Source organism: Rhipicephalus sanguineus, chromosome 11 (assembly GCF_013339695.2).
Source record: "Rhipicephalus sanguineus isolate Rsan-2018 chromosome 11, BIME_Rsan_1.4, whole genome shotgun sequence".
Lineage (NCBI taxonomy): Eukaryota > Metazoa > Arthropoda > Arachnida > Ixodida > Ixodidae > Rhipicephalus > Rhipicephalus sanguineus.
The window spans coordinates 81,053,457-81,125,545 of NC_051186.1; the positions used below are offsets into that span (position 1 = coordinate 81,053,457).

Below are 72,089 nucleotides of genomic sequence, written 5' to 3' on the forward strand. Positions count from 1 at the left end.
ATTCCTTCATTTTACCCGCCACGGTGGTCTAGTGGTTATGATGCTCGAATGCTGAGCCGCCGGTCGCGGGATCGAATCCCGGCCGCCGCGGCTGCATTTTCGATGGATGTGAACATGCCTGAGGCCCGTGTGCTTAGATTTAGGTGTACGTTAAGAACCCTAAGAGTCGAACTTCCCGGAACCCTCCACTTTTGCACGGAATGCAAAAAAGGGAGATAGGTTTCCAGATTACGTTCGGTTGCTGAGAATAACAGAGAGCTGAGCTAGTTGGTAAGTATTCATTCTAAAAAGACAGGGCGTACAAACACGGACCCAAGAAAGAAGTCAGGACACCACAAACGCCGGCGTTTGTGGTGTCCTGACTTCTTTCTTGTGTCCGTGTTTGCAGGTCCCTGTCTTTTTCGGTTGCTGCTTAGGTATCTTCTACGGCGTCTCTCATATTCATATCGTGGTTTTGGGACGTTAAACCCAACAATTGTTTATTATTCCTTCATTTTAATGCTATCGGGTTTCACCCACAAAAGAAGTTACCACTGCTCGATATGTAGCGTTACAGTGCTGCGTTACCACAGGCACAGCATTTAATCCACTGTCCTTGGTCATTGATCATGAAGGCCACCAATATCATATTTAGGGAAAATATAATGACAACTTTGAAAAACTAGCAAGCAAGTTACAAATGCGCTGTACGAAATGCAGTCGTTAAAAAAATTACTAAAAAATCCCGCGCATAGATGATATCAAGAAGCTCACAATAAACACCGATACTCGATATGCACTCCTTCAAGGTGTCGTGAAACGCGAAGGGGAACGCTACGCGCGTCGTGTCTTCCCTATATCCTGGCCGTTAATTCTCACAGGGCGAGCGGGAACGCGGTGCGAGAGCCAGGCGAGCGTCGGAGAGCTATTTTTCGATATGGATAGATGATATATGAGCGAGGCTTGGGCTAAAGCCGCCACTTCTCGGTGTGTTAAAGCGTTGACGAAATTACACTTCTATTGTAAACGCGCCGAATGGGACGGTCGTGGCAACGGCGCGTTTTTTTTTTTTCGTTTTTTTGTCGACCCTGGTGGCACACATGTCACCACCCCGTTATAAAGGGGACGCTCATAGCATCCATCCATCCATCCAAGAGCACGGCGAGAGGAAAGTGTGAAAGACAAAAGGCGCGTTTACGTAACCTCCGTAATGTGTTTGGCGGTAGCTCAGTGGGATAAACGCACGTCAGCCACCGTCGCGAACCGAGAGGTCATGGGTTCGACTCCCGTCAACGGAACTTTTTCTTATAGTTTTTTTCCTTTGCCATCTGATGGCGTTCATTTAGCTGACGTATATCCGTGACGGAAATACGTCATGAAAGTCTTGGCGCACCCCGGCATGAAACACTTTCGTGTTAAAAGTACTCGATAGTGTTGCATGCCACATTACCCATTGTCCGGAGGTAGCTCAACTTTACGAAACATCTGGTGGGTAGCCAAAACTATAACACAGTAACTCTAACGTCAAGTGTAAGATTAGTGCTTCCGGTTTATAAGCATGGCTAATAAATACTAAACTCTCATTTTTTTCTATTTTAACACGAAAGTGTTTTATGCCGGGGTCCCCAAGATTTCAATGACGTATTTCCGTCACGGAAATGACGTCGAGAAAATGTACACTATCAAATGACAAAGAAGAAAATTTCCGTCAACGGGCATCGAACCCACGACCGCTCGGTCCACAACAGATGTCAGGCACGCTATCCACTGCGTCACGGTCACAGACTCTAGAGGCTTTACAAACGCGCCTTTTATATCTACCACTCTCCCGGACGGCGGGGCGGTGTTGCCCTCTGAGAGCGGTAAAGTCATTCGTCATTACTGCGGCCTCCGCGATTCGCACCTGCAACGCGTTACACGTCCGTCCCATTCGGCGTGTTTTCAATAGAAGTTCAATTTTGTCACTGCCTTAACACACCGCGAGGTGGCGACCTTCGCCCAAGCGTCGTAAAAGCGTCGGCCTCACTCATAGCATCACGCTCCAAAAATTGCTTTGCGACGCGCGCCTGCCTCACCTGGCTGTAACACCGCGTTCCCCGCTCACGCGCTCGCCCCGAGAAAAATCGCGGCCGGGGGGCGGCACGACGCGCTTTGCGTTTCCCTCTAGACCGGCCGTGGTGTTCAATCACATTTTAACATGCCGCGGGATGGCGACCAAGTTCTGCGTCCAATATGCGACGCTCTTCTGGCTATCACACCTCGTTCTCTTATTACGCTTTCACCGTTAACTACTACAGCTACCACAAGGGTTTGTTTAATCATTTAACATGGACGTTAGTCGTCGGGATGGAGATGTACCACCAATCATCAAAGTGGGTGCATACACGTTAAACGGTGCCATAGCTGCCAGACATCAATATACATTGTGCAAACTCTCTTATATCGATGTCCAGTAAACATTCAGTTGCTTCTGTAAGGGCACGCTTTGCTTTCGTGTTATTCCGATTCCTATTACGGAGGGATCAGCTATGTTTTGTTGGACGCGACACGGCATACATAACTTGCCGGCGGCAAGTTATCTTTTCGTCCACTTTACTTTCTTTACATTTATATCCCAATTATTCCTATAATCCCAATTATTCCTACATCTCCTATAGTTTCCTTTTCATTACTGTGTGTTAGTTCTCATTAATATTGTGCCTAACAAAGAAAAACGAGCCCTTAAAAGCCATCTTCCTTCCTACGTTTGACCTGGGTACCAGCTTAAGTAAACGAAACAGCTTTTTTATAATTTTATGAGAAATACCAGGTTATGGATGATGTGTAGAGGAGCCTCAAAGTGAATTGTCGTCTTCAGAAGAAACTAAGTATATGTAAACGCTACGAAGCGTTCAGTGTGTATTATCAGCTGAAAAGAATTAAGCACTCTTCGTCATCCTGCGGTCAGCACGACTGCATAAAATTTAACGAGCGTAGTTTGAATATAAATTTGCACATAATGTAATTGCCTGTGGATGCAATGAGCACTCCTTTAAAGAAGTCTTTAGCCCGCGCTCGAAAATGTTTGAGTAATTGAAATTTCTAAACTACCCGCAAAAACTGATCATAACTAGTGCTTCCTTTTAGGAAATAACCAGAAAACCAGCGTTAATCGGTATGACATGAGGCACCATACAGTTCGTGAAGATTTTTTTAGTTTTTAATTGGTGTGTCCGAAACGCGCACGTTACTCTGTGCACATTTCTGCTTCTGGGCAGCAAAATGTCGCTCACTCACCATGGATGGCCTTCTGCAACGCATTGTAGATTAGATACAGGCTGCTGTAACGGTACGGCCAAAGCGAGGAGTCCTTTCTCTCGGCATTGTAGAAGTAGTTGTCGTTACATACCGAGCCGTACAGATTAGAACACAGCGTTGACTTCGTGATGTGGTTGTCTAGGTACATCGCTGCAAGATAGCGAAGCCAACAGACTGCTGTAAACTGGCCAGGACATGCAGCGGTGTGCACGGATCACACTTAACGAACGTCACCAAATAAACATAATGTCAACCCGTTTTATGTCGACTGTTTTCTGATTTTACCCTATCTTGGCCGAGCTTGTTTAAGTTTATCCCAGGGAACTTTAAATTTTATCTCCCCAAAAAATTTCTTAAATTTCTTCTTAAATTTCTTCACCAAAGTTCCTGCCACTCAGTGTACAGCGCGCATAGCTTGTACTTTAATTTTCGTTTCTTGGCCGAAAGTTCGCCCAATAATGAGTTTAGTCTTTAATTGCGCGAGTTCCGTCTTCTTCGCCATCATAACCACGTGACAATATCAAGAAATTACCGCCGAAGAATACTGGCCCGCGTCTTGATCGTATTTCCGCTTTCGAGATTTTACTTGTGTCGAAAACTTTCACCCATCTTCGCCTATTTCATCAACAGACTTTTGCCAGCTGCTATATTTCCTAAAATAGTGAAATCAGGTAGAAGTATCCTCATGTTTAGGAAATGTGATCACGAATGCACTAACTATCGTCCAGTGTGCATTCTAGCATTCTTTAGTAACGTAATTGAAATACTAACCTACAACTATTTAATAACAAGCTTATAGAAATTTATTATCTATTGATCACTTTGGCTTCCATTAAAGTCGTTCTACTGATGTATTACTGATAATGTTTACTATCAGCGTCATATTTACAATAGATGGGAACCCAATCTTTTGAGCTGCTTTTATTGGTTTGACTAAGGCATTCAATAGAAGTAATCACAATATCCCCTTTTTTAAACTCGAAGGATACGGCATATCTGGGCCACATTTAGAACTGATTAAAAGCTACTAACCGGACGAAGGCGGTTCAGAGAAACTATCCACAACAACAAAATCACAAACCTAGGCATTCCCCAGAGATCGATCCTGGGACCCGTCTTTTTTTTTTTTTTGCTATTCATTATTGATTTACACTCCCGTATGAAACAGACTCATAGTCTTCTTCATGCTGATGATAGTATGATTTTCACCAAACATAAAGATCCACTCATGCTACAACATCCGCTAAATGTCGACTTAAATAGTGTTCACTCATGACGCGAATCAAATGCATTGCGCATCAATCCATAGCAGACTAATTTTATGTTGTTTTCTTCTCTTCAATTACTGCCAAACATATCTTCCCTAGCGGTGGCACTTAATGGACACTTCATTCGTATGTCTTCGACCACGAAATTTCTTGGAGTTATCTTAGATAAACATTTAATATTCCTTGAGTATGTGCAGTACTTAATTTAAAACATTCTTTCGGCATTGATGTCAGCATCAAAACTCGGCCTTACTTCACAACGAAAATGCTTCTTTATATTACGCATTTATCGATAGTGATCTGTCATATTCCGTGTCGTCGTAGGGGAAATACGTGTTGGTCGCATCTCGGACACCTAGGACGCTTTAAAAAGCAAGATTTAGTTTTGATCATTTTCAACCCATTTTTCATCAACATCAGCTGCCATTTTTCGCGACACGAATGTTTGACCTCTACGTAAACTCGCTAGTCGTAAAGTATATTTATCGTTGTTTCGTCCTGTGAATCATCAGTTATATACAACTACGTCATATTTTGGCTAACCAACTTTCTGGTTGTCCAACGCCTCTGTTAAGTAAATTGTCTTTCTAAAAAAAAGATATCTCACTGGTAAGAAAGACAGCTTTCATCTCCGTGCCCTTCGTCTAGTTTTTCTTCCTTTTATTTTGTTTCGCGCTACGCTTTCTTGCAATAAATATCACTCATCAACTAGCCTAATCCTCTGGCCTGCTTAGTAGGAGACCTTCTCAAATGAATTGTCGTACATAGGAAGTTCTCAACCTCGACGAATGAATGGAGTAGCCAGGGTGAAGAGATCATTGTTTCGCTCAAACGCGTAAAAAGAATTTCGTCTATTTACCTTCAGGGAGGCATTCAATGCCAGCTGCTGTGAGGCATCCAGGTGGAAAAGTGTATCGCATTCGGTTTTCATCTGCGGAAAAGGAGACAAGCTTATTTAGCGGACCTGGAAACAAGCGCAAAATGAAACTTCGGCGGTGCCTTTATGAATAATTTTGCTGGGCGTGTACAAGTAGGTACTTTTGAGCCAGAATGTAATACGCATGAAATAGTGCTAGAAGCGGATTGAATGATTGTCGAATAGTTTTAAAACAATAGACAGCCATCGACGTTATAGTATTCATTGCATCAACTTTGAAAGCATAAATTTTGCATCATGAACAAATTGGCAGATTATTCTTCAGAAAGCAGAAACAGTACGAACTTCAGAAAAACACGGAGAGGTAAGACTAGGCACGTGCGCTGAACTAACGACTGAAATCTGTTGACACATGTTCTGAAGGCGGCATAAAAATAAAAAAGAAGCAATACTTGAAAAATACGAATTCTAAGTAGATATCGAGCAGGAAACCATTAACACACTACCCGCAATAGGAAACGCACCTATTTACCTTGAAGGACTATGGAAGGAGTAGTACTGACAGATCTCTCACACTGGCGAACTTCGGGCCTCAATCACCTTCGCGTGTTTTCACCGTACCTGCGCAGCACGCTCTTGTTGCTCGTGTGCATTCACAATCTCGGCAATGAAGATGCAGATTTTCCTGAAATCCACACGTTCACGGTGCGGTTGCGCTGTGATAATACGCTATTAAGGCGTCTGCCTGTTCGGCCTGAGTATGTACGGCTACTGGGCAAAGAGATGAAATATGCAACGCCTCTGCAGAAGGTAGGAACGAATCGCGGTATTTTGTCGTGATGCGGACTTACAGGCTAACGCGATTTGAAGGTTATCGCGCGAGCGGCGACCGGCTTAGCGTTTCAGGGGCCGAGCGTCCCGTTTCGGGACCGCGAACAGTGAGATTTCGCATTCTTTTCTCCCTCGTGAACAGTTCCATGCCGCAACACGCGCCCCCACGACAAACTCGCCACCATTTCTCTCTTATTTCTTGCGCTTCATTCGTTGCCATCAAGCGTACGCTTGGTTGGCTCCTACTTTCGGGGGACGGTCGCAAAATCGGCGCACGCCAGGTGCAATTTTCGAGCGTATATAGTACTCTGTTTCATACATCAAGTGCAGGGCTATGAAAGCTAGCGAGACGTCTTGCAGTAGATGCGTTCGCACCAACAACCACTTCAATAATTTTACCAACCGTAACGGGATTATGTATCGTTAGCTACACTGGCCTAGACGAGCCAGTTTCGCGTGGCTCCTCAAGAGCCGTGCTGCGCATGCGCGAGGATCAGTGATGTCACACAGCTGGCGCATCGGAGCCGGCACCTGCCGCGCACTCCGCCGCTGCCACGCGCGACTCGCTGCCGCCGGTCTGCGCTTTCCAGAGGAGTGACGTCACAGCCGAGGTAGACGTACTGGCGCCGGCGCGCGCGCAGCTATTCGCCTTCGCTGTGCAGTCGCCGTCTGACACTGCGCTGGAGCCGCTAGATAGCGCCTCTGACTGGCGTTTGCCAGTGTGGTTTAGCCACAGAGAAGGAGAGCGTAAATGCTGCTCAACGGCGCAGAAGAGCGGAGAAGCTTAACTCATCGGATCCCGAAGTAGTTGCCCGGCAAAATAAATATATATGTGCCACATAATACGTATGCTGTGTGTGTGTCATTGGAGCAACAGTAAGCATGATAATCAAGCTAATCCTAGACAATCAGGAAAGCTAAGAACAATCAGCTGAACCTTTGCTAACGCTGCGTTATCCTGGCGTAGCGACATTTTTTTTTACAGCGGAGCTGTTTAAGCTTTTCGTTTGTCCTCATTGCGTAGACAAGAAGCGGCGCCTGGCTATGACGTCACTGCGCGCTGTCTGGCAACCACTTGGCACAGCTGTGCCTCGCTTCGCATAGAAAGAGAACCGTATGATTGCGTTGCTATGGGCGAGATAACGAGAAGAAAACCATATAAAAAGAGACAAATAAACAGAGAGAGACGAAAGAAATAGAAAATAATAGAGAGAGAAAAAGAAAGAAGCAGAAAGAGAGAGAGAAAGAAAGCATAACTTAGCCTTGTTAGCCTTGTATAGTAGAGTACAGCAAGAGGGTGGGAAAGGACAGTGAGAGTGAAAAGGAGGGATGGAGGAGGGGGGAACCATTACATAGCCATGTATAGTACGGTATAGCAAGGGGGTGGGAAAGGAAAGTGAGGGCGAGGAGGAAAGAACGGATGAGGGGAGAGGGTAAAGCGTAGCATAGTATTGTATAGTATAGCAAGGGGTGTGAAAGAGAAGTGAGCGTGAGGAAGAGAGAAAGGAGGCGAGTAAGACCCCCAGCTCTGCAGTTTGCTTAGTCTTCGCAGCACTAGTGCGTAGCTGCGCCATCTTTTTTTTTTCATTTTTACACTGAGTAATAAATGACAATGCTTTGTGCCTTAGAAATAAACAAACTCCGTTATTTGTACGGTTGTCAATAGGTTGTTGTGAATCGCTTGGCGTCTCTCTATTTTCGCATTCTGCTTTCCGTGATTAGATCCGGCCGCGCGGAGCCGGAGCCAATCGCGGAGGCCACGTTTACAGCCATGAAATGCACACGCGAGATGCGCGCACTTAGAATACAGCCCCAGTTCTAAAAACCATCTGAAACCATCATTTGGAAGTCTTTTTTCGGTTACAACAAAATGGGCCAGAATGCTCGAAAAAAATTATTTAAAAAATCCACGCACAAATTTTTTGGGAGTTGTCTAAATGACGTCGAGCGTAGAGCTTGATTTAAGGGTGCGGCCGTCCCTAGGACGCTGATTCCTGACAGCATCGGCCTGGCGTTAATCAGCATCTTTCTAGCGCTATGCCTTGAAAGGTCGCGTAGGAGGGTGCATCCAACAACAAAAAATTCGCGTTTGGCATAAAATTTTGGGAAAATCTAAATTTTTCTGATGCGTGAAATCCTTCATGTCGGCTATATATACACATGCTGTTTTAAAGAAGGCTTTTTTTTTAACGTTACGGAATAATTATACAAAGCCTTGATGGAAAATGTTTTACTTTCGCATTTGCTTTGCCCCGCAGGTAAAACGCATTCACAAGGTTCGAATGTATACACATACTGCAAGCTTGGGCGTGTAGCCCGGTGGTTTAGAGGCTCACCTTCGGACCATGGGGCCCCGGGTTTCATCGCAGCTCTGGCAAACATGTTCATTTTTTTCTTTTTTAGATAAATTTCTTGTGGCAATGCTTGTCTTACGGGCAGAGGAACGGACGTACGGGCATATGTACTTTGTCCGTGCGCCGAATTTTATTAATTTTATATTTTTTGTCGTTATTTTTCTTTTCTATTGTAATTTTTTTTCAGTTATTCATTTTTCTTATAGTCAGCATCGGCGGCAGAAGCCGGATTCGTCAAAAAAAAATCACGCCATATCCACGGAGTGAATGATGTTAGAGGAGCTTGCTCGGAGATTATCGGGTAACCCGTGAATTTTCCGTACAAATTCATCTATCGTCATATAAAGACGTGACCACGTTGTTATATATACACACATTGTATACACAATGTCTCTTGGGTGTTCATGCTGAGTAGCGGTAGCGAAGTGCACTGAGTGAGATCCCGGCGAAGAGAAAGGAAGCGCGCCGAGAGCTAGCGCTGTATATGGGCGCGGCCCTCTAGCGGTCACCTATCTAACGAGAGCACGCGCCGAGTGTGCAGCGGAGTGTGCGGCGCGCCATTTAGTGAGCGCGCTTGAATCACCGGAGAGAGCACAGCTGCGTCTCTAGCGGGAGCAATGAGAACCAGCGGCTACGGCGTGGTGGACAAGGCGCGAGCATAACAAGCTTGGGGAGCAAGGTCCCGAAGAGAAGCTTATCGCATTGCTCGGAGTGCTCTAGCCACATGATCTTTCGCTGCCCTCGTTGATTCGGTTACAGGGATGGACGAAGGACGACGCTCAACCCAGGAACTGGTGCCACTGCGCTTCATATTATTACTGCGTACTTAATTAGCTTGGCATACGACTTTACCCGGTGTTACTTTTAGGAGATGACGCAATATTGCATCTGGCTGATGTGAACTGCTTTCTAGACGAAAGTGGTCTCAAATAGGGCTTGCAACAAGGCAGTTTTACCTGCATTTACTTGTGAACGCTTATCACTCTGACCGGGACGGCATCGCATAAGCCACTTTTACGCAATTAAACCGCAATTAAGCATCGACCATTTCTTTAGCGTGATCAGCGAGGCTTGAGCCATGTACTAAGTAATGCTATATTTCTATTCAGTGCAACTAATGTAATAAATGGGTAGTTAAATATGTGCTGGTGACATGAAATGCACTCAAATTTGAAGAGCTTACCAGGAGCAGTGGTGTTGGAGGTATCTTTAACGCCTAAAAAAGATTTCATTGAAACATGTCACTAACATCATTTTTTAAGGCTCTGCATTACACACAGAGCATTAAATAAAAAAAATATGCTTTTCAACGAAAGATAGATATTGCCATTTCTGAAATGATCTTTCCCACCTTATATTTCTGCAGGGAGTTCGCAATAAATAATTCTTTTTTTTATATATATGTGGAAATGCCCACGTGCCTTAGCCGTCGATGAGGTTTCATTTTTTTTTTTAAATCGACGCCCGGCGATTGTGCGCGCCTCTGTATATATATGGTTGCACTTTGAGTGGTACTCCTTTTCTCTGGGCGAAAGTTAGCCCAATAAAGAGTTTCATTTTTGCCGGCTTGAGTTTTGTCTTGTTCAGTGTCGCAAGGACGTGAAAATATAGAATGTAGAAGCGAGGCTATAAGCGGCATCGTTTTCATTTGTACACCAGATGAGGACCCGCTGATACTCTCCTACTGTGGAAAATTTTGCCTCATAATGCACTTCTGAGCGGCCGTGATCATCTTTGTGCCCAACCAACCTCACCTGGAATCTCGAGGTAGTCAAGGATGAGTTTAGATGACACGACGAGGTATATTCCAGCAACAGCAACCAAGGTAACAAAGATGACGATGTCCCGAGTCTCCTGGCTGAGTAAATAACACGAAAACGAAACATGATCTCTAAAACAGTTGTGGTTCACGCTTATAATGAAAACAATGTGTTTACATGTTGGAACAAATCGGAGTCAAGCACTGATGTCCATTACCACATGGAAAAAAGCAAGAAAGGTAATCGTAATCAACTGCAGGAAACGATCGACATTGATAGCTGCGCAATAACACTTTTTCGCAATGAATGCGCAATAGTCACCGTCATTTCGCACATTTTACGCTGTTACATCGAATTAGCTCATGCCGACCTTTCAAAGGCAAGTCACAATTCCAAAATTTATACCTCGAGCATATCACTCGAAGCGATCCAGCTTTCTAAAAAGGGCCAGGCCTGCGCGGAACACGCAACGCAGTCACAGCCAAAGCTGGAGGAGCTGACATTTACTAGAGCGCGTTGTGAACTCTCTTGGGGAGACTATACTACAAGTAGAGTTGGAAGGTACCAACTACGTCATATATGGCCACAATTTTCGAAGTAGCCAAGTACCCACTTTACCGATGTTTGTCATTCTGCGGAGAAGCCAGCTACGCGTACGCCAGGCATTATGTGCACTTTGTTGATGCTGTGGCTGATTGACGTCGCCACAGCACAGTGGCGTAGCCACGGGGTGGCCCGGTGTGTCAGCCCCCGGCTACGCCACTGAATGATGGTGGTGACCACCTTCAGGTCTGTTTTGCCCGTGGCCGTACTGTGGCACGACACTTACGAGCGCCGATAGAGAACAATTCGGCGACGCCGCAGTTAAAGCAGTGGCCTCCGAGATAGCGCGCCGGCGCGCAATCTTGAAGGTCATGGTTAAAGCGCCTCGATACCAGTGAAAAACACTGGACGCGCCATAATTTGGGAGTCGCCCTAGACGCAGTTACGTTCTTTGCCTTTCACTTCGTGCTAGCGTGTGACGGTTCGTTGTCGGATTGGTGCAGCTTCCACATGCACCAACGGTGTTTCGCCGCTGACTGCTTCGAGTGCGATAGCACGGACTAATAAACCTGCTGCAGAAAGCGCTGCAGAAAGGCAACGATGTGGATTGGCGGATGTCGCCTTGGTGGAGCGAGACAGAGGCCAGAGGGACGTGGAAAGTCTACGCACGTTCGCGGCTCAAGCTACGAACCTCCGCCTCCCGTTTTGCTGAAGAGAAGTGTGGTAGAGCATGCACGAGCAAAGGCGTAGGTTACCCTATTACTCGGTAGGGCCGTTTCTCTCCTTAATTGACGACGCTTTGAATAAGTGCATATCGAGTACTAGTGTTTATTATGTGCTTGTTGATGTCATCTTCGCGCAGTTCGTACGCGCGGACTCTGTGAAGACACCTTTCACTTTTGTGTTACACCGATTCCTATGACGAAGGCATCAGCCATGTTTTTTGTCCTGAGGCCAGATTTGCTCTCGCCTAAAGATACTTAGTGACGGTCGCAGAAAGTGCTTTTCTTTCGCCACCTATGCCACTGACTTCAATACGAGAGCAGGGGAAGAAAACGAAGATATACGTACAAACGTTTTCCCAACTTCTTTTGTGCCATCCGCAGTATGGTGGGGATAATATATTCACTGCAAAAGAAGAAGAAAATAAAGCAACGTAGTATTCACAGCCACACGTCAGTAACGTCAGCAGCATCCACGCACGGATAACAGTTCGTGTAACTTTCATGATTGGCATAGGAGCTTCTTTAATGAGACAGTCAACAAGAGAATCGGACACGGTAGGCAAATTGTCGCTATGGCTTTTGCATATCACGTCCGAATGCCCTAACATGCTAGTGCCCAGAGAAGCGTGTGATGTGGGCGCGAGGAGAAATGTGGTACAGAAACCCGGAGAAGCGCCATGCCCTGAAGACCCCCCCGCGGTGTGCCTGGTGGTGTGAGAGGCGTCTCTTCCACCCCGGCTGTTGCGAGCACGCTCTGAGAGCCCAGAGGTGCCGCGCGCGCTCCTTCCTATACTACCGTTAATCTGCGGCGTGTCAAAACACACGGCTAGCTGAGATGGTCGTGTGAAGCACAAGGAAGTCGTCCACGAAGCGGAGAACCTTGGCAACACTGGTCAGCGGTAGGTGAGCCATGAGGCTTCTGTCAACTCTTCCTAACACGAGGTTGCTAGGAGCGGCTGAGATAGAGGAAGATATGCGCACGCTATCCCGCTGAATGAAAATAAAATCGTTAAAGCTTATGATGGTCGAATGAAGGTGGAAACTTCAAGCTCTAAAACCTATTAACATGTATTCCACAGGCATTTTGAAATTTAGTGGTCCCATATACCTATCAGTACATTGGCTCACTTCATCACAGACAAGGAAAGGACAATGAATACAACAAGTCTTTCCCGTCAACCGAGAAAGCACCTACTTGCTTCGGGCACTCACACGTGAAGGTATTCGGAAACACTATTCTGGCTTATGATGGCACACAGATCCTCGACTGGGGGATATCTAGAGACTACTGCAGATAAGAAGCCACGCACCGTTGCCAATTGCCCCGATCCGAGAAGATAGCTCTGAATGGTTTGTCTAATTGTTTGTGATTTTTCGCGGAAAAGAACACAGCAAGGCACACGTTACGTGCTGCCTTGACGGACTTTGCCAAGACAGGCAGACCCACGTCGTTACACAACTTGGCTGCCAGGTTTCTAAAAAGCTTTTGTCGGGTTGACGCCGAAGTTTCCTTGAAGCTTTTCGATATGACATCTTCAGTTTGCACTCATATTCCTCCTTCGGCAAAAGCACGAAGCATTCCTGTTTGTTAGCCTGAAGGAGCTTGGCGTTGGCTTTACGCAACGTAGATACACACAGCGTGAGCGTTGCCCTGTCTTCGTGGCCTCTTGTGGAAGGCAGTCGACTCCTGCGTCAGCTAGCCGGCCAACTTCATCTTCCTTCGCTCGTCCAATGGTGTCTCTAACCAGGTTGAGCAGCTCCATCCTGTAAAGTTTTGGGTACTCACAATATTTTGCTTCCTTGCTTAGCACTTTTCCTACATCCTTCGGTAGCGGCAGGTCTCCAATGATGACCATGTCCTGTCAAGGCTCCACGTTTTGGCGGCCCTTCTTTAGCAGCCAAGGCAAGCGCTGGAACCAAAGAAACTCCGCCAACTCATGCGCAATCCGAAGGTCCTTGTGGAAGGGCCTCTCGCCAGATTCCTTTGGGTGCCTGTTCCAAGTTGGCAGAGCGCAATCAATCCGTGAAGAAGCGGATTCGTCGCCTAGCCTCGGATGCGGCAGTCTCTTCGCATAACCCCCTAAAGGTGTGCAGCCCTCCGAACAAGCGAGATACTTCTAGGGGCACGTAGAAATTCTTCAGCCGTGCCTTACACGTCGCAGCGGCGAGCAATCTCACACAATTGACTGATGACTTGAGAAGGTGGGGAACTGAAAAGAGCCCGATTAACTAGAAATGAACTGCCGTAATGCAATGAGCTGTGACGTCACACCACATGTGCCCTCCGTGCCGCTCCGCATCCCTCGCTAAGCTCTGTCCACCCTCGCCGCGCCGCTATCTCTCTCCCGCTAAGCTCCGCTCTACTACCAGCTGCTCACTCCTCCTCTCCACTTTGCATCCGCTCTCCCTCAGCTCGGCGAAGCTGCGCACGACTGAATGGAAAACCTAGCGAGGTACTAGCAGCTGCGCTGTAAAAGACGTGGAGTCACGCCAAACACCGACAACGAACGCCAGCAAGCCTCGGCCGACACGGGTCACCGAGACCGCTTAAACCGCTGTGCTTGTATCGAACGCCATTCGCCTGCCAGAATTTTGGGAACGGTACTCCACGTCGTGGTTCATCCAAGGAGATTGTACAGGACATGTAAGAGACAGACGAGACGTTCTTCCTTCGACGAGACAGATGAGCCGTTCGCTCCTCGCGCCAGCCATGCTGCCGCGCGACTCGAGGTCTCCCCTCACCTCTTCCTTCAGGATACGACTGCATCGATGTCGCTGGCGCTACAAGCTCTTCTCCTGCATTTACTAAGAAATAAATGCAACCGAATTTCATACTATAATGCGCGTCTACAGGATTTTACTAATCAGCAAACAGATATGGTGGTGGGACAGCTCACTCTGTCCCACGACCGCATCTGTTTACTGAAGGAGCAGTACGAACCTCCGGCTGCTGGCATCCTGGTTGTCCAGACGCGAGCTTTCCGTAGTAGTGTGCTCCTTCGACGGGCCGGACCCAGCTTCTACGTCGCCTTGGCCGGAGGGAGACGTGTCCTGTGACGCAGCATTGCCGGACTCCAATGCTTTTGAACCTTCGTGTGGTTCGCCCACAAGCCCGTGTTCTTCGTCCGACATTTGGCAGAGTACAGTGTAGTGGACCAAGTCAAGACTGCAAGAGCGAATAAAACGTGCTATTTTGGAAATTATAGTGGTATCCAGGCCTCCGCCGGTGTGCAGCGTTGAACACTGCTACAGGGAAAAACAAGAAAAAGTAGTGAACTATTTAAAGTAGAAAATTGCCGTGTTAATAATTGCTAGAGTTTCGCCGGCTTGGAAAGTTAGAGAAGCTGCTTTAGAAGCCGTAAGCTTGTTAATAGTTTATGCGTTCACTTTATGCTAATATATTTTTTTAGATGCGAAGCATTTCTTAACGGACCAAATGCACTTTCACCGTTTCTACCTACATATCTATCTATCTAGCCGCCTACGTCTGTGCGCTGCCGCGGTCGTCTCTTGAACTTTATATATACCGAAATTGACACAGGAGGACATGAGTGTATGACGAACGCGACACACAGGTGAAATGAAAATTATTCTGTGAGCCACGTGTGGCGCATGCCCGTGTAACACGGCCCGTGGTATGTGAGTATGCACCACAGGTGGTTCACAGTCTATATCAATTAACGCCGGGTCAGCGAGAACAGACTTTGGAAATCTTAACACGATAACTTTGGGGAGCCTGTGTCCCAGAAATTCCGGTACCGGCATCGGTGACGTTGTCATTGAGCGAAAAATCCCGATGGACGCAATGAATGAAAATCACAGTTTGAGCAGGTATCGAACACAGGCCTTCTGCGTGACTGTCAAATATTCTGCCACAGAGCGGCGCCAGTGTTTAAACTGCTTAGGAAAAGGACTCTATACAAGCATCGTGTCGGTAAAACGCCAATAGTGGTGGCAGTATTCGCTATCGGCCTTTACAACTATCTAATAAACACCGACTACGCAAGGTATAGTGAAGTGTTCCTCGTACACACCGACGACCGTTACTTATGATACGCACATCATCGCGCCATATAGCGTGCACTTTGTTACGATATAACTGACCTTTCTTGCTCTAAAGTGAGTGCCGCCGTTAGGCCGCGACCATTGGCTACGATTTACACGCCAGTGTAGTCGACGTGCCTGGCAAACCATTGGCTACGATTTACACGCCAGTGTAGTCGACGTGCCTGGCAAACCATTGGCTACGATTTACACGCCAGTGTAGTCGACGTGCCTGGCAAGCCGACTATGTGCGCACTTCTCCCAAATTTACACAACGACGTCGATCCACCTGGTAACGCTTGATTCCAAGCGAAAAATCCTACATAGGCTGCTACTCGCTGACTGCTTCACCTGAAACCAATTCTCAGAGTGCGTGGGAGCTGCTGAATTTTACTTTATGGAGGAACAGCCCTGAATTAGCTTGGAGCAATGTTTGAGAAGAGCTACGTCTTGAATATAAACATTCTACGTTTTGTCGACAAGCCTTCTCTTCAAGCACGTTTTTCCATTCGGCTATGAACTTTGAAATAGGAACGAATTAGCGAACAGGCGCTCCCTGTGGTGGTATTCGCTTAATTTTATTGTGTGGGTATTGCGCTTGGAAATATAAAACGATTTCTTTAGCTTACGTTTCCTTACTAATATTGCTTAATTGTTAAAAAACTCGAAGAACACCATTCATCTTAGCATTATTTGCTGTAAAACCCACTCCATCCGAATGTAATTCTTGCTTCTTCCCGATAACATTAATTGTTATATCTACCAGGTACAAAGCGACCCCAACTGTTTCGCATATATTTTCCTTGATAGATCAGATTGGTTTAGCATAAATTCAATGTGGAGCAGGCGTACGTTAATATTAGTCTTGCACACTCTTTAAGCGCATTTTCTTTAATCTAAGACTCGGGATTTCATGTGACGCTGAAATAAGCTGAACGCACTTCCAACTTTGGTTGGTATTCATTTGCCATCTGCATATTATGAACCACCAGCGTAAAACATGACACCGAAATATTTCGACACATCGGCTTTAATTATCACGTCGATGCTGACACAAAGTAGGCACGCATATGATATGTTTTTGTTTTCCAATGAAGCGAACCTAAGCGTAGTCTTTACTGATGAGACCAATGTTCCATTGTTTGCACAGTACAGATGGCCTCTGCAAGTCGCTATGAGGCTCTGTCGCACCTTGTTCGCGGTATACTTTTTTTGCATACCGGACTGTCGTCCGAAAACATTCGTAAGAATGATGTATTACCTAAAAGCTTGCGATGAAAAAATCCGTAAACAGGGGGTGGGTGATCGAGCCGACGTTTCGACGAGTGGACTTTTCGTCTTCAAGGCTGAAACTGAAGGGGACAGTTCCGGCCTTGAAGAAGACAAGTCCACTTGTCGAAACGTCGGCTCGAGCACCCACCCCTGTTTGCGGATTTTTTCGTCGCAAGCTTCCACATTCCCCTTCCTGCCATTTATCGGAAAAGCATGCTGGTATTATGGATAAAGCATCACGATATCCGAGTACATAGCCTCGGAGAACACCGGAGGCAGCGTCCGCGCAATAGATTTAGCATGCGTCTGCGCGTCAGTGGTCCGCTCGGTGATCCGTATCCCGTGTATGTTGGCGTTTTCAAGGGGTTTTTTAAGCACACTTGTATTCAACCTCGCCCGTGCCGACATCGGCGACTACATCCCCCGTTACCTTCCTTGTGGTGCGCGTCGCAGTGTACGCTGATGACATTGCGATCTTGGCGTCTGGACCTGCCCTTTCTGGCCAGCGCGTTCATCCCGGTGTTCCGTATGCACACGATGTCGTGGACACATTCATCAGCGGAAAATGGATGCGGTTTTCAGCGGAGAAAACCGGAACAATGGTCGAAGAATAACGTGTATTCCCTCCCACGGATAGGCGACGCCTTGTATCCACTCTCTAACGCTAACCACTTTTCGTCAATGGACGTCAGGACCGGCTGCGATAGCAAAACTGCCGTTGTTATGGCCGCAGCTTCCGTTTTCTCCATTCTCGGCGTAGGATGCATGACGCACTCGCGCGAATCACGGCAACCGAACTGCTGATCGCCAATAACAGAGACGTGCCGCTTACAATACCAGCAGGCGTAAGTGAGCAGTGTCTGCCAAGAAGGTGTGCGGCCGCAATTACTCCGCGCTGAGAAAAGCGAGCCCGGTCTGCGCCATTCACGCGGCCCTCTGTTACTACAGAATCAGCCGGCGCTAGCCCGGCACGATTACAAGGCACCGGTGGTGTATTCGGGAGAGGGTCACCAGACTGTCGACGTCAGGGCAGTGTGACGACAACACATGAGGCCGCCGTAAATTGGGACATCGTGTTCGGTGGAGCGTTGTCGCCACAATGTGTTTGAAGAAAGCAGTGACTGCCCTGAAGAAGTTCGCATTTAGAAACGTTTTCTCGAGCGAAATCCCCTCTTGAACAATTTCTCTGGACGTATAGATTACAACCGTTACATTCTCATCTTGCAATCTCGGAGGAGGATGCGACTTACGTTTACTAGTTCTTGCAAGGAGGTCTATACATCAACTTAACATACCCTCGCTGATACCACTTTTCATACAATGGACGATGCCCACTATGGATGTTGGGACATCGCTAGCGCCCTCCCTAAGAAGCGCAGTTTACTTGTGTAGCCAGCGGCCGAAGAAGACGATGACGTTGAAGGCTCTCGTGCGTCCGCCTGTGAGGCGTAGTGTTGTCTGTGGGGCGTCTGAGTTCTTGTGTCACAGTAAATTATCTTTCTTTGCTACAACGTCTCGTGTCTTCAGCGACGGCGAAGAGAACATTTCTCAGAAGATGGGTCCATCATTCAGCCGTCACCGAAAGACTGAACTTAAGTTGAGTGCACGAAACTCAATAACCCTAACCGGAACGGACGAAGCATAGAGTCAATCTGACTGGCGGAGGAGAACCGCCCCTTACAAAAATATTTGGTAAGATTAAGTTGACGATCTAAAGACAATTGTTACTATAACCTACCAACAATCAAAAGAGTGTCTACCAACTGTCTTTAGACATCTGTACCAACAATCAGTCAACGCTGTGGCTGCAATTGGCTACCAACTTTGAACAGGCTCATGTTCATAGGCTGTCTGGTGACCTCGTAGTAACGCCCTATCAACAATGTTCAACAGACACCCTAGTAACATTATCTCATTAGAAAGACTGTCCATGAACAGTTTGTTAACCATCTAGTAACCCCTGTCTTAATACACCCTGCTAGCAGTTCGTTACAATAATTTTATTGAATCATGCTCATACACGCTCTGTTAACGATTTGGTTTCTAATCTACGGGGTTTAACGTCCCACAGCTACGACACCGTGTGGAGGGCTCTGGATAACTTCGACCACTTCGGATTCATTAACGTCCATTGACTGCGCGCAGTACACGCGCCTCTAGCATTTCTTCTCCGCCGAAATGCGACCGCCACAGCCAACATCGACACCCGTCTTTCGGATCAGCAGTCCAGCACCTTGACTAAGTCACCGCGGTGGTTACGAACACTGCCTACAAACCCATACCTTTCGACAACATGCTTTTGCGGTATGTCACCGTATGTGTGAACGTGTTGCTTGCAGAAGGCAATATTAATGAGCACTAACAGACAATAATGCCAAGGCAAGTATAGGGGATCTTATGAATAGTAAATGTAAGGTAAATGTGAAGAAAGAAATGTGGACGAAAAGATAACTTGCCGCGGGCAGGGATCGAACCTGCGACCTTCGAATAACGCGTCCGATGCTCTACCAACTGAGCTACCGCGGCGGCTATCCCCCCGTCCACTTTATGGGGTATATATGTACATTTAAACGTGGGAGTGCCAGTTAGCGCCGCCAGTAGCCATGACGACCGTCATGGCTAGCAGCTTGAACCAGAAAAGTGATTGTGCTAGTGAGCACTGTTGATCATGGGGATAAGGGAGAACTGAAGAAGGAAGGAATGATATGCCTTCCCCTCCCTGAAGGAAAGCTATGATTTTTCAAGGGCTCGTTTATCTTTGTTAGACACAATATTAATGAGAACTTACAGACAATAACGCCAAGGAAAGTACAGGGGGTGTTATCTGTAGTATTTAGAATGTAAATGTGAAGAAAGTAAAGTGGACGAAAAGATGACTTGCCGCCGGCAGGGACCGAACCTGCGACCTTCGAATAACGCGTCCGATGCTCTACCACTGAGCTACGGCGGCGGTCATCCTCCCGTCCACTTTCTGGGGTATATATGTTGATTAAACCTAGGAGTGTTAGTCAGCGCCAATCGCAGCCATGGCGGCGAGTGTGGAACACTCTTTTTTTGCCTCTTGGCGTCACGTAGCACGTGATCTTTTTACGAGTTGGCAACTGACCAATAATCCCTCGCATACTACCTGAAGGCATTAAGTCTGCCAGGACGAGACCCTCGCTATGAATGAAGGAAAGCTATGATTTTTCAAGGGCTCGTTTATCTTTGTTAGACACAATATTAATGAGAACTAACAGACAATAACGCCAAGGAAAGTACAGGGGGTGTTATCTGTAGTATTTAGAATGTAATGTGAAGAAAGTAAAGTGGACGAAAAGATGACTTGCCGCCGGCAGGGACCGAACCTGCGACCTTCGAATAACGCGTCCGATGCTCTACCACTGAGCTACGGCGGCGGTCATCCTCCCGCCCACTTTCTGGGGTATATATGTTGATTAAACCTAGGAGTGTTAGTCAGCGCCAATCGCAGCCATGGCGGCGAGTGTGGAACACTCTTTTTTTGCCTCTTGGCGTCACGTAGCACGTGATCTTTTTACGAGTTGGCAACTGACCAATAATCCCTCGCATACTACCTGAAGGCATTAAGTCTGCCAGGACGAGACCCTCGCTATGAATGAAGGAAAGCTATGATTTTTCAAGGCTCGTTTATCTTTGTTAGACACAATATTAATGAGAACTAACAGACAATAACGCCAAGGAAAGTACAGGGGGTGTTATCTGTAGTATTTAGAATGTAAATGTGAAGAAAGTAAAGTGGACGAAAAGATGACTTGCCGCCGGCAGGGACCGAACCTGCGACCTTCGAATAACGCGTCCGATGCTCTACCACTGAGCTACGGCGGCGGTCATCCTCCGTCCACTTTCTGGGGTATATATGTTGATTAAACCTAGGAGTGTTAGTCAGCGCCAATCGCAGCCATGGCGGCGAGTGTGGAACACTCTTTTTTTGCCTCTTGGCGTCACGTAGCACGTGATCTTTTTACGAGTTGGCAACTGACCAATAATCCCTCGCATACTACCTGAAGGCATTAAGTCTGCCAGGACGAGACCCTCGCTATGAATGAAGGAAAGCTATGATTTTTCAAGGGCTCGTTTATCTTTGTTAGACACAATATTAATGAGAACTAACAGACAATAACGCCAAGGAAAGTACAGGGGGTGTTATCTGTAGTATTTAGAATGTAAATGTGAAGAAAGTAAAGTGGACGAAAAGATGACTTGCCGCCGGCCGCCAAGAGGCAAAAAAAGAGTGTTCCACACTCGCCGCCATGGCTGCGATTGGCGCTGACTAACACTCCTAGGTTTAATCAACATATATACCCCAGAAAGTGGACGGGAGGATGACCGCCGCCGTAGCTCAGTGGTAGAGCATCGGACGCGTTATTCGAAGGTCGCAGGTTCGGTCCCTGCCGGCGGCAAGTCATCTTTTCGTCCACTTTACTTTCTTCACATTTACATTCTAAATACTACAGATAACACCCTCGTACTTTCCTTGGCGTTATTGTCTGTTAGTTCTCATTAATATTGTGTCTAACAAAGATAAACGAGCCCTTGAAAAATCATAGCTTTCCTTCATTCATAGCGAGGGTCTCGTCCTGGCAGACTTAATGCCTTCAGGTAGTATGCGAGGGATTATTGGTCAGTTGCCAACTCGTAAAAAGATCACGTGCTACGTGACGCCAGGAGGCAAAAAAAGAGTGTTCCACACTCGCCGCCGTGGCTGCGATTGGCGCTGACTAACACTCCTAGGTTTAATCAACATATATACCCCAGAAAGTGGACGGGAGGATGACCGCCGCCGTAGCTCAGTGGTAGAGCATCGGACGCGTTATTCGAAGGTCGCAGGTTCGGTCCCTGCCGGCGGCAAGTCATCTTTTCGTCCACTTTACTTTCTTCACATTTACATTCTAAATACTACAGATAACACCCCCTGTACTTTCCTTGGCGTTATTGTCTGTTAGTTCTCATTAATATTGTGTCTAACAAAGATAAACGAGCCCTTGAAAAATCATAGCTTTCCTTCATTCATAGCGAGGGTCTCGTCCTGGCAGACTTAATGCCTTCAGGTAGTATGCGAGGGATTATTGGTCAGTTGCCAACTCGTAAAAAGATCACGTGCTACGTGACGCCAAGAGGCAAAAAAAGCGTGTTCCACACTCGCCGCCATGGCTGCGATTGGCGCTGACTAACACTCCTAGGTTTAATCAACATATATACCCCAGAAAGTGGACGGGAGGATGACCGCCGCCGTAGCTCAGTGGTAGAGCATCGGACGCGTTATTCGAAGGTCGCAGGTTCGGTCCCTGCCGGCGGCAAGTCATCTTTTCGTCCACTTTACTTTCTTCACATTTACATTCTAAATACTACAGATAACACCCCCTGTACTTTCCTTGGCGTTATTGTCTGTTAGTTCTCATTAATATTCCCCTCCCTGAGTCGTATGTCACTAGCACTATACAGTGCGTGCCCACTTGTTTGTATTAGCACATCAATTCATGAAAGGGCTTCAGTGCGGGAGCCTTTCTCATATAAAGCCGATGCATGCGTACATGCAACGAGGACCTGCATGGATACCATTTTATTGCATCTGTGTATGTCCTCGTCGGCACGTTCACAATTATATGTGAAGACATACGAGTTTTGGGAATGGGAAAGTGCGGAGAGGTTTAATATTCAATGACTTCTTATCCCTAGCTAAAGCTAAATCATCTTTTCAAGGTACATTTAAAATAGTACTTATAAATGAGGCCTTCAGGGGGTGTATTTAGAAAAGTCTTTATACGTCAATAAGAAGGAGGCCTTCAGACGGTCTACATCAAATAGTCTTTATACAAAAGTAATAAGGATATCTTTAGATGGTCTACATAAAATAGTCTTTATGCAAAAGTAAGAAGGAGGTTTTAGACGGTCTACATAAAATAATCTTTATACAAAAGTAAGAAGCAGGTCTTTAGACGGTCTACATAAAATAGTCTTTATACAAAAGTAAGAAGGAGGTCTTTAAACGGTCTATTGACAAATGTTACTAGATCGCAAATGTTAATAGACGGTCACCAATGTCAATAGATGGTTACTAGGTGGTCTAGTCAATGTTACTAGCCATTTTTGTAAGGGGTATTTAGAATTGTCTTTATAGGTCAGTAAGAAGGAGGCCTTCAGACGTCTACATAAAATAGTCTTTATACAAAAGTAAGAAGGTTGTCTTTAGATGGTCTACATAAAATAGTCTTTATACAAAAGTAAGAAGCAGGTCTTTAGACGGTCTACATAAAATAGTCTTTATACAAAAGTAAGAAGGATGTCTTTAGACGGTCTATTGACAAATGTTACTAGATCGCAAATGTTACTAGACGGTCACCAATGTCGATAGATGGTTACTAGGTGGTCTACTCAATATGTACTAGCCATTTTTGTAAGGCCGGTCCTGGCGCATGCGCAGTCGTACTTACGTGGACAATTCAGTGTCTCAAAGGTGGGTTAGCTGTCACGAATTGTCTCGCGAAGCGAGCAATTTTTCATGTTTAAACTTCAAGGACCAATTGAATGGTTGTGACCGTCACCACATAAAAAATCTAATTGATCAATTACAAAACAAACCAAGAAACTGCGATTAGGTACAACGATAATTGCATTCATTCCTTACGTTCAACGATGTTCTTATTTCATACGACCCGGTACGACTAACATATAACGTGGCCGAGCCGTCGCACTTCTCACCGAAAAATCAAAGATAATCTCGGACATGTGTTGATGGCGATGCAGTGTGGATGCGCGTCGCTCGTTCGCGTCATCGGCGCTACATTCTCGGGGGAACGGCGCAATCCGCATTGCAAACCCTTTTCGAAACCCTTTACGTGCGGACCAAAATAAGCCCGGCGCCCAAAAGCCGCACAACGCACGCCTCCCTCATCGCCGGCGCGAGTTGTTTTTGTTCCCGGAAACGCTGATACGCGCCGTCAACGAGGTCAGAAATACCGCCGAGAATGCGGCTGTTTACTCCCCGCGTTTTTCCAAAACAACTCCATCGCTTTTTGTAGCATAACGCGGCGGCGAAAGCGCTCAGAAAAGAATTCTAGACGGGGTTGACCACGGCTTTCACATCGCAGGCAAGAGCACGGGGGCGTGGCTTAACGGGTGAGCTAAGGTCTTGTGGAATGTCACTCATTCAACAGCGGGCCCGCTGGCTCCTTACGCGCGCTTGCCATTCTTGGAGTTACAATGCCACTCGCAAGGCCGCCGGGGCGATATGACGGCAGCAGTGACGTCACGGAAGCGCGCATCGGCCGAAGGGAGAAAGCGAGGGTCGCTCATAAGCCACGCATCGGCCGGCGGTCCGTCACAGTGGGGAACGTGGATCGGTGTAGCCACCGGCCTGTATAGTGTATCTCACGAGGCGACCCATCGGTCTTTGCAGCGCGCCAAAGAGGTAGGTACACTGAATGCGTTGCACGTGCACGTCTGTATATCTACGGGTGCAAGGGACAGCTTGGCTGAAGCTGTATCAGCCCTTTCCTAGAAATGTCGCGAAGCGCGGTCAGCACTCGCAACTTTTCTCTTTGGTTCGGCTGACTATATGCGCCGCCATTGTTTCACGACGGTCGCTGTAATTAGTGGCGCACATGCGATATATATATATATATATATATATATATATATATATATATATATATATATATATATATATATAATATATATATATATATAAAAACTGTTCACCGGAGCTTTAGCTTGAAGGATTCCAAGTTCTGTGTTCCCCCTGAAAGCGGTTTACTAACTTTGCAGTGTCGCAGCCGTTTTGGAATGGCCCTTCAGAATGTTGTCAGACTGAACCAAGGTGCGGTACTGGGTTGGTTACAGCGGTTGATGTTACATGAAATTAGCTCCGTAGTTCCTTTTCATCCTTACTCTGCTTTCGCGCTTTACCCATCAACAGATTGAAGGCATTGTAGTATAGGGTGGTAATTTAATTATAAAACCCAGACTCGGGTCTTTACCAGTGCTGTTAACTTTATAGAAGATTTATTTCGACTAAAACAGCAAGACATCTTCAATACTTGCCCTGCTCTTCAGCACCTGAACGTATCGTTAGGCCCGCCACGTTCCTAAGAGTCCACGCAAAAAAAATTTTGGCGTGCGTTTGACGCCCATTTTGCTAATCACTGTTATACCTTATGCGAACAAGCTGACAGCTAGTCCGCTTTATGTGAACTGGTATATACGCTACCTATGCCTGTTCTGTAGCTAGTAATATCACTCTCACTGTTTAATAACCTGCAGCTATAACCACAGAATCAAAAGCGCCAAGCAAACAAGGGACTGCAATGAAAAAACGCACCAACGTTGTCAAATTTTGGTGAAGTAGGTGTTTTTAACAAAAATAAATAATAAAAATGGGTGTTTTTCTCAAATAATCAAGGTTTTCAGCAAATGGGTCCCCCCGAAAAAAATTCCTGGCTACGGGCCTGGTTCACACGCGCTACGCCCCCGGGGGCGGCCGCGATACGCGCACGACGCGGAACGACAGATGATATTGTTCGACGTCGCACGCACGCTTGCTGCGTAGCTGGAAAAGCACTGCGAAGCGGAGAGCAAGCGAAATGTGTCTGTCCTACGGCGAGGCTTTTAAAGGGACCCCGAAACGGTTTTCATAATTTTGCAGGAAAGCATTAACCCTGACGGCCAAGTCCTTCGGAGCATTACCCCACCCATTTCAACGCCCGGCATAAAATGCCTTGTTTATTGATCGGTTTTGAATGTTCCCATCGCTACAGATCGAAGAGGCGCTGCCAAATCCGGTATTCAGCCGCCACTGGCCATGGCACATTTAAATGGTTGAAGCGCCGTCACAAGGGCGGTCGGTCTGATTGGCTGTCCCACAAACGCCACGGGTAATTTTTTTGAAAATTCTGAACAGATATTCGCATTATTCGGAATATAATTTGCTATGCTAACAAAAGAGACGTCAGGAAGGGAATACACCATCACAATCCCCCTTTTTCACGACGCCCCGGCGCATGCGTTCTTCCCTAGCGGAGAAGTCGCGAAACGTCTCTTCATCTCGGAGGCTTTGCTTCTGGCAATACCGGTTGTCCCGGCCCCCTCCGAACCCCTACCAAAACGGCAGAGGGCAGCGCAGGAAAATGGAAGAGGCGGATTTACTACGTTTACTACACTTGGAAACTTTCGCCGAACAGCGAGCGTCGTTTGCCTGCGTTGCAGCGGGCTCCGCGTTGATGTGATTCGCACGACTAGTGTTCAATTTTTTTTTATTGCGAAAGCAATCTACAAGAACTCCAGGCGCTTTTTTACCGTCGCCGTCGCCGTCATGTTCTGTGTCAAGTCCAAATCAATCACATCGTCCAGCCCGTCGTCTGTTCTCTGTGCGACTAAAAGCGCTCGAGTACTACCGACGATCGCGGTTCAAGCAGTGAGGAAACGTGCCGTCCGGCACTGGCGCGCGAATAGCGCATGCAGTAGGGGCCGGATGAGCAGGGGGAGGAGGGGGGGGAGGGCTTTGGCAGACGAAAGCCAGAGCCACCCCTTCACACCGGGAGATTACTATTACGGTTCCCGTATTTACGCTTATAGGCGATCGCTGTCAAAGCTTTTGATTGACCCTAAACTTCTCGTATTTTGCTCGGCTTACCATCGGCTTACCAAATATGTGTGAGAGGCCAGCTGCCGAGGCTTTTCATGGGATCTGGTGGATCAGAGCTCAAAAGGCACTGGGAGAAGGCCGCAGCAGTTGGAGCTGGTCCTGACCACGTGTATGCTGTAAGCCTGACCGCCTGGCTATATCGGTGAATGAGTCGAGGAAGATGAGCAGCGCTAAAAAAGATGGTAAAGTTTACACCGTCTGAGGCTGGCCCTTAAACACAACGTTAAAAACTGACTAAGTGATTCCTTGAGTCCTTTTTTGGCTTTAAGAGCCCTTTAAGAACTATTTTGGACAGCACTTTGGGACTCTGATCTGACAGGTGTCGCCTGTCTCGCTCACAAGGACACCACTACTGAAGAGCTTCTTCATTCATACATTGCCTCAAAAGATGCTTGCATCGGGCTCAGCGTTTCAGAAAAGGTCGTAGGTGGTACAAAAAAAAAAAACTGAGGCCAGCTCCGCACTAGTGGTGCCAAGCCTGAAGGAACGGCAGAGCTGGGCGGCCTTTCTTGTTTCGATTTATTTTTCTCTTTTTTTCTCCCTCTGTTACTTTCTCTTTTCTCTCTGTTTATTTTTTTCGATTTCTTTTATTGTCTCTGTTTCTCTCTATGTCTATTTCTTTCTCTCTGTTTCTCGCTCTTTTATCCTTTTTGTCTTTCTTCCCTGTCTCTCTCTCTCTCTCTATTTCTTCCTCTGTCTTTATTTCCTTCTCTCTCTTTCTTTCCCTTTCTGCCTCGCTCTCTTTTTCTATCTTCTTTTGTCTGTTTCTTTCTTTCTCTCTCTCTGTCTATTTCTTTCTCTGTCTTTTGTTTTGCTCGTTTTCTTTCTTTCTGTTTCTCTCTTTTCTCTCTCTCTCTCTCTCTGTGCTCGTTCTCCCACCCATCCGAGTTATTGCATCCCACGCCGGACGCACGCGTTCGGGGAGCGAAGCAGAAAAGGAAGAGGACGAAGAGAGCTCGCGCCAGGCACGGCTTCTTGCACGCATCTCCGCTGTTGCGAAGCAGAGCTGATGTGAAAGCTTCCTGTATCCGTCTCTGTGAGCAGCTTCCTGACTCTAATATGTCCCGCCATATGATTTACCTGCTGCACTCGCTGTCACAACATCAAATAAAAATGACAAGGCATTTTTCTTGCTTCATTGCTGGTTGATGATTTTGTGCGCTTTCCCGCAGTTTTCCCCCCGTAAGAGATCTTCAGGTAAGTTTGGAATATGATCGATCCTTAAGGGGTCCCTGAATAATTTGTCCAGTATACCGCCGAAAAAGGAACGTTGGGGACAACGATCACCAACGTTCCAGTGGTCACCACACCACTGGAAGGCCTTTATGGTGGGCCACTATGATAGGTACACGACGCCCATTATGGTAGGCCACTCTATGCCACTGGAAGGCCTGTATGGTGGGCCACTATGTTAAGCACTGAAGGGTTTACTATGGTAGGCTGCTCCACGCCACTGGAAGGCCGCTATGGTAGGCACTAAGAGACCATTAGAAGGCCCTATAGTGGACCCCTATGTAGGTAGGCCACTATGGTAGGCACTGAAAGGCCAGAATGGTAGGCCGTCCAGCAGCACGGCGCGCAGACCGCTCACCAAGCGCTGGCGCGGCGTTAACCTCGGTCTCTGTGCGGCGTCGGCTACTTGCTACTTGCTATGGTGCGCCACTATGGTAGCCACTGGAAGGTCACTATGGTACGCCGCCCTACGTCACTGGAAGGCCTTTAGGTAAGGCCACTATGGCAGGCCGCACCAAGCCACTGAAACGGGACAATGGCCCGCCACTATGCCAGACAGTAGAAAGCCACTACGTTAGGTTGATCAGCGGTACGGCGCGGCCGTCGACCATCCCGGAATTTCTGCAACATATAACGCTAGTGCGTTAAAAAAAGCAAGGCAAACACTGCACACTGTGCTTGCCCTCATTCCGGTTCTTATTGTTAACGACGTTCATTATTGGCCGGTATACCTGACAAATCATTCCAGGATCCATTAAAGGTGATCACATTCCAAACTTATATCAACAGGTCTTACGCGGGCAAAAACTGCAGGAAAGCCTACAAAAAACAACTATATGTTTCAAGAAAAATACGTTTTCAGTTTTATTTCTGCTCTGATCGGGAATGTCATAGATAAACTATTTGGAGGGACATATTTACAATCAGCTAGGTGGTTATAGTGACGGAGCATTACAGGAAGCCTTCAAGTTAGCTTTGCTTTCTGTCTACTAGACGTGCCATTTTTCTGAAAAGCTCAGACACTTGCAAGCATCTTTTCAGGCGAAATGCATCGTAAAGCAAATAATGTATGAATGAGGAATCTTTTTAGTAGTGTTGTCCTTGTGAACCACACAACCGACAATTGTCACATGGCAGTGCCCAAATGCGTCAAGTGGGGTTGAAAAACGTTACGGTTTCGACGCAAATGCGAAGCAATGAATGCGAGAGCAACACATCGGAATGTCATACGAAAGGCTAGCAGCTCACTCTTAAAAGCAAACATGGCCGGTGAAGCAAGCGCAGTGAACTATGCCTTCAATGAAACCTTTGTAATGGAACACAACACGTGCAAAACTACGAGCCATCTGTTGAAGCCCCGTCAAGAGATAAGCGCGTGAGCGCAGGCGACCACGCCCTGTAGTACGGAGTCAAAGGAGCGCAGCCGCACTACGGCGGAAGACGGGTGGGCCAACACCCTTTAAAGGGCGTCCTTTAGAGTGACTCTAGCGTCCTTTTGCCCTTTGCGCCATCTCGCGGGTGATAGTGAAGGAGTCTCCGCCACGCTGAAGCACCTGAGACTACTACCAAGGTAGTACCAAGGACGTACTACCAAGGGTCTATATGCAAATCTGCGTACTACAAAATGTTTATGCATATAGCTCGCCCTTAGGAAGCTAGAGAAATTATGCCTTCGTGGCCGAGTGGTTCAATGCGTCGCGCTGTGGAGCGAGGGGTAGCAGGTTCGAATTCCCGGTCGAGCGCTTCGGAAAAGTTTTCTTCTGGACTACATACCTACATATATACACCGGCTGTCCCAGCTATCTTTAGACAAGTATTAAGAAATACAATATTAGAGGCAGACGAGTGAAATCAGTTGCGCATTACTGACAGGCATGCGCACTACAGACACTTTTTGTTTTGTAATTATTTATTTGTTAATTACGATTATTCAACTAAACTGCTAAATATTGACTTTAGGCAAGAAATGCGACATGCAAAGCTCCAGAGCCTCTTCAGAAACCCCCTTTCATTATTTGCGATAAAGCAAGTCTCACGTATACCAATTTTTCTGAGCTGCAAAGAAAGCCCGCGAAATACAAAAAAATATTACACCTTCTCCCGCTAAAGGGGATCATGAGGCGATGCAAAGCCGGAGAACTTGCACGATCGCGTTCCGTTGGCGTTCGTTGGGCATGCTACCGACCTCGCGTCGTGGAACGCGAAGAGGAACGCTACGCGCGTCGTGTCTTGCCTCTAGTCTGGCAGTTAATTCTCACAGGGCGAGCGGGGAACGCGGTCGACAGGCATGCGAGAGGGGGGCAGCGTAGGAGAAGAGAGAGAGGGGAGGGGACGCGCATGCGCTGGCGCTCATCGCGGCGTTGCGCAGGAGAGAATTTCGGCATGTCGAGCCCGCGTTTCAGAGGAGGAGTGGAGAGGGGGAAAGGGGAGAGGGGGAGTGGAGAGGGTTCTCGCATACGCAGTAAGGGTGGTCACGCTGCACACCACCACCAGCACCACCGGTTTGAACTCCGCTATAAGATGCTTCGCATCTAAAAAAACCACGTGACTAGCGTATTCGCGCTCAGCGAAGGTGCTGCTCTCAGCCGTGGTTTGAGCGAACGAAATTAGCTGCGGCCGCGACTCGCTGGCTCCGTTGCAGTGGTAGGCCGACAAGTTGGCGGTGGTTTCTTGGCCCGCGTCAGCCAGTTGGCGCGCGTGACGGTGCAAGTTGTTGTGAGTGCGGGCCAAGAAGCCACCGTTCCCTTATCGGCCTACCGCTGCAACGCAGCCAGCGAGTAGCGGCCGCAGCTGATTTCGTTCACTCAAACCACGGTTGATAGCAGCACGTTCGCTACGCGCGAATGCGCTAGTCACGTGGTTCTTTTTGTATTTCGCGGGCTTTCTTTGCAGCTTGGAAAAAAATGGTACACGTGAGACTTTCTGTATCGCAAATAATGCAAGGGAAATTCTGAAGAAGCTCTCGAACTTTGCAAGTCGCATTTCTTGCCTAAAGTGAACATTTAGCAATTTATTTAAATATTCCTTATTTAACTGATTAATTAATTACAAAACAAAAAATGTCTGTTGTGCGCAAGGTGACTGTCAGCAATTTGCAACTGTTTTCACTCGTCTGGCTCTAATATTGTATTTTTTAACCCTTGGCTAAAGATAGCTGGGTCACCCGGTATATGTAGGTTGCATATACAGGGTCAGGGTGTTTCAAGAAATGTACCAAAATTCTCAAAAATCAGGAAAATTAGATAATTGTCGGATGCTTTCACAGTTACTTTTTCTGTAGCCGCAGGCACCTCAAGATGGCTAAAGATATCATTTGGGACAGTAATTAGGAAAGCTAACTTAATTAACGTTTTAATTAGTGGAGTTAGGCGGGTATGTCAAATGGGAGAGTTGAAGTCCATCATGCGAAGAACCCATTGCGGCTTTGAGATTTCGAAAAAGTGGCCTCTAGAAATAATTACCAAGTAATCAAATTTAACCAAATTCAGCGGCTAAACCGAAACGCGGAAAAGCGCAACGGCCATATTCTTCTGAGACGGCCCCCGCAGGGGCGTCTGCGCGAGCAGGCGTTTGGTGTGTAGCGACACCACGGACCCGAGCTAACGGGGGGTTTCGACCCCTCCCACGTCTCGCCGTGCGTGGCTTTGCCGTGTCCGGGGAAAAGGGGATCCTGGGGGTTGAGCCGACGCCGGGTGATTGGACCTTTGAGGCCCCCCGGCAGAGGCAACACACCCCTTTGGCCCCGGCTTCACGTAGACGGCACCCCTGGGCTGACCCACCCAGGGGAATTCGGCAGTCGCCTTTTCCTATGTCTCTCTTCCTACATCTTCGTCTTTCGCTCTTACTTTAAATCTATCCTGTCATCTTCTCTCTTCCGTTTACTTCCCAATTTTCCAGGCGACGAGGGTTAACCTTGTGTAGTTATCCAACCTCGGATAGGTATATTTGGTTATAGCGGCGATGCATGGCTGACGTCTCCAAGTGTTATTCAACCTTGTAGCGTCCCCTTGTTGGGCTCGGTGGTGGGTGGCCACCATCGCCGCCGAACTTTACTAGTCTCGCATGGCAAACGCTCTGCCCTCACATCCTGATCGCTCCCTCAAAAGGTGGCGCACCGAAGATACAACATCACTTTTCGCTAAACAGAAGCAGGCTTTTCCCAAGTTCCACGTTGTGCACAGTAATCATGAAACCAAAACAGTCCGAACTATGTCACCATTTCTTGTCTCAAAGTCGCTGACGGATGCAATTGGCCCAGGCTATAAAGTTACGAAGATGGGAAGCGGAGATCTTCTTCTTGAAGTCCGCGACAAAGAACAGTACGATAAACTAGGACACCTTGTGGCTTTTGGCAGTTTTCCGATCTCTGTGACAGCACATCGCACAATGAACACTGTGAAGGGCGTAGTGTCCGACGAAGACCTAGTAGAACTCACTGAAGCAGAACTCTTAGATGGATGGAAAGATCAAGATGTAGTAAATGTCCAGCGCATCACAATCAGGCGAAACAACAACGAAATCCCGACGAAACATTTAATACTCACTTTTAATTCTGCTACCCTACCTGAGACTCTAGAAACTGGCTATGTGAAACTTCATGTTAGACCATACATCCCAAATCCGCGACGTTGCTTTAAATGCCAACGGTTTGGTCATGCGTCACAGAGCTGCCGAGGGCAGCTTACTTGTGCTAAATGCGGAACAACGGGCCATTCTGCCGAAGAATGCACTCACGATGAGACACACTGCGCTAACTGCGATGGAGAACACCCTGCATACTCCAGAGCTTGTCCAACTTGGAAGAAAGAAAAAGAAATAATAACGCTAAAAGTCAAAGAGAACATAACGTTCCGTGAAGCGAGACAACATCTTTCACCGTCCTTCGCTTTCAAAACGCCTTTTGCCGAAGTGGTGCGACAGGGGGCGGCACCACAACGGCCTATCGCGGTTGCCCGGACCACGCGCGTGCCGAGGCAAACGCCACCCGCTCCCAAGGTGGGAGTAGCCGAGGCTGCCCTGCCCACTCCGAATACGACCACACCAAACCTGACCACACCGGTGGCCACTACAAGCTCTAGCACCGTAGAGGCTAAGGAGGTCACGTCGACCTCCGGCGCGGTGGGGTCCAAGACTTCGTCTCCCCAGACGAAGTCTACGCGAAGTAGACATCAGTCTTTGGAACGGGCGTCCAATGCCCCGCAAGAGGCTATGGACACCAGTCCAAGTCAAATGGCGCAGACAGCGCCGAAGGAGCGGCGAGCTTCGCTCGACCGCTCCAAGAAAGACAGAACACCAATTACAGGGCCTGGCAAGGGCCCTGTTAAGTAAGCCTTAATCTACCACTCTTGAGACACACAGCACATTTTTTTTTCAACATGTACAAAATCATGCAGTGGAATGTCAGAGGATTATTGCCATAACCTAGACGACATCCAAGAACTTCTAAGCGAATTTAATCCAAAGGTGCTGTGTGTCCAAGAAACACACTTAACATGTAGGCAGACCAACTTCCTCCGACAACGCTTAATTTTCCGAAAAGATCGCGAGGATGCTGTCGCATCTTCTGGCGGTGTAGCCATAATAGCTGACAAAAGTGTGGCATGTCAACATCTCAAGCTCCAAACGGCCCTTGAGGCCGTTGCCATCCGAGCCTTAATTTGTGATAAACTCATTATCATCTGTTCCCTGTACATACCACCACATTATCACCTTCAGAAGCGTGAATTAGAATCATTAATAGGGGAACTCCCGGAACCATTTTTGGTTCTTGGAGACTACAACGCACACAGTAGCCTGTGGGGCGATTCTCGCTGCGATGCGCGAGGTCGTCTTATTGAGCAACTTCTGTATTCTTCTGGAGCATGTCTCCTGAACACGAAGGAGCCCACATACTTTAACCTTCATACTCTGCCATAGACCTTAGTATTTCATCACCGACGCTTTTACCGTATATTAAATGGAGTGTTTTTAAAAACCCGTATGGGAGTGACCACTTCCCGATAATCCTAAGTATGCCGAAACAAAATCAACTTCCGCCGCAAGTTCCTCGATGGAAGCTCGACTCAGCCAATTGGGAAGAGTACCGAAATCTTACTCACGTGACATGGGCTCAGATGTCCGCACTAACCATAGATGATGCTGTAAAGTATTTTACAGCTCTTATAATTTATGCTGCCTCGAAATGCATTCCCGAAACGAGCAGCACATGTCCCAAACAGCGTGTTCCCTGGTGGAACGACGAATGCAAGAAAGCACGCAACAAGCAAAACAAACCGTGGAGGATGCTTAGGGACTCTCCGACAGAGGAGAATTTAGAGAATTTTAAACATATAAAATCCTAAGGCAGGAGGACACGCCGACAGGCGCAAAAAGAGAGTTGGCAGAGGTTTTTGTCTAGTATAAACTCGTATACAGACGAAGGAAAAGTCTGGAATAGGTTTAATAAAGTAAGAGGGCGAGAAGCGTATTCACCCCCATTAGTAAACACAGAAGGCGACACCCTAGAAGACCAGGCGAACTTCCTGGGAGCACACTTTGAACATGTGTCCAGCTCGTTACACTACTCCGAAAGCTTCCAACGCTATAGGGCAAGAATTGAGGCACAGAAACTAGAACGGAAATGTGCAATATACGAGGCATACAATAAACCTTTCCAAATAGCTGAATTGCATTCAGCTCTAAACTGCTGCAACAAATCTGCCCCAGGCTCCGACCGTGTGGTATATGAAATGTTGAAGTTCCTACCTCCCGAATCACAAAAAACCCTCCTTTCCGTGTACAACACCATCTGGTTTTCCGGTGACATTCCTACTTCTTGGAAAGAGGCGATCGTCATTCCTATCCTTAAACAGGGAAAGGATTCATCTTTCGTTTCGAGTTACAGGCCCATAGCCTTAACCAGCTGCATGTGTAAACTTTTCGAAAAGATGGTCAACCGTCGGCTAATACATCTTCTGGAATCAAAAAGGTTACTTGACCCACATCAGTGCGGTTTTCGAGAGGGTCGATCCACAACTGACCATCTCATCCGCATTGAAACAAACATTCGCGACGCGTTCGTGCACAAGCAGTTTTTCCTTTCTGTCTTTCTTGACATGGAAAAAGCATATGATACAACATGGTGGTTTGGGATACTGAAGGACCTCTCAGAAATGGGTATACGTGGGAAAATGTTAAACTTAATAGAGAGCTACCTGTCCAACCGAACATTCCGTGTTCGTGTCGGCAACGTTTTGTCACGTCCATTTGTCCAGGAGACTGGAGTACCACAGGGTGGTGTGCTCAGTTGTACACTCTTTATTATAAAAATGAATTCCTTACGTCTGTGTATCCCACGCAATATGTTCTATTCAACTTACGTTGATGATGTACAGGTCGGATTTAAATCCTGCAGTTTAGCAATATGCGAGCGACAGGTTCAGCTTGCTCTTAATAAGGTGTCGAAATGGGCCGACGAAAATGGGTTCACCCTTAACCCACATGCGTTCTTTTTTCGAGGAAGAGAGGCCTGCACCTCGATCCAGATATATATCTGCAGGGCAATTCGCTGCCTGTAAGAACAGAGCATAAGTTGCTAGGTGTTATACTAGACACAAAGCTATCCTTTGTACCACACATAAAATACCTAAAAGACAAGTGTATGAAAACTATGAATGTTCTGAAGGTTTTGTCGCGTACATCATGGGGCAGTGACAGAAAATGCCTCATGAATCTGTACAAAAGTCTCATACTCACACGCCTTGACTACGGGGCCATAGTCTACCACTCTGCCACTCCGAGCGCTTTGAAGATGCTGGATCCCGTCCACCACCTGGGCATTCGCCTTTCTACGGGTGCTTTTCGGACGAACCCTGTACAGAGTCTTTACGTGGAATCAAATCAGTGGTCCCTTCATTTGCAGAGATGCTACATTTCTTTGGTATACTTTCTAAAGGTCAATGCAAACAGTGAACATCCCACATACAGTGCTGCAAATGATTTGTCTAATTCCGGTCTGTTTCATAACCGTCCTACATTGAGAGCGCCCTATTCATTACGTGTACGAGGTCTTGCCGAAGAAATCGGAGTGCCACTCTCTGGACACAATGTGATGGCACCCGCAGTACAACTGCCGCCGTGGCAATGGCAGCTGATACACTATGATGCATCATTCGAGGAAGTTACGAAGCGCGCGCCTGTTGCACATATCCGTACGTACTTCCTCGAACTGCAGTACAAATACACCTTTCCTGAATTTTATACCGACTCTTCAAAGTCTCACGCTGGTGTGTCCTACGCAGCGGTCGGTCCATACTTTTCGAATGCAGGTGTCCTTCACCCCAACACAAGCATTTTCACAGCAGAGGCTTATGCGATACTGGCGGCCGTTAAACGCGTTAAAGAAATAAACTTACACCACGCAGTAATTTACACTGATTCCTTGAGCGTTGTGAAAGCTTTAAAAACTCTGAAAAAGCACAGAAATCCTGTTCTTGTCTCGCTTTACTCTCTTTTATGAACAGTGTACACACTCAAACAACATGTAATATGCTGGGTACCAGGACACCGCGAGATCGGCGGAAACGTGGTGGCGGACCAACTAGCTGCATCCACCCACGACCACAGTCTCGCCAATACATCCATAGCTGTTCCTGCACTAGATCGTAAACCCTTACTAAAACAAAAGCTCAGGGCTTATTGGCAGCGCTCGTGGGACAGACAAACACATAATAAGCTACATGTTATCAAGCCGACTCTTGGAAACTGGCCACCGGTATCAGGCTCACGCCGCACACAAGTAACACTTACCAGGATAAGAATAGGACACACTTACAGCACACATACATATCTTCTGTCCGGCGGTGACCCACCCAGGTGTGAAAGATGTGGAGAACTACTCACCGTGCTCCACATCCTGATCCAGTGCAATGAAATAGACGCAATCAGGAAAAAGCACTTTTTATTACCCTACCGACAGCAACTCCCACTACATCCTTCCATGTTCGTCGGTAGGGAACTCCTATTTAATTATGAATCATTGTTCGCGTTTTTAAAAGATGTAAATACCTTTCACGTCATATTTCCAGGCAACCCGTAGCACGACCTATGAGTAGTGGTTGCTGCTGCGGTGGCTACATTCAAGACAGCATCTGCCTCGCGGCCCTTGGACCCAAGGGCTGTTGACGAGGCATTCGTGCTAACGCCATCTATCCATAGTTTTAATATCATGACCACTTATCATTGAGCCTCAATGCACATATGTCACGTCACCCTCATAATTTTATTACTTGTATGTTTTACCCGCCTGTAGCGCGAGGAATTTTAGGCCCCTATACAGCCACCTAACATCACGATTGGTCACGTCCGGTATCAGGTCCTGGCGCTCTTTGGCCATCAGTGGCCCTTGCGCCATAAAACACCATATATCATCATCTTCTGAGACGTCCGGAATGAGTGAGCGTCCTTATATCAACCATCAACCGACTTCGTTGTGTGGGTGCGCGGGCGGCGCTTGCAATTAAAACACGCATGACGCACATACATTAAAGAACACGGAAGAACTACACCTCTGTAATCGTTGTCTTGAACAGTGACGTCATTCTGGTCATCAGCTTGTTGCGCTCATTGGTGCTTCGGTTTCAGTTTCGCCATTGAATTTGGTTGGATTTCATTACGCCACAATAATTAGGAAGATAACCTGACCGGGTGGTGTTCCAGACTGCTTTCTCTAGAGATACGCTGGATGGCGCGCGAAATATTCATTCAATGTTTTTAGTGCAAATTTCGATAAAGGTTAGGTTCCTAAAGACTAGAAAACGGCACGAGTTATACCAATTCAGAAATTTGGTGATTAGCATTCTGTGGTAAACTACAGGCCGATTTCTCTATAGTACACTGCCAGCAAGGTCGTCGAACACTTCGTTTTTAAACGCGTGAGCTCGTTTTTCGAAAGGAAGAACTTTTTCGCGAGCAGCCAACATGGTCTCCGGCGGGGCCCATAGACGGTGACGCAGCTGCTTCATATTACGAACGAATTTTTCGCAACGCTGGACAAATGTAGGATCTGATGTAGGATTAGATTAGTAGGCTCAGGGTCAATTACGCTGCCTACACGGCCGAGTAATCTCAACACCACAAGCTAAGCGAATTTGCAAGAAGCAGCAGATATAGTAGGGCAGCATTTCTTTACCATATCCAGCTTAGCGAACTGTTCGGCAACCTTCTTAAAGGAAACAGTTCACCGAGAAATAAGCGCTACCGACAGCACGAAGTTCCTATAGATTTTATAATAGATTTCATAACGCGCCATTATGGAGTATCGTAGGGTAAAATAAAGATCGATTTGAAATTTCGACACAAGAAAATCAACTGCAGCATGAGGAACAATCCTGCGGAAGTGCGACCGCAGTTTATTCTATGTTGCCACCTTTTTAAAGCGTTTTTAGATTTTGAACCAAAATTTATAGTTTTGTGTTTGCCTTTGGGAGGACAGTTTAAAAGGGCCCATCAAGTGTGTTGACAAAAAAAAACTGAAACTAATTATAATATAACTACCAAACTTACCTAAAATACGCCCGTCACGCCAACACTCATAACTACTAAGCCAACCTACTAAAAAGAAATGGCTCGACGGCATTACAGCTGTTTACGCAGGCTGTGCAATGAACGAGGATCTTAGCGCTATCATCAATATTAGGTATACTTATAACCTGAAAACCGAAAAATGTGTCGTTTCGGAAAGTTACATTTCCAATGAAATAATATAACATTAAAACTTGTCTATCGTTTTCTATTACCCTAGTTATTGCACAGGTTAACATCTAAGCAAGGAGCATGGAAAGCCTTAGCGGAATATATTTATTTGTGCAAAAGTTATGAGCTACTGCGCCACAAAAACCGACTGAAATTTGGGTTTCGAGAAAAGCAAGATTTAAATTTTCCAAACATGTCATTTTCAGTGTTCCGATAACGAGACCTGTCTTCATCAAGACAAAAACCCTGACGAACACAGGTCGTCTACACAAAACGTTCGCCCCAGCGACATTCCCTGCTCAAGGGTTTCTCATCAGTGCAAGCATCTGTCTTCCCCTGAAATTATCGCTTGTTGGGTGTACGTAGGAAATGCGATAAGCTGCTATCACGTCCACGTTAACGCACCCCGGAATGCACTAGGAAAAGCGTCACGCAACGGTTCTATTCACGTGAACGCGCATTCAGAAGGTTCAGAGAACCTTGACTCAGTCAAGCAAACTCTAATAGTCACTACACAGGTGTGAACACTAGTGAGCTCGCTGTACAGGTGCCACTCCAAAGGAATGGGCGTCTGACGCGTGGTCCATGAAAGGCTACCTGGCTTGCTCCACAGTGACTTCAGTGTTCGCATACTATATACTCAGAAAGTCTATGCGCTTGCGAGACGCACTACATCAACGTTTCCGTACCAGCAGTGCTGGGCAGTATCGAAGATACATGTATCTAAGATACTATCTTAGATACTCTATGGGTATCTTGTATCTGTATCGTGATACATCTCGAAAGACGAGTATCTGTATCTGTATTTCCGATACATTCGATAATGTATCGTGTATCTAAAGATACAAGATACTTCTATCGCAACACAACCGTGCGAAACAATAATCACTGGCCAAGCTCCGCTTTTCAAGCTGGTACTGGTGCCAATAAGCCGTCTCTGAATAAGTCTAAGGGCAGTGACGCAATTTTATTTTTCCGCCAGAGTCCTCCAGTGAGGGCAGAAGATGAGGAAGACAAGCGCGCGGACGTCTACGCCCAGCCCACGTACCTTTTGATGATGATGATGATGATGATGATGATGATGATGATGATGTGCCTCAACACATGGCTCATACCCACACTGGGAGATTGGCCAAGAATTGTAGATATGAAGATTTAAAGTTATAACTACTGAGTTAACGCAAAAGACAAGCAATCATAAAAAAGAACGAGTGCAATAATTATTTGTACATTCAGCCCAGACTTCTCATCCTAACTAGAAATTAGAATAACGTACCTTTTGTTTTGTCGATTTCTTTTCTTTTAGTTGCACCAATGCCGCGACACTTGCTCTTAGCAACTGTCCTGCGCCGCGTACTCCACCGCGTACAGCGTCCATCGCGCAAATTATGATGTTGCTACAGTGTCGTTATTGAAGATTCTCTTGCGTCTTGCTCCGTAACGAAATGTGATGCGTGCAAGAATGGGGTTGCTTTGTGTTTCGTGGATTTTACGTATCAGCGATTTGAAGGATCTCGTGGATGTAAAGCTTGACTTGCATGCAAGGAATGAACTTATATGCGAATAAGATTGTAACAACTTTAGCGCCACAGGTACTGATGCTAGATCTAATAGAGCAAGCATTTACCTAACAGAAATTATCTTGGCGTACCATATTTTTCACTTCCTGCTACATTTATACAAATAATTCATGAAATCATAATTTGATTATTAGCACAAGTGCATTTTTGCTGTCATTTTGCCTCCCATACATTATCTAGGTCTCTGTACTGTTCTCCCGGTCTGGTCACTGCAGTATGTCTTTTGTAACGCATTCCCAAAATAAGATCTGTGCTTTATTCTTCTAACTGTCTGCTTTATATTTCTACTACTGTTTACCCATTTACACGTTGCCAAGGCGATTTTAAAAACAAATATATAATTATGTGGGCGTGCCTTGAGTATACAGTTACAAAGCATTCTGCTTATCGCTTAGGAAAATAGCGAAACTGAGTTTGAATTATAATAATGGAAATCATTAGGAGCCATCTTAAAGATGTTAGGAAGGGGATTCGAGAAACCTTGTTTTACTGAATGCTCCGTTTTACTCGTGAGCGTCCCAACGATCCGTTTCAGGCAATTCCTCATAGGCACTGAATTTTCTATTGTCTTAATAGGTAAGTCTACGATACTTCATGCTCATAGCTATTAAGGGCGCCGTCTGTATTGTGTTTCTGTACTCATTCAACGTGAACGTTTGATACAGAACCACCTCTCTATTTTACTTATATTAGTTTTCCTGTTTTAGGCCTTTATAAACATTTTTCGTATTACTAATCGCCACCTAATGGGAGCTGTAAGCGGCAATAGCGCGAATAACGGCGCTGCCCTCCGACGCTTTGTGCAACTACACAATACGTCTAGGGACGTTTCTCTGTTGCACGTGCTTTCTCGTTGAAGAAAAATTGCTAAAAGATTGCACGTTAGTGAGTATTTCAACAAAGAATCCTTTACGCCAGCAGATAAGTAGAATATGAAAATTCATTGCTGTTTTACGTCATCTACGTATACACTAGGGGTCTCAAACTCAGCTTATAGCCAGCGGGTCACAGTCGCGAAATTTAGTTCCAAGCGCCGGCACAGTGAAGATGGTGGGAGAGAGTTTGAACGAAATGACGTTGCCATTCGAAAGGAAGCCTTTCCCATGTCTCATATATAGGTCATTTCTGAAGGGGACTTGGAGTCAGGATTCGAGAAACATCGATACCGATGTACACAAGGAGTGAATTCTGGACGCGGATTCTGAAATATAGAGTTTTTGTTCCACGGTTATGTTTCAGCACATGGTGACCACATGTTCCTCACGAAAGGAATGCTTGAGACCTGTCATGTCCGTGTAGCTCACGAGCATATTTATCTAGAAAATAAAAACAAATGGGACGAAGATGGTCATGCGTGCGGGCGGGGCCGCTAGCGAAAGGTCTCAAACCCTTAGTATGCACCATACGCCCCCCCCCCCCCCTCCAATAAAATAAAATCGCTACCAGCGTTGTTGCTGCTGTACACCTGCCCGGATATACGGTATTGTGCAAACTGTCTTTTACGGACAAGGTAAAAGTCCACGCCGGTATTTGCGCCGTCATGCGAAGGCTTCTGATAGAAGTTATTGTGATTATATGGCAACCCGCTAGCTGGTCGGCAAGCTAAGCAGCGACTCCCATTAATTACAAAAATGACAAGCAAGAACCGCTGTCAGTGAAGCGTATAAAGAGTTGTCCGGTGAAGAAGCTAAAACAAACCCCAATAAGTTGTTTTGGAAGGAAACTAATGTGCTTTGAGCAGGAAGGGCAAAACTTTTGAGAAGCTAACAGACAATTCATTAAAGTGAAACAAAAAAGGTCACAGTTAGGAAATTTTCAAGAAGACATTTTCGTGCATAGGCGTTCGCTGCTACGTTATATGGATCTGTTATAACAAATTACAGAATGTATCGAAGTATCTTAAGATACAATTGCCAAGTATCGTATCGGATACAATTATTGCGGCAGTATCTTGTATCTGTATTTCCAATACTTCTTGTCTGAGTATCTTGTATCGTATCGCGATACAATTTCAAAGTATCTTTGCCCAGCCCTTCACGGTACCAGTGACTTGCTGCACTTCGATCACCTTGCATCAAGCACGATTCATTCAGGTAATCTCTGGTTAGAGGCTACCAACGAAATCAAGTCAGTGAAGCGGTATACTATATTTGTACATCGATGAGCCTATCATAGACAGATTCCGAATTCATTATATTAATGGAGCCAATATTACGGATATATTGTTTGCTATATGCAAGGTTCCGTGTAAGCTCTAAAATAGACAATATGTTCACCACCTTGCTAAAATTGTTACTGCGTGGAATTAACGTAATAATGAACATAGTGATGCTTGAATACTTGCAAATACAAGTTTTCCATTCTTTTTCATGGAAACTCTTGCGTAAAATCCGCAACTGGAAAAGAAAGAAAAACGGGCTTGACATGCAGTAAAGTGTCTATTTTTAAAACCAACTTTGAGTGCAAATGTGGGGAGCGCATGTGACTGTTTACCGTGCCATTAGTTCTAACTGGATAAACTCTTGATGCAATTAGAATTAATAGTCGCAAATCCCGAAACCTGTTAGGCTTTGACCTTCGACTTCACTTTTATTTAGTTGGCTGCATTACGTTGAGATTTCCTCTGCAACAAGGTTCATAACAGACATAATTTGCTGTATTGTTCTGATGTGTTTGACGCGGTTTAAGGGGCCTTACCACTCGGCGCTGCCGTGAATGCCACCGCATTGCTTTTGCAGGCCCGCATTTCGGTATTTCTGTGATGTGTCGTTTCATTAGCAACCCAGTTTATAACCTTTCATTTGGTTTTTCTCTGCGATTTGTTTGACCTAGCTTAATGGACCTCACCTCTGAGCTCTTCTGTTCAAGCCGCTACTGTTCATGTCCTGTATTATGCAGTGTAGGTACGACAATAAACATTCGAGAATAATAATATTTAATATTGGTTTATTAGTTATGGTAATGTACGCATCTGTCTGCGTAGGCGTGCGCACGGGGGGGGGGCAGGGGGGGCGGCCGCCCCCTCTATTCACCTAAGAGGGGGGGCGCAGTGCCCCACACATTGACATAATAAGGAGGGGGGGGCGCTGCGACTCGGGAGGGGGGCCGCAATGTCAGCGCCATACATTGACATAATTGGGGGGGGGGGGGGAACCCTGCACTGAAGGGGAACCCTGCGCATGCCTATGTCTGTCTGTACAGATAACACGAATAAAGGCATAACTCGCATAAAACGAACTAAAGAACGAAGCCTGTGGACTACTGGAGTAAAAAAGGTAAACTTGGGGACACGAGAGATGAATGTTTATTGGACACACACGCGTCCATACGCGTCCATACTCCCCTTTATGTAGGGAAGTATGTTCAAGTTTGAAGAGTGCATTGGTAAGTGCGTTGACTTACACATACGAACCAACTCGCGTACTATTTTAGTCCCGTTAAAATGTAGAATTACATGCGAGCTGACTACCGTAGTAGGGACCAACGAAAAGAATGAGCGCTCGGCGTAAGCAGTCCATTGAAGCGCGCTGGCTTCATCATTGCCGGATAAAGCGCTAGTGTTCTTAGATGTTGGCTCCTTCTTCTGGCTAAAAGCGAGATTGCTTTCCTCTTAGTGCAGGCAATATCCACAAGGCTATGACGACCACGGCGCAGCTACTGCTGGCGGTTCTGCTCGTCCGGGTGGCCTGGTGTCGTCCGCCGAGCCAGCCTTCGTCCACGGCGTTGCCAGTGACGCTTCGCCATGACGAGATAGGCGATTGTCTATGGGGAACTCATGTGCGCAAGCGTTGCCAGGACTGTGCTGTGCTGACCAAGAGCTCTAAAGCGTACCGCATGTGCTGTTTCGACGACCCTGGAAACAGCACTGAGTCCGTGCGTGCCTATTGTGAGCGTTTGCTGGACTACACCGTCTGAAGAATTCTCACGTCGGACCCGACGATAAATTTCTCATGGATCTGGGCATTGAGAGAAAGAGAGCTGTGTTACGCTTTTAGACTCTGACAAAATGTGTGCGCAGTTGTGTCACAAATGACTCACGTTCCACATGTTTCGTTCTCAACGTCACTCATTAGAACCGATACGCGGCATCGTATCACGGGACATGTCGCCATAACGGTACGCGGTGTTAGGCACCTGGTGTGACCTTTGTGGAAACACAGAACGCGTTCGGTACCTCGTCTTTCAAGGGTATTTTTTTTATTTCATCTCTCGGCGTTCCTTCAACTTCGTAGAATAATAATTGTTGGGGCTTTACGTCCCAAAACCACGATATGGTTATGAGGGCTCCGGAAATTTCGACCACCTGGGGTTCTTTAACGTGCACATAAATGCAAGTACACGAGCCTCTTGGATTTTGCTTCCATCGAGATGCGGTCGCCGCGGCCGGGATCCGATCCCGCGAAATTTCGTAGACTTCATTATACACGTACTGTTCGCCTGCATTTTCGCTCAGCATATCAGACGATCAGACAAAACGGTAATTGGCACAGGGATGTCAAACCATAGACTGCACTTACTTTAGGAACCTTGTTTTGAGAACACCAAAGTTCTTCATGTTTTTTCGGGTTACTTATTGCGCTGCTAAATAAAAAAAAACGTTACTCATTTCTGCCAGCGGAAGCGTGCACAAGGCTTCAGATCTTTTTTCATATCGCCGCGAGCTCAGAGCTCTGCATAAAATGGGAGCTATTTGATTTCCAAGAACATGTGACAACTTGTACGAGCTTGACTGCACTATGTATGCGCATCTGCTAAAGATAGTGCGCAAGAAGCAAGAAAGAAATGGAAATTATGTATAGAACGCCGTACATGTGCGTCTGCCTCAATGGCACTAGCCATCTATTTCAGTGCGTTAACATTCCGATACCGTCTAGTCAGAACCTCACCATCCTGGCAGTGTATCGGACACCGTTTTTCTCTCCCCAAATTCTGCCCCATTCCGCCGTAGTCGTGAAAAGTAGAGTAACTCGGATAACATGGCGGAGCTTTAGAACTTCTGATCTGGACACTTATGGAGCCGGCTACTCTGTGGAGCACTTCACATTTCGTTCTTCGGTCTTCGTTCAGTTTCAGAGTGATGATGCCTCGAAGTGCTGCGAGGCCATGTTTTTAAAGGGGTTTTCGAACAACCTCACTCTCGGCGCTTATTGCCCCGCGAATCGACTGCCGCAAAAATGCTTAGAACGCGTCAAGTGCCAGCGGAGTTACGGGGATTTTGTCGCGCGCATTAATTAAAAGCTTTTTTTTTTCCTCTCCTATCGTCGAGATGAGTGCGCTGAAAGCCACACGTGGGGCAGTGACAAGGACGCGAGAACCTACGTCAGCGCGCGCTCACGAACTTCAGCGCGTTTCGTTTTCTCTCGGAATGCGTCGCCTCATTTTAGGTGTAATCGAAAGCGTGCTAGTATCGCTGCTCTATAATCCTAACACACTACAGATCGCAGTGCTAGCACGTGACGGCGCCCCGTGGCAATCGCGGTAACTGTGCAGCACAAGCAATGCTCAAATCGGCCAATGGCCGCGACGTTCCCTCCATTGTCGTAGTCACGCCACTCGATGACGTAATAAGGGCGAGCAATTTCTAGCTGCCTCTCAAACGTAATTGCAGATTCCCTGCTTAGCCGAAGGGGTACAATGCTTGGCTCGCACGTTCACAGAAGCCTCGAATACCGGTCGGCAGCGTTTTCTGACCATGTTCGAAAACTGTTGCAGGGTCGTTAAGTAGTTGCACTAACCGGACAAAAGACAGCTAACGAGGAGAAACACTGAGAATGTTAAAGCTCCGTTCATGGTTACTTAAGATAGTTAAGCTAACTGCGGAAGCTTAGAATTTTGTAAAATAATATTACTGAAGGTTTTGTAGAAATTCAAGAACAGTTCCATCAGAAGCGAGCAAATATTTGTCTCTTTCGCAGTATAAATAATGGGAGCAATTTGACTAGACGTCTTCACTAAGAAGGACGTATGTCGCTTACGAACGAACACAATTTGCCTTCTCCCAGGCTGTCGCTGGAAAAGTAAGAAAGCTATGCTGGCTTCTGGGTATTCGTATTGCTAATTATCATCATGAAAAGCCGCGCTCGTGGCTGTTGGCTGCACGACAGAAGGCAGAGAAAACCTCTATCGGTGCATCGATCGTTATTGATGACAGTCGGATGGAGGCCGTCTAGTCCTTGGATTTCACTGGTCGTTTATGTTCCTCTCATCACCCGGTCCGCTGAGCCACGTCAGAGCATCACTGGCCGCGCCCTCATACGGCGCATTGTGCTAGTTTAAAGGTGCCGTACGTCGAAACATCTGAAAACATCGCGAGTCTGAGCTAGTGAAGGCGTTGTCGAGTGCTTTTTATACGTTTATTGCGTAGATTTGTTTCGCGATATGGGAACTGAATTCAACATTGAGCCGAAATGTGAATACGGCTAAATATGATGCTTTGTAGAAGAGTGAAAATTCGCCAGTGAATGATTTCTTTCCTTCGATTTCAAGATTGCGAAATCAATAAAGCAATCTCGACAGTTATGCAGCTTTGCAGTGTAGATACCAAAAAGCAGTTCACGGTAGCTTCACAGAGTGGCCAGCAACAAGCTTCCGTTTGTATCCGTTTATGCAAACGAAATTGTGAAGGCTTCGCTAATGAGCGCTGTTTAGTTCTGTGCAAGCAAGTGCTAGTGGACCGTTGCGAAACGGAAAATGCTGCAGCATAGACGAGTTGAGCAAACTACAAGCAGCTTTTCTGCACAACAAAAACCCATGCGCAATGGCGGTGCCTTCCGCCCCCGCTGCAATTGCTGTGTACAATATCGTTTTCAGTGTTTCATCATGGCCGGACCATAGGTGTGTCTCTCCGCCTCCCATTGTGCATGAATATTTGTTGTGTCAATACGAATATTTGTTGCGCGAACATGAATATTTGTTGTGCAGGTAAGCTGCCGTGTAGTTCTTACAACTGGTTTATAGCCCATTTTCTAGAGAAAATGTTGGGGTTGTCACACTTGAAATATGCTGTTGTATCTGCTGAGTTACCCATTTCATGCGTTCGTGGAGTGAGTAAGAGCCAATCGAGCCGTGAACTTCTAGCAATATTCACTGTCAGTGCACTAATGTTGTAAATAGTAAGCGCAGAAAAAGAGCCTCTGCCATTGCCTTCACTGCATTATTTTTTATAATAAGGACGTTAAAATACTTAGAAAACACGTCTTATTATAAACACCTTCACATTCAAATCATTTCAATACTAGTTTGTTCAAAACCATGTTTGTCTTGATCTTTCGCAGAAAATGCTATTTTTGTATTCAGAGCTGAGCGTTATCAATGCAACCTCACTGTGTGCCGTCGTTCTAAGTGGTCAGAAGATATTGCATTAAATGTTTTACTCTATATTTTATGTTTTTAGAGCATGTAAATTATTTATTGTTAATTATTTATTGCGATAATACTGCCGTGGGTTTCACGCAGTTCTACTGCGCTGAACTCAGAATATTGTGATAAGTATGGCTATAAATAAACTCTGTCTTCATAAATGCGATGTCCTTCCTTACGTCTTCTGTCGAAAAATATACTGTCTGTCGCAATGCTTCTCGTACAGACACCTGCACAATTACTCATATCAATGCAACAACGTAATTTCGCGCAAGAAAGAAGATGCTTTAATGAGAAGAAGGAGGAGAGGTCGGCCTGGAAAAGCGGGTTCTAGCCTGCTACTCCTCACGGGGGTAAGGGGAAAGGGGAAAGAAAGAGAAAGAGGGAGGTGTGATGATAGGCGACGATGGTATGGCAAATGAGTCACTGTACACACTGTTTTGCACGGGGACAGGGCACGCGCAAAAGTCTTTATGCCGCACATGCTCTAAAGACGAGCATCTAAACCTGTATCACTTAGAAATCTCAATAGGCACTTTAAACTTCGTTGGGCCTGGTCTGCATGCTCCCAAGCACCCAAAAGCTTCTCCTCCGAAAAAGGTCGGGAGTGCCAGACGATCTACGACGCACTTAAGTGATTGTCTTTCGGTCGCGTACTGAGGGCACACGCACAGGATGTGGTGAATAGTCTCAGACGTGTGACACACACTGCAGTTAGGGTTTCGCTCCTGCCCAGTCTTGCAAAGGTATCTTCGTGTATACGCAACACCCAGCCGCAATCTATGTAGAAACACAAACACAAACCAAACCAGCGGCTTACTCGTCCGAACATTGGCAGAATGTGTTCTTCTATAGTCTATTTTTTCCTTATTATATTTTTGCGACGAAACACGCCAGCCACGTGATATGACGCCACGACAACTTCTTTAACGCCTTTAAGAATTAACGATAGCGACATCCGCACGCGTACACACACACACACACACATATATATATATATCTATATATATATATATATATATATATATATATATATATACACGCACACATACAAACCGCGCGCACGAATATACAAAGATGGCGAACACCCCCCCCCCCCTCCCAAGAAAAAATTTCTGGCTACGCTTCTGGCTCAAATGGTGTTATGCGTCTCGAAGTCCGCTGGAGTCAGCCACGCCGCACACACCACTCCGTTCACCAGCCTGGTCTCACTGTACCGGTCATCCTTGGCCGGGATTCATTGAAGAAGACCGGCATTGTGGTCGATATCGGCAACGGCGGCTATCGCGAAGTTTCGCTAGCGTCACTTACACGCCGTTCGCCACGCCACCGAGAGCCGAAAAGGTAAAGAGGATCCTTTCCGGAGGGTTCGCACCCCGCCCCGAGCCGAGAGCGGTTGAGGCGGAGGGTCAAGAGTGCTTTTCGCCGACAGACGGACGAGAAAGTTCACGCGTCGCAGACAGGCGTCAGCGGCTTGAGCGAGTGCGAACTTGGGCTGCCTTCGTGGCTAGGCTGCTCGGATGAGATATTCACGGCCAACCCTAGAGTGGCTGCGGCGGTTGATCGTGTCAACTTTCCGCCTAACGCGGACGCCAAAGTGTGTACGTTGCTGACAGGAATGAACGACATGAAAGAGTGCGAGCGCTTTTCTGTACTGAGGGACGAAAGCGTGGAAGGAGGGAAGCCTCTTCCCCATAGGCGTGCTCAGGGTTCCCCTTCAGGGTAGGCGAAGGTTCATCGCGGCGCCCCCCCCCCCCGTATGGGGCAGACTCTGCGCCCCTCTCTTCTTAGGTGACTAGGGGGGGGGGGGGCGCACACCTATGCTCTTCCCCCACAACCCCACGAGCAGGAGCATATCGTCGGAGTGCGCGCACCCATCGATATTGCGTTCAGTCGGGAAGAGCTCATCAAAGCCCAGCACAAAGATGCTTACTCTTAGACGCTGATCGCAAGTCTCAAGGCAGAGACGTACGGTGGGACAGAAGTCAGAGGGCGCCTTAAAACCGCAAGAAATACAGATAGCGCGAGCTCTACGGCAGGTGACATCGCTTCCAGTGAGCTAGAGATCTACCTGCTGGAGGCGGATGGAGCGTTGCGGAAATGCGTGCCAGGTAAAGAAGACTCAGGTGAGTGTTTCAAAGCCGTCATCCCGTTCCAACTCAGGCAAGCTGCCTTGCTGCACTACCATGACGTTGACGATCACGGGAGCGCACCAAAGACATGGAGAAAGCTTTGTCGGTATGTGACCTGGCCCGGCCTGAAAGAGATGTAAGACACGTACGAGCCTTTCATGTCTTCCAAGAAAGGAAGCCGAGAGGCGGCAAGCCCCTTCGGTTACTCCAGCCCATCGTACGCACAAAGCTATGGGAGCTAGTAAAAAAAAGTAAGGAACAAGTTTGCGCTTATGGTAAAGACATTTCAGTGAAATCGCAGATCTCTCCGCTGTGGAGAGCGACTACGAAGGAGGTCCTTGCGAAGCTCTCATATAGGGAACCAGCGCTCGAGTTTCCGCAGTACGGGCAGCGTCGCCCTGGTGGTCAAAGCGCGCATATCCCAGCCGCTCCCGCGGACGAGAGCGGCGACTGGTAGAGGCGATGCGGGCGCGTATCGCCGAAAGAAAACAAAAGGACGCTGGCGCTACTGTTGCGTATTCAAGTTCCACAATACGTAGAAATGAGGGAGGACGTATCCTTCTACGTATTTCCTTCTAAGCCACATGAATAAGAACGGAGGCGGCGTTGCATCCAGGTAGTCAGGCGAGCAGCGTATGTTCTGCTTTTGCTCTCTTCTCAAGCGGCGTCGCGCTGGTTTCTAAACCGAATTGCGCGTGTCTCCTAGATTTATTCGATAGTGAAGACGGCTACCAGTGGAAAGCAGGGCCAAAGAACAGAATTTAGCCGGTGTTTTGCCGCAGATAAAGTGAGCATATCATGCAGCATACGGCATGTGTAACAATTGTTTAATCTGACTGCTGCAGCACCACTAAGCTCATGCTGACGCCACCACGTGAAGTGAATGATACGATAGGCAAGTAGTCTGCATTATTTGCAAACAGGTACTTAGAAGAAAATCTGCCTTATCTACAAGATGTGTGCGGGTGCACGTTCGCCTAAGCCACTGAACTGTTATAAAAAAATAAGCACACAATGGATACTCGATTCTGTGATGCTTCCGTTTAACATAATTGTGCTACACACATGGTATAATACAATTGTCGGTGTTTTACGTCCCAAAACTACGACATGATTATGAGAGACGCCGTAGTGGAGGGCTTCGGAAATTTCGACCACATGGGGTTCCTTAACGTGCACCTAAATCTAAGTACACGGGCTTCAAGCATTTCGCCTCCATCAAAAATGGGGCCGCCGCGGCCGGGATTCGATCCCGCGACATTGGGGTCAGCAGTCGAGCACGATAACCACTAGACAATCGTGGCGGGTTGTGCTACAGGCAGGGTTCCTCAAAGGAATAAAGCAACGGACTACTCGAAGCTTAGATTTCTGCAGTCAGCCGATGCGGTAAAGCTTCTTTCTGCATTGTCTGCCGTGGCGAAGTGACATCGGAATTTATGCCTCGCTAAAGAAGTTTCACATGTCTTGGATTTCAACTCGTCGCTTAATTCGCCTAACGTACTCTTCTTTTTTTCGCGTGCCTGTGTCTGCTTACAATAAAGGTCTGTGATGAACATCGACAATGGCGAGAGTTTTACGTGCCAAACAAGGTATGATTATGAGGCACGCCGTAATGTGGGATACAGAATTAATTTTGACCGCTTGGGGTTCTTTAATGTGCACATAAATTTAAGTACACGGGTGTTCTTTGTATTGCGCCCCCGTCGAAATGCGGCAGCCGTGACCGGGATCCTATACCGCGCCATAGCATAGCAGCGCGACGCCATGCCTGCTGTGCTACCACGGCGGTTTGCTTGATCAACGTCCGCGTGCATACATTCCGCGGACTGGGCATACATACCACCGCAGAAAAAAGAACGAGCAACTACCCCTTGCCTCTATTTATTTTTTTTAATTTTTACTGCAGAATTGGGCAGCGTGGTATCGACTCAGCACGGACTTAACAATGCAGGCTTGTCAGCCAGCACAAACTAGACACAAATCCCAGCACGCAGCCAGAACGAGGGAGTCGCCATCGCGGCACAGCACTGACTCTTCGACGCCGTATGCATAGACGTATAGTGTACTTTGTGGAGCGTCTGTCTGTTTCCCAGTGCTTTTGTTGTGAAAGTCGCCTTCAGACGAACTTATTCTTTTTCTAAATCATAGTACACGTTACTGACGCAATGGCTGTTCGAACTGTTCGCGCCAATACCGCGGGAACGGCGCACGCGCGTGCGCTCACCGCGATACACTGCAGCCCGCCGTCTGGGCGGGAGCGGCTGTGTTATATCGCGACTCACCGCCAGGGGCCCTTTTTTGGCGCGCCACCTATCCAGCGCTGGTCTCCCATACGTTCTGCTGCTACAAGTTTCCATAGCGGCTGATCACTCACAACGCCTCGTATTAAATGCGAAGCATTTCTTAGCGAACCAAAGACACTTTTACCGTATCTATCTATCTATCTATCTATCTATCTATCTATCTATCTATCTATCTATCTATCTATCTATCTATCTATCTATCTATCTATCTATCTATCTATCTATCTATCTATCTATCTATCTATCTAGCCGCCAACGTCTGGGTGCTCTCGTGGTCCCTTCCTGAACTTATAACGTACCAAAATTGCCATAGGAAGGCATCTGTGTATAACGACTGACAGGTGATAACGTGTGTTGTGTTTACCGCGGGAAAACATCGGCGGGAGACGTCATGCCGCGCAAAAAACGCGCGAAGAAGCTGGCGTAAGGCGGGGCTGCTCGTGAGCACGTAATAAAATAAAAGGATCGAGGTGTTCAGCCTGGGAAAATACGGGTGTCGCTCTCTTCTCTGTCTCTACATTATTGGTGCCGAAACCCGGGAGGCGGCCACACAACGAGAAAAGCAGGAAGCAAAGGCTCCTGCAAGCAGCACGCGCTCGTCGTCTGTGTCGCTCCAAACATCCACAGTGTGGGCATCCGGAAACTGTGGCCACACGGCCACGGTTTCCGGACTGCTGCTTGACACCGGCAGTGAACGAACGTTTATCCGTAAAGACCCGTCGCCGCATCTTTGCCTGCCATGCACTGGAAATGAAGAGATGGACGTCTTCACGCTCGGCGGGTCAAACCACCCACGACATTCCCAGTGCCGAAGGGTAAACGCGACGCTCTGTGGACGTATTGAGCCGATCGTCGTCGATCTTGAAGCTCTGGAGGTGCCAGAGGTCTGCACCGTAAAAGGTCCCACTTTAGAGCCAAATGTTATCATTATGATGCATGACCACAATCTGGCCTTTGCTGACGAACCTCAAGGGGACCAACCTCAAGACTCTACGATAAGCGTTTTGATCGGTTCAGACTACTACTGGATCGAGGGTAGTGACCGGACGCGTCGAGCGGTTTACCGAAAATCTGTGTTCAGTAGAGACCATATTTGGGGCGGGGTAGCTCAATGAATGTGCGCTAACGTCTACCATCTTACTTCACTGCGTAACGTCAGCGCCACTGCCTTGATCCTGGCTTGTTCTGACGACTGGTGCACGGAAGCCCGACCAGAGATGTGGCGCTTGGACGCCATCGGTATAAAGCAGATGAGACGTCAGCAAGCACCCAGCGCTCGTCCACTTTCGTAGCGTAGTGCACAAGAGCGCAGGACGCTACTGCTCATGACCAAGACGCCAGGTCTCACGCCTTGTATTAACCGAACTGTGGCTGAAACCAGGCTGAAGCGTGAGCTTCAGCGGTTCGAACTTCACCCAGATGTTCTGAAGGAGTACCATGCCACTATCACCGAGTACTTTAAGGAAGGCCACGCGGAGAGAGTAGTGCCGTCTGCGCACCTTGGACAGACCATCTACTACCTGCCTCATCATGCGGTAGTCCGACGTGATGCCGTGACTACAAAGGTCCGCGTCGTGTTCGATGCCTCATCGCACGAATACGGTGAACCATCTTTGAACGACATGCTTGATAAAGGCATCAAGCTGGGTCCTGAACTCCTTCCTGCACCCGCTCTTGCAGTTTAGGAACAGCAACTTCGTTCTTACCGTGGACAGCCGAAAGGCCTTTCTCCAGATAGAGACGCTCTTCTTTCCATGTGGATCGACCAACTACCGACATGTGAGCATCCCGTCCCGACAATCGACGAGTGGCGCATGACAAGGGTCCCTTTCGGAGCGTGTTCCAGCCCGTTCTGGCTGTCAGCAACCCTGCAGCACCACCTCGAAACATGGAAGACGAAACACCTGGACAACCTGGACATCGTCGCCCGCCTACAACGGTCATTCTACGTGGACGACTTAGTCATAGGCGCGTCTTCCAAAAAGGGGGCATTGGAGATTTACCGAGAAGCGAATCCTATCGTTACCGATGCGGGACTGTAATTGAGAAAATGGTGCTCAAAGTCCCGCATTCTCTGCGAACAGTTCTTGAACGACGGCATCTCACTAAAAAATGTTGCCGAGCAGAGCTATAAGTCCAAGGTGCTTGGTCTTCTGTGGGACCGCTCATCAGATGACATCATCATCTCTACGCAAGCCGCATTCGCATTCGCTTCCACTCAACCATCGACGAAGCGAACCGTTTTGCAAGCATACGCCAGGCTATTCGAGCAACTGGGCTTCGTCGCTCCATTTCACGTGACAGCTCGTATCATATTCCAGCGGCTATGGCGACAAGGCCTCGATTGGGACGAGCCTCTTCCACCTGACATTGAGGAATTATGGAAGAAGTTGGTGTCGGAACTGCCTGTTCTATCTACCATTGGCATTCCACGTGGCCTAGCATTGGCATCGCAAGATCATGGACGCGCTAAAATTCATTTATTCGCTGAGGCCAGCCCTCAGGCATACGGAGTCGCAGTGTTCGTACGACTCCTCATTAGCAGGTCTCGCCTTGCACCATTGAAGACGATGTCTCACCACGCTTAGAGCTTCTTACGTATCTTCTAGCGGCGAGATTATGGCATTACATCCAGAAAATATCCGAGTTCTCGTCATGTGTCGCCTCCTTCTGGACGGATTCAACGATAGCGCTACATTGCATCTCTCTGGAGATGCTCACCGCTTGGAGACATTCGTAAGGAACCGTGTGCAGGAGATTCAGACATTGAATCGAGACTACAATTCGCGGCACTGCGTGAGCGCAGACAACCCAGCAGACCTCTTGACGCGCGGAGTATCGGCAGGAGTTTTAACACGAGAGACGAAGTGGTGGATAGTACCTCCTTGGTTGACCGAACAAGAGGGAGCTGGCCTTTCAATCCTTGCTCTGAGCTGACGGTTTATGACGTGAACAGCGAACTTGCGTCCGTGTGCCCAGCCGCAGTCTCACCGCAAGCCATACATCCACAGACACCACTACTGGACCTCGAGAAGTACAGCTCACTCTCCAGGCTTCTCATAGTAACCGCCTGGACTTTGAGGTTTGTCTGCAACGCCTCCCGAAAACAGGCATCCTTGTCTAGGCCGCTGACGTCACTGGTAATAGATCACGCGGAGCGATACTGGATTAAGTTTGTTCAGAAAACCGCCTTCCCTGCAGAGGCCGCTACACGTCACGCGGGCCAGCCGTTTCCATCAGGTTCAAGTGTTCTAACCCTGCAGCGGGATATTGACAAGGACGGGTTGCTCAGATCTGGAAGCCGCTTACAGGAACTTGAGGGGCCAGAGGAACTTAGACACCCAATCCTATTACCAAGTGACCACGGCTCTTGATATCCACGACACATTTCCGTCGTCTAAATGCCGGAGTTCAAGTTACGCTTCTGCACCTCAGGTTTTGGTTGGTATCGACAGCCCCTCGATGATCCGAGTTCACGCTAGCAACGCGAAGGAAGAGCGAGAGTCTGGTTGAAGGCAGCGTTTATTCACGACGACCGTCCACCCGGGCCGCGCCCAGCGTACTTCTCTCGTTCCGTATTAAAACGGGGCATTCTTTGGATACCGCTTCTGCTCTTCTGTCGTTGCAGCCACATGACCTGGGCCTCGGAGCCCACCTGACAATCCTGAGAATCCTCTGCTGCGGTTCGCTTCCCCGACACAAGCTCTCCAAGCAATAATTCCGGGATACCCGCCACAGCTCTCCAGCAACTTCTCCCGACGACCCCCTATGGCGTCGACGCCACGGAGCTGCAATCTAGAGCAGCTCGAAAACACAGCGAACAGCAGTCCGCTCACACATTATGGGGCGCTAACACACTCTGAGACTGACTACCTCCGATCAAGATTTGGATGTTAAAGGGAAGACGAACCGTTAAGAAAGTGCTCCAGTCGCGCTTGCCGTGTCGCCGCCGACATTTGCTTCCAGCGTCGGTCCCAGTGGCACCACAACCAAAAGACCGCATAACGGAGGTGTCACCGTTCGACGTCGTGGGAGTCGACTTCTGCGGTCCACTTTATTACCGTTCTACTCAACAGTCTGCGAAGCTTCATATTGCCGTCTTCTCCTGCGCGGTGACACGGGCGGTGAACCTGGAATTAACCTCGGACATGACAGCACGCTCATTCATCCTTGCCTTTCGTCGGTTTACATCTAGGCGTGGCATTCCATCTGCAGTCTACTCTGATAACGCCAGGACATTCCGCAGCTCTTCCGAACAACTGCGATCGCTGTTCAGCAAGAGCAGTCAAGACCACGCAAGGTGCCCACCGAATCAACTGGAAGTTCATCGCCGAACGAGCTCCGTGGTGGGGAGGTTTCTGGGAGCGCGTCATCCGGCGATAAAAGGATGCGCTCAAGAGCTGCCTTGGACGAAGCAGCCTCAGTTACGAAGAGCTGCTCACTGTGTTGGCTGAGGTAGAAGCGATCGTCAACTGTCGCCCTCTGACGCAACTCTGCGAGGACACCGGAGGATGCAGAGGCGCTGACGCCATCGCACTGCTTAACCGGCAAGCGTGTCGTGCGGCTACCAGCAAGGACCAGCGGCTGTTTGCCTAGTTCACCGCACCTGACTTGCGAAGGCGGGTGAAATACAAAGACAAGCTTCGGCATCGATTGTGGAAACGGCGGAAGAAGGAATATTTGCTTCTCCTGCGCTCCGCTCATCACATCCACCCCCCCCCCCCCCCCCCCCCGCCGTCGTCTTCGTCCCAGCTACGCGTTGGTGACTTGGTGATTGCTAAGGACGACAACATGCCAGCGCTGCCATGGAAGGTCGGCCGAGTGGTCGAGGCGTTTCCGGGCCGGGACGGCATCGAGAGGTACTTCAAGATTGCATTCCCAAACGGTCAACAAGTACGTGACGCCGCTCAACGGTTGTACCCTTTGGAGGCAAGCCACCACACCGCGGCCTCGGGAGAATGTTACGTTTACCGCGGGAAAACGTTGGCGGTAGACGATATACCACGCACAATACGCGCGAAGAAGCGGACGCGAGGAGGGGTTGCTGGTGAGCACGCAATAAAAGAAAAGGAAGTGTTCAACCAGGGCAACACGGGTAGACCACACAGATTATATTCGTTCAGGCGCTGCTAGAACCATTGAAAGTTAAAATTAAACATATTGGCTCAACGCGTACAATTCATTCAAAACTTCACATAGATTTTGCTAATATTTTTCCTCCGAATGCGAAACAAATGCCATCACGGTATTTAAATGATCAGTTGCAAGATTACATTGATCAGTTGCAAGATTACATTACATCAAAAGAAAAGGCTGGATAGGCATCTTCTCTCCTTCTCTTGACTGGTCTTTTCCTGTTCGACTTCCAGATTACACACCTATCTTCATTGCAGAACTTTTTGCTATTGCTCTGGCTCTGCGAAAACTTCCTTCAAGCGAATCACAAGCAGTTATAATTGCAGATTCCTCTTTCGGTATGTTCGGCGCTCTCTTCGACGACAAACTTACCACTCGATAATATGTTTCATCATTTAATACCGGAAAACTCGCGAAAAATTCAGCTGTTATGGGTACCAGGCCACTGCGGAGTATATTTAAATGAGATGGCGGACTCATTAGCCACATAAGCTTTAAGCGGACCCATTACACCGATTATACCCGATACTGCTTACGCGACAGCAATAAGATTTCGAAATGCGTGTCTGCATAATGAAATAGGCAAATCTTCATTGGATAAATTCAGCGACTTCGCACATCTAAGATTTTGCTGGAATAAGCAGTGGTGTGTATCACGACAAGTAGAAGTTACGTTCACCAGACTACGCTGCAGAATTCCGAAGTTGAATTATTACTTGCGCAAAGCTGGACTCAGCGCGTCTTCATTATGTCAGTTTTGCGGTGAAATAGAGACAATAAAGCATTTCTTTTTATTCTGTCACCGGTAATCTATTCAGAGAAAGAGATGCCTCGTCGCTCCCCTTCAAAAGTTAGGATTACAAATCAATGTTGCACAAATTTTATCATTCGGTGGCATTACATTAGGGTATAGCCACAGGGAGGTCCACTTTGCAGTGTTTGATTACATACAGGAAACAAAAGGATTACCATGCTAGTTTATATTGTCTTATTTTCACTATGAATTACAACCCGTTACATTCGTCACACATCACATCTGATAGTCTGACTGTTTGCTCTACAGAATTTTTAAATATTAGCTATGTTTTTGTTGTGTTTTTTTTTTCTCTTTTAGTCTAAAATTACATCGTTTATCTTTAGCCTCGCAAGTATTTACCTCAAACATCCTGCCGCCCGGATCTTGGCCCATCCCTCTTTGTGGGTAAGCGCCATCACGAAGAGGTCATCATCATCATCAGAATGCTTCCGGTACACTCTATAACACGAGTGTCGGTCTCTTCTCTGTCTCTCTACAACATGAATAACGTGAAAACCCTGTCGCGTACGTCACTAAGCCCTTTCGCCCTGCCACGCGTGGCGCATGCGCGCTACCAAGGGCCATAGTATGCGGGTATGCGCCACAGGTGACTGACAGTTAATATGAACCTAGGAACGGTGAGAACAGACATCGGAAATTTTAACGTGATGGTGTTCAGCACCTCGTGCAGCAGAAAATCCGGTGTCGGCGTCGGCGGCGTTATCGGTGAGCGAAAAATCAGGATTCGAGCAGCAATTGAACCAAGGCATCCTGCGTGGCAGTCAAGCATGCTACCTCAAAGCTATGCCAGGTCTTCAAACTGCTTTCGTAGCTGTAGCCGCAACCCCCAAGTGGTCGAAATTTCGGGAGTCCTCCACTACGGCGTCTCTGAAAATCATATCGTGGTTCTGGGACGTTAAAAGCCAACAATTATTATTATTAGCATCACGTATGTCACAATCAGTTCGTTTCATTTTTTATTAAAGGCTATATCGTCATAGCTTAAAGCTAAATAATTCACTTTTTCCTGGTAATATTGTAAGCCTTTCTAAATTATTTTGACTGCTCACCAGCTATTACTTTCATCCGCGTTGAATCCTTGCCATTCGAAAAATGCAACGCCCCCCACCCTCCCTACAAACTCCTAGCTACCTTGAAACTAGCACTGTCCCTGACACATTCATATTTCTTTTCGATCCAATACCAATTTCACGCTGATTATTGCACTTCACAGCCCGCCTTCTGCAACATTAACTTGTGAACGAGGCGAGCCTCATCTAAATATGTCAATTCCCAAAACACCCTTGAAGCTGCCAATTGACCCCGAATTCGTTTAACGCTCATCTTTTTCTTAATCCAACACCAAATTTCCACAATTTTGTGTGTAATTCACAAGTTTTTGTGAATTACCCCCACACCCCTCAACGGGGTGTGGGGATCTAACTCCGCCCCACCCCCGGTTATTCTATAGTCAGATACAACTTTAGAAGTCAGCGGCCGTTTCCTCCTCAAAGGCGGATGAACACAAGCCTGCACCAATGGGCGCGCACTAGGGACTGACGTCATGAGCGGGACAGCTGGTGGCTCCGCCTTCGGAGAACATCGGCGCGTGCATGAGCGGGACTATTTCTTTAGTCGCGGAGGTGATCGGCTGCCGCGCTTCGGTCGTCTGGGCGGGGCCCCTCCTGACTTCTTAAGTTGTATCCGACTATAGTAGCTCAAGTGGTCTGCGAACGTGAAACTAAAACCTTCAATTTATTTGCCTGTCATCAATGCATGAACACCTTGGTAAATACGATTCATAACGTAGTATGCTTTCAGATTTAATAAATTCATTTGTTTACAATACTTCAAGGCCATGTTGGGCCCAAGCAGGAGCGGTTAGATTAGTGCGCATGAAAACGACGTAATTAAAGCGCAAAATTTATCGCACGCAAACGCAACTATTGGAGAATTATTGTAGAAGAAATGTGCTCATTTATACAAACAAAATCACTTGGTCGCGACAAGGAAATAGTACATCTCCGAAAATTTCATCGCCTCGATACTTCTTCAAGATTAATTAGGCTTGGTGCAGTTTATTGCAGTTCCTTTCGTAACGGCCCTTGACAATGACCCTACCAATGGCCCTGAGTTCATTTACAAATGCACACATATGTCGTGCTTTATAAGCACCATGTCAGTAATTTATGCGTACGAGCACTAAGATAAACATTGTGTTAACACACCCTTGAATTTTTTTCCATTTCGTAGTGATTCCACATGCCTTTATAATGTTAACACCTCAAAGCGTCTGAAGTTGTAAAAATGTCCTCTATATTGGCGTAACCATGCGGTTTTATGGCGTGTGTACCGGTGTTAGTCACGCAAACACACAAACACTTATATGTTTGAAGTACAGCTAACACTGTAGCAATATTGTGCACGTGCAGGCGTTTTTATTGGAGAACTTTGTTGAACATCGCAATATTCCTCGCTTCGGTAAACGTGGCAGAGGCCATGACCGCGAAACAAAAGTCATTGCAATGACTGGTGAGGTAGCAGCGGCGGCCAGGTGTTTCTGCTGTAACCGCGCCCAGCGCACCTCTAACGGTTTCGATTGTCAGCAGCAAAGGACTGGTTTAACGAAGTTCACGCCTTCCGATCTACGAAAGGTGAGTATGCGTACAAGTGCATTTGTATTATCTGCATGACGGTTTGTTTCTGCGCAGCTTCGCTTGGCGTTCTAGTCAACATCTTGCCAACCGTGAAACAAGCACACTTTCATGTGCGCGTTGCACACGTGCACATGCATCCTTTGCGTGTTCCGCATTCGTGTACAGTCTGTAGCTTTTTGTGCTTATTTGTGCTGTAGCGTTTTGTGCTCCGCTGCTTCAACTCCACCAGCCAAAATCCTCGAATATCTCGCAGGCTGCCGATGTGTCCCTTGTCGCTGCGGCGATCGAGGCTGGGCAGCGGTTGGAATTGGCGCCCAAGGCGAGGATTCGGCCTTCGCCCTCGACTGCGCACAAACGAGGAAATGGTTGCCAGCCGACATTCCCCGAAAGGGCGAGGATTCGCAGCCCTCCCTTGGTGGATAGGCGACGCTATCGCACGACTCGCCACCGATAGGATACGAGCACGCACGTCGACAAATCGCTGAAGAGGGATAACTTTCTGTTTACGCGTCGTCAGGGACGCGAGCGACAATGCCAGCCGGTCGGGTTCGCCGCGGGATTTCCAGGAATACCGATTTGGACCAGTTGCAGCTCGTTCCAGCAATTATTGCTGCCAGTATGGTATTGAAATCGCGTGGATATGTAGCTTATGCTTTGCGTATACACATCGGCTCAACTAAAAATGTCCTTTGGCTTGCTCCTTTTGTATTCAATGTTGCTGTGTCGGTACATCTTCAACGATCGAAATGCTTGGGCGTGTTCGTTTTCCACGGTTTTTAGGCGATTCAGCTTACATCCAGGGAGAGTGAAGAAAAAAAAAGCTGGCAGATCCCACGCATTGTGGGAATCGATGTAATGCGAAGCAGCCAGCAAAGAGCTGCATACATCGTCTTGTATGTCATTGAGGAAAATGCGTGTCATGGTTTTCATGTTAACTCCTATTATTTATGTTCGTCACACAGTAACGTCGCGCAATACCAACTTCGGGGTCGATCAAGCTAGAGAAACGGCCGCCAGCGCCCCATGAGCGTGGCACGCAAGTCATGCTGTACATGACATACGTGTCATGACTTTCACGTTAACTCGTGTTATTTATCCGTCCATACATTGTTACGGCCGCCAGCACCCCATCGTGGCAAGTAAGTCAAGATGCGTGTCACCTCGTGTTTTTAATTCGCGCAAAACCAATTCCCAGGTGTATAGCGAAACGGCCGCCAACGCGCTAAATCTGCTGTAGCGAAACAGCCACAGCCAGCGCAAGCCCGGCCGCCAGCGCCCCATGAGCGTGGCACGTAAGTCATGTGTACGTGACATGCTGTATGATTTTCATGTTACTCGTGTTTTTATGTTCGCCACACAGCAGTCACGTCGCGCATACCAATTTCGGGGTAGAGCAAGCTAGCGAAATGGCCGCCAGCGCTCCATGAGCGTGGCACGTAAGTCATGCTGTGCATGACTCGTGTCATATTTTCATGTTAACTCATGTTATTTATGTTCGCTACACAGTCACGTCGCAAAATCTAGATACCAATTTTACATGGTGTATATCAAACTAGCGAAACGGCCGCCAGCGCACCATGAGCGTGACACGTAAGTCATGCTGTGCATGACATGCGTGTCATGATTTTCATGTTAACTCGTGTTATTATGTTCGTCCCACAGTCACGTCGCAAGCTACCAATTTTGGTGTATATCAAACTAGCGAAACGGCCGCCAGCGCACCATGAGCGTAGCATGTAAATCATGCTGTACATGACATGCGTGTCACGATTTTCATGTTATGGACTTGTCATTTATGTTCGTCATACAGTCATGTTACGCCATACCAATTTTGGTGCACATTCGATGAACCAAGCGACCAGGAGACCACAAAGTCGTAGGCGGCTAGATAGATAGATAGATAGATAGATAGATAGATAGATAGATAGATAGATAGATAGATAGATAGATAGATAGATAGATAGATAGATAGATAGATAGATAGATAGATAGATAGATAGATAGATAGATAGATAGATAGATAGATAGATAGATAGATAGATACGCTCAAAGTCGCAGAAGTTCGCTAAGAAATGCTTCGCATTTAAAATGGAACAAGCAACAAAAGACAACAGTTTCAGCGCTTATTCCTTACTCGTGAAGGGCACAAGGCTGAGCTAGTTCGTACGCATTCGTCGTGCAAGAAAGTGAGACGTGCAAACACAGCGACATGGGAAGAGAACAGGGCTAAAACAGGGCTAAAAAAAGCGCCCGCTATCAACTCGAAGGGCGCAATGCGGCGGAAAAGGATGATAGGCGAAGAACTTGTGTGCGCGTGTTCAGGAATGGCAGCGGCATCCAGGCGCTGGTGGCAGTTTGTCAAAGATACCCCTGCCACATGACGGCCTGTTTTCTCAAAGAATGCATTAACGCGCTGGTGCACACCACGAAGGGCTGAGTGCTGGGCGTGTTGGTAATCCGACTAACGAAAAACTGCGCGAAAAAAAAAAGAACAGCCTTATTTCGTGTTCCTATCTCACCCATGGTTTTTCACGCAGGTTTTTACTAGTTGTCAATAAACAAGTTTACGCAAAGAAGCGTGGTGTTTAAGAAGTATTTTTCGGAAAATCAAGCCAAGAAATCCTAGACAGATGTCTTTTTTTTTTTTTTTACAATCAGGCATGTGCATTGGTGCTGAGGGTTCTGTTATCCTTGGCCATCTATAAGTAAGTAAAACTGATAAGGGTTGAACAGCGCTTTAGCCGAATGTAGCATTAAGATCTTTCGTTGCGGGGGTGGTCGTTTTGATCTTTCCTTTTGAGACAAACTTTCATAAGCCGTTACCCCTGCAAGCTAATAATGCAATGTAAATGAAACAAGGGTGTAAGTGTACTAAGGAACCACTTTACCGTGACGTGATACAACTAGCAGACATTTTGAGAAATACATGTGTGCTGGGACTACTACCGTATATCCTCAAAAGCGCTGCTGCGCTTTTCTTCCATTTATTTATTTCTGAAGTACCTTAACGTCGTTAAGGCATTTTTCAGGGGGGATATAATGGAAATAAGGAAGCATAGAACAAAATGAAAACAGAAACTGCAGAACATTTAATAGACAAAATATCGAGAAGATATTGTTCCTTGCCATTAGATGGCATAGCAAGCACATAAGCCTCAATTGCGACATCATTCGGAAATATGTTGACGTTTGTTAAAAATCAGTCTTCATTGAAACACCTGCACTCGACTGCTGACCCGAAGGTCGCGGAATCGAATCCCGGCCGCGGTGGCTGCATTTTCGATGGAGGCGAAAATGTTTGAGGTCCATGTACTTAGATTCAGGTGCACGTTAAAGAACCCCAGGTGGTCGAAATTTCCGGAGCCCTCCACTACGACGTCTCTCATAATCATATCGTGGTTTTGGGACGTTAAGCCCCAGATTTTTTTTTTGTTATTCATTGAAACACCATCAAACTGCTTAATACGACAACTTATTTATTTATCGCAAAAAGAATGTTGGATATCAAATTTAAGTGTTGCTTACGGAGACCCGAATGTCAACACTTTGTTGAAATGAACCGCCACCATTGAAAGGTCATTGTTGAAGTTGTGTTGAACATCAATACTGAAAGAATGTTGAAAATCCACTGTAATATGTCACAAATTCTCACAATGTACATTAGCAGCGTTGAAAATTGCACTGAAGTACTTTTGAGCTACGGCACACATTGGAGATTGTTCTTGCCATAAGTGAACGAGCAAATGTAAATGCTGGCATTTCTACGTACACTGCAGGACCAGTGTGACCTGGGCCTGCGCTGCAGAACTGCCTACCTTTACATTTGCCCATTCTTTCAGGGCAGCAATAATTGTGATTATGCGAAGAAACTTTAGTAAACATTGCTGTAAGCCGGAATAAAAGCTTTAGTAACGTAGTTATTAAACACAGCACATGCTTGACATTGTGCTATGGGTACAGCGAAGGGGGCGGCGTTTTAATAATAATTTCTGGGTTTTAAAGTCGATAATCTTTCTTGGGGAACTTAAACGCAGAAATTTCGGTCTGTCTGTCTGTCTGTCTGTCTGTCTGTCTGTCACCCGATTCAGCCACCCGGCCAAAGTTTAACCACTTGCGGGACGCCCAGCCATCTTTAACTGGTACCGCCAATCATACTTGTGAACATTGTCGATCAAAAAGCAATGTTACGCATATATGAGGCGCAACATCAATACATAAGTATTAGGTGGTGTGTTCCTTTACTAGAAAATACATAGATACGTAATTCTAAAGACCCTAGTGTTTCTTAGGCTGCGTGGAAAATGCTAGTGTTTTTTGGGCTGCGCTGGAAATGCGACGCTATGAGCCAGATGCGGCGATTCAACATAGAGGAGGAGGACTCATGTAGTACGGCCGGCAGACGACTATCGTCTTTCGACGACATTTGCAGCGAAGCACGCAGATACGCGGCCAATTTTTTTACATGCCAAAACCACGATGTCATTATGTGCACTTCTTAGCGGATGGCTCCGGAAATTAGTACCATGTGGGGTTCTTTAACGGGCACCTACATCTAAGTACACGGCCAATAGCATGTCGCCTCCGTTGCGGCCGGCGTCGAAGTCGCGACTTCCAGGTAGCAGCAGGACACTGTAACCTACTGTGCCACCGCGACGGCTGGGGGACACAAGCAGACACAGGGCCAGCGGTGGTGCTTTAACTATGGATACGTACCGAATGGCTCGCACTCAGACGCATTTAGGTTATCTTCACGCCCGTCGCAGCCACTATCGTGCGCCAGTCTGCAATATAAACATAATTATTTGCACAGAAAATAGTTTAGCAGTGGCCGCCATGGATTCGTTTGACCCGTCTTTTAAATATAGCGAGCACCTCTGAGAACACGCCACCTATAATCATAAGTACGGACGTCAGGGACAGTTTTTTTTTTTTTTTTTGCAGCTGGTGAGGCTCATAGCATTGAAATGGCAGGGACGAGGATGACTAGAGGACGTGCGCAGACAACTGAATGTGTTTCGGAAAGCCATGGTACTTCTACTAACAACGCGAATACGCAGAAAACGTTATCATGCGATAATGTGTACAGCGCGTAGTTTAAGCACCATGCCTTTTGGAAATGAAATCAGTTGATGGTAGGCGCACGCCCTGTTGTTTATTTTGGTCCTTGTCCTATAAATAAGCGGCATGGCCTCACTTAGTTATATGCACGCCCGAAGTTAGTAGCACCAAGACAGTCACCAGCAATCAAGAACAATTAAATGAACTTGTGTTCTCCTTTACTGGAATGTAAGTTATTTATACAGAGAATCCGCATATTAGCCAAATGGCACAGATATTATTTTCCACAGACTGGTGAGGTCCGGCAAATTTGACGCAAGAAGACCAAACCGAATTATCAAGGAGTGCAGTTGCCGCAATCTTCACTGACGCCCTCTGTCGCCCGATGCTTGTACGTATTTTTTTTTTTTTGCTCTTGTACGTGTAATCCAAGAATTATCGTATTCTTGGATTTCACGCACAAGAGAAAGGGAAGGCCAACTACACTGCCTCTCGCCTGTGCCGGTAGACTGCACAGGAGCTGGCCATGATTAAGCGGGTTTCCTACATGCGCTCAGGTCAACGAGAACGGGGACCTACTGCACCTTCACAGCGACGTCAAATTTAAACATTTCTTTGCATGTTTTTAGAAGACACTAAGTTAATTTAGAAGGTCGAAACCGGCTTGCATCGCAAGCTTGAAATTTATTATCAAATTTGCGCATACCACGAACATAAATTTTCTCGCGACTTTCTATTTTCTTTTTCTGTCCTGCTGCTCCAGAGCACTTCCGCCTTAAATCCCCTTGCATATCAGCATATAGGCGCCCATATATACACCGACAATATTCATTGTATCTCAATACAAAACTCTGTCTTTCTCCCTTTTTTTAGTTATTCTTTATTTGTTAACAGAGAAGATATATTTAGCAAATCGTTCCTTGTCTGGCGAACCAAAAAACTATCATCCTCATAAACGGGTATGTGCCACAGGAATTTGGTAAAATCCACTACTCACCACTGGTCCACTAAAATTTAGCAAATCGTTCCTTGTCCGGCGAACCAAAAAAACTATCATCCTCATAAATGTGCCACAGGAATTTGGTAAAATCCACTACTCACCACTGGTCCACTAAAATTTAGCAAATCGTTCCTTGTCCGGCGAACCAAAAAAACTATCATCCTGATAAACGGGTATGTGCCACAGAAGTTTAATGAATCCCACTACCCACCACTGGTCCACTATAGAACTGTTTAGCAAATCGTTCCTTGTCCGGCGAACCAAGAAACTATCATCCTCATAAACGGGTATGTGCCACAGAAATTGGGTAAAATCCACTACTCACCACTGGTCCTCTAGAAAGGAAGAAGGCAACAGTTTGCTCAACAAATGGCTGCGAAGCGACTGCGGCGAGCCGAAGACCCCGAGTACGTACAACGAGAGAATACTAGGAAACGGGAAAGGCAACGGCGGCTTTGAGAAGACCCCGAAGCGATGGAAAGCCTACGCCAACGACGACGTGACCGTATACATCTATGAGAGGCGCGAACGCTTGGTTTCAGTGCGAGGTTCTGTCTCTGCAGTTGGGACATCCGTGTCGTGTCTGCGACTGCCTGTGGTTGAACTCGAACTTCTCTGCGCTTAGAATCAACGTAAAAAGCAACCTAGCATCACCTAGCATAGGACCTGGAAACAACCCAGAAGCAACCAGATTATAGTCTTCAGAATCGCAAAGTTTCGCTGCTTCAAGCCTTGCGCGGCTTACTGCAAGCTTTGCCAATTTTTTGCACATTGTGAGCTTAAGCAGGCTCTTGCGGAAGGAAACAATAAGTGCAAAGATATTGTTGTCAATAGAATAGCCCAAAACATAGAATAGTTATCACACTTCGCCACTACATTTTATACGACAAAGTTGTCTACATATTCCGTCAGGATAAACCAAGAAAACTTTGTGTTTGCACGACACGGTGCTACTTACTCGCAAGACTAACGATACAAGAACGAGTTTAACTTTAGTTTGCAAAGTTTAACTACCAATTGATGCTTCCCCGATTTGTATATACTGGACTCGTCTACAGAAACTATAACTAGCACTTTTAAAAAACCGTCTTGAAACAAATCTGGTGTTGTTTTCGGATGCATATCATCAGTATCCGCCTTAATATTACCACTATCCAAGTAGGTAACAGATAATACGAGATAATTTGTCGATTAATAGCAAATATATAACGATTTCATATGCCGATATATTTGCCGAGCTCGTCGTCAATGAGAAACTGAAGCGAGTGTAACAAGTTCGTTTATGTAAAAATTAGGGGTGTGCGAAGAGCGACATTTAGAACTGAATCGAATACTAACCAAATACTATTCGAATAGTTTTCGAATAGTAAGGTATAACCATTTTCAAGACAGGCCTAGCATTCTACAACCTTTTATTTCAAACAAATATTCACAAACTTCAACAAAGGGATATTACCGTTACATTTAACCGGCAAGAGATACCACAATAGGTAAACTGAGGTAAGCTCGTATACAGTAGCGACTCGAGCCTTCGAGGCTTTTTTTTTTTTTGCTGTAGGATGAATACAGCAGTTAATTCAGTATTTTAGGTGGTACTTCGTTACCAGCTTTTAAATAACATTATAAGACCTGAAATTTTAATAATATTTCATGAATGAACATCATGAATCTCATGATAATGATAGTGGATTGAGGACACCTTCGCTTCGAGAACACTGCAGTTTAAAGCAAAAAAGTTATTTATGCGATGACGAGTAAGCTGGGTGATTCCACGAGAGATCGAAAATGCCTGTCCGGACGATGTTTTTGTTTTGCTTGGGTTTTTCATATGTTATGTGGGCACAGACACAGTGCCCGGAACCGAAAATTTTATTTCCAAGAAACGCTCCCAGCGCGCCAAAAAAATATTTGAAAGCGGCGGCGCCTGTTTTTGGTCACTGCAATGTTTTCGGATTTCACGGCCAAATTTAACGCCAACTATAAATGATGTGTCGAAAATTTTTTGCTGCTTTTAATACGCATTACTGTAAATTACGTCCATGCTTTTTTTTATGCCGTCCTCAAAAGGAAAAAATGTGAAAAAATGGCAAACATGGCCGAAATAAAAAAAAATGCTAAGATTGAGGCGCTTCGGCGCCTTTCCTATTTCAAGCAGAAACTTGAAAACAGTGTCAAGTATAGAAAAGAGCCTTTGCAACATTTATACGGAAGATAATTTTCCGACGCGCAGCGCAAAAAAAGGAAAAAATAGTTATAGGAGCGAGCTTTTTCAAAAAAGTTCATTTTCAAAAAATAAAATAAAAAAATTCCGGTCTCAATTTTGACGGACATTTTTTATCGAAGAGCGTTTATGTCAGTGAACACACGGTTTTAATATCATATGCCCTCATTCGCTTTGTTCACGAAATATAACGGGCCAAAATGACCCTTGCTGTGTGCGTTCACATTAGTGCGACTGATGGTTGTTATCAGCTTGCATTGTGCGTAAATCTCGGTTTTAATTATTCTGCTGTATCAAAACCTTGCTCTGGTGGCTTACCGTCAGGAAAAATGTGTTCTGCGATTTTATTTGTGCCTAGCGTGTGCGAAAGTGGGCTAAAGGTTGATTCCACGAGAGATCGAACATGCCTGTCCGGTCGATATGTTTGTTTTGCCTGGGTTTTTCATATGTTATGTGGGCGCATTCGAAGTGCACGGAACCGAAAATTTTATTTCCATGAAACGCTCCCAGCGCGCCAAAAAAATATTCGAGGGTGGCGGCGTGGGCCTCCTGTTATTGCTCACTGCAATGTTTTCGGCTTTCACGGCCAAATTTAACGCGAACTATAAATATGTGTCGAAAAATTTTGTTGCTGGTTTTAATACGCATTACTTAGAATTACATCCATGCTTTTTTTATGCCGTCCTCAAAAGGAAGAAAATGTGAAAAAATGGCAATGTGATCCAAGTCAATAAAGTTTGCTAAATTTGATGCGCCTTGGCGCCTTTCCTATTGCACACAGAAACTTCAAAACAATGTCAAGTATAGCAAAGAGCCTTTGCAACATATATGCGGAAGATCGTTTTCCTACAGGCAGCGGAAAAGAAGAAGAAAATAGTTAAAGAAGCGAGATTTTTCAAGAAAGCTTATTTAAAAAAAAATAACGAAGAAAGACTCCGGTCTGAATTTCGAGGACATTTTTTTATCGGAAAGCGCTTATATCAGTGAAAACGCCGTCTTGATATTTATGTCCTCATTTGCTTTGTTCACGAGATTTAACGGGCCAAAGTGACCCTTGCTGTGTGTGCTCACTTCATTGCGATTGATGGTGGTCATCAGCTTGCATTGCGCGTAAGTCTACAGTTTTAATTATTTTCCTGCAGTAAAACTTTGCTCTGCTGTCTTGTCGTCAAGACAAATGTATTCTCAAACTTTATGTGTGTCTTGCGTGTGCGGGGGTGAGCTGCTGCCGCATCTCTAAAGGGCTCACGCGTACGCAGTTTGCGGCTTAAAACTTCAACTTACCCCGCCAGTATTCGCTAATCAGAAGCACGCGAGACACCGCGAGCACATGGTTTAGGTGAATTTTTGAAACTCTCCTTGCACACCAAACAAAGCATCTGTAACTAAATGCCACTATCAGCAGGTGCGCTGTTATGCAGTTGTTTTCTCACTGCCTGCTTGCTTCCCTTCCATTACGTGCATTGCACGATTTAACCATCTTCCCCATTCGACGCACACTGTGCCTAAACAACATTTGTAAAAAGTTAGCTCAATCATTTCCGAGCCGTTTATTTCACTTCCCGCTATCACATGTTTTCTGCGTCGCAGATAACGTCTTCCTGTATCATCTCGACCTTTACCGCAGCGTTTCAGCAGCCAGGAAACGTGCGGTGCGGCATGATTAAGCCACAAGTGGTCGAAGCTGCACAATTGATGTTTTGTTGGCACTTTACTAAAGTGCTTTCCCACGTCGAGAACAGCAGAGGTCACTGGTGGCGCCAGACGGACATTATCCTTAGTTTTGACAACGAGTGTGGCCCACAATTCAACTATCACAGCCCAAAGCGTTTAGACGCCCTTTGTCATAAAATGTGAAACCGTGAGCAGTTCTGGAAACTTATTCATGGCAGCAGCGCAGAAGTGAGAGAATGCGTGCGGCGCTGCTCAGTATAAATGTTTCGACTCGGTCTGGCTGTGATCACTGCACCCATGGCTAGGTCCGAGTATTCTGTGCCAATTATTTACGCGTTCACAAAAAACAGATGATTGCTGAGAAAAACATTTTCGTTGCGCATTTTTTTTTCCTTGCACTTTTTGTTGTTGCCTACCTCCAGAAGCTACTGTCATATAGGCTAAGGATCTTCGCGACACCTGCGAGGTCTGCTTGCATTGCGTTACGCTCCTCAAGGAAAACCTGTCTACATCTAACCGTGATGAGGTAGACCAAGCATTTCTTCAGGAAGAATAAGCGAGTGATATCTTGAACAGGCGCGCCCACCTTTCCTCTGATGCTTGAAGGCGAGGTTGTAGGCTGCAAACTGTGTACACGTTGGCCCTTTAGAGAGTGGCAGCAGCCCACCTTCGCACGCGCTAGACACAAATAAAATCTGAGAACACATTTTTCTTGACGAAAAGCCACCAGAGCAAAGTTTTGCTGCAGCAGAATAATTAAAACTGTAGACTTACGCACAATGCAAGCTGATAACAACCATCAGTCGCACTGAAGTGAGCACACACAGCAAGGGTCATTTTGGCCCGTTATATTTCGTTAACAAAGCAAATGAGGATATATGATATTAAAACCGCGTGTTCACTGACATAAGCGCTATTCGATAAAAAATTTTCGTCACACTTGAGACGGAGTTTTTTTTATTTTATTTTTTGAAAATGAACTTTTTTAAAAAAGTTCGCTCCTTTAACTATTTCTTTTCCTTTTCTCGCGCTGCGCGTAGGAAAATTACCTTCCGTATAAATGTTGCAAAGGCCCTTTTCTATATTTGGCACTGTTTTCAAGTTTCTGTTTGAAATAGAAAAGGCGCCAAGGCGCCTCAAATGTAGCACACTTTTTATGATTTCGGCCATGTTTGCCATTTTTTCGCATTTTTTTCCTTTTGAGGACGGCATAAAAAAAGCATGGCCGTAATTTACAGTTATGCATATTAAAAGCAGCAAAAAAATGTTCTATACATCTTTTATAGTTCGCGTTAAATTGGCCATGAAATCCGAAAACATTGCAGGGACCAAGAACAGGAGGCCCGCGCCGCCACCTTCAAATATTTTTTTGGCGCGCTGGGAGCGCTTCTTGGAAATAAAATTTTCGGTTCCGAGCACTTTGATTGTGCCCACATAACATAAAAAACCCAAGCAAAGCAAAAATATCGTCCGGACAGGCATGTTCGATCTCTCGTGGAATCACCCAGCTTCGATAGTCCCATAAAAGCTTGAACTGCAAGCATCTTGGTAATTGACTAATTAAAACAGGAAGAATTATCCTTTGCTCATCCAACGTG

General features: G+C 46.6%; 1 long non-coding RNA gene and 1 other non-coding gene across 2 annotated transcripts; one reads left to right on the forward strand and one right to left on the reverse strand.

The window, feature by feature from the left end:
* Positions 1-19,403: 19,403 nt before the first annotated feature.
* Positions 19,404-19,476, reverse strand: Trnat-cgu (transfer RNA threonine (anticodon CGU)). Its single transcript has one exon. It is a non-coding gene; the product is annotated as a tRNA-Thr (tRNA).
* Positions 19,477-24,289: 4,813 nt separating this feature from the next.
* On the forward strand, positions 24,290-47,658 carry LOC125760370 (uncharacterized). Its single transcript, XR_007417941.1, has 3 exons — positions 24,290-24,379; positions 43,770-44,752; positions 44,787-47,658. It is a non-coding gene; the product is annotated as an uncharacterized LOC125760370 (long non-coding RNA).
* The last annotated feature ends 24,431 nt before the right edge of the window (positions 47,659-72,089 follow it).